At 36.3% G+C, this 55528-nt stretch overlaps 3 protein-coding genes across 3 annotated transcripts; 1 reads left to right on the forward strand and 2 right to left on the reverse strand.

The window, feature by feature from the left end:
* Positions 1–9813: 9813 nt before the first annotated feature.
* LOC129004254 (YTH domain-containing protein 1-like) lies at positions 9814–17039 on the reverse strand. The gene is made up of 2 exons (XM_054432745.1): positions 16867–17039; positions 9814–12122 (listed from the first exon to the last, which is right to left on the reverse strand). The coding sequence occupies exon 2, from the start codon at positions 12076–12078 to the stop codon at positions 10717–10719; it is 1362 nt and encodes a 453-aa protein (XP_054288720.1). The 5' UTR covers positions 12079–12122; positions 16867–17039; the 3' UTR covers positions 9814–10716.
* A 3902-nt stretch (positions 17040–20941) lies between these two features.
* LOC129002814 (anamorsin homolog) lies at positions 20942–35510 on the forward strand. The gene is made up of 6 exons (XM_054430890.1): positions 20942–21207; positions 28917–29070; positions 29481–29646; positions 30762–30918; positions 34553–34674; positions 35237–35510. The coding sequence occupies exons 1-6, from the start codon at positions 21045–21047 to the stop codon at positions 35348–35350; spliced, it is 876 nt and encodes a 291-aa protein (XP_054286865.1). The 5' UTR covers positions 20942–21044; the 3' UTR covers positions 35351–35510.
* Positions 35511–36282: 772 nt separating this feature from the next.
* LOC129004305 (uncharacterized) lies at positions 36283–40883 on the reverse strand. Its single transcript, XM_054432835.1, has 3 exons — positions 40759–40883; positions 37102–39108; positions 36283–36484 (listed from the first exon to the last, which is right to left on the reverse strand). Exons 1-3 carry the CDS (start codon positions 40790–40792, stop codon positions 36387–36389), a joined length of 2139 nt encoding a protein of 712 aa, XP_054288810.1. The 5' UTR covers positions 40793–40883; the 3' UTR covers positions 36283–36386.
* Between the last annotated feature and the right edge of the window lie 14645 nt (positions 40884–55528).

Raw genomic sequence — 55528 nt, forward strand, 5'->3', positions numbered from 1 at the left:
GGTATCGTGATCAGTACTGACATCGACTTGGAAAGGTGAATACTTCATTCTACATTCATAGTTAGTTAAAATACGAACCTAAGTGGGACAATATGAAAGATAAATAAACTGTGGTTGAGAACAAAGCATCTTCTTTGCAATCAATTGTTTGTATAGGTTTTGCGCACAGTAATGTTACTTGACTTTTCAATAATTAAAACTAAATAGTTCTACAAAACCCCATATATTTCTTAAAATATAGAAAAATTATAATGAAAATAAAAGAAAGATTGTTTTTCAAGAAAAATAAAGCAATTATATTTTGAAATTATATTTAAATTGACTGTATATGAGAATGCATATTTAATTGAACGTTGACCGTGGGAGAAATAAAATCCCGTTCATCTAAAGTTATTTTTATTCCTCCAACCAATGACAGCTCAAAAAAGGCAAAACCTGCACCAAAAATTGCCAAACTTTGACGAAAGATATTGTGTGAGAACTTGTCACTATTTCTCACTTTTTAGTTATTATATAACTTTATTTTAACTTTATTGTATTATGTATTTATCATAGGCCAACAGCTGAAACCACATATCTTATTTTTTTCTTTTATTACATTTTAGATTTTGTTGTGTTTTGATTTGTTGTATTTTGCATTTAGGATCATGACTTGACTGCTATACAGTGGATAGCCTATACTTGAATGTTCTCTGAAGTGTATTCCAACTTAGGTTGGAGTTTGTGTATTGTTAGTTGTACAATATGTTAAGTTACAATGTTACAATGTGTTAAGTTTTTTCTCATTTGTGTACGAGATGAGTTTTTAGATGCTGAAACGTTGGGTAGAGTGTTTTACATGTGTGATGAAAAGTGTCTGTAATAACCCTTTAAGCAACATTAGCCTACCATCATGGTTGTATTTACATAAACATGGCATAATATTTAAAACTAATGTGATAGCTATGCCTAATCACTTTACTATTGCAATATGAGTTGGTAAAAGTATAATCCAATATACGCCCAAACAAGCTAATTAAACACGAAGAAAAGAGTGGAGATCTAGCTTTTCATATTTAAGTTATATTGATCTTTGTTTTCCTAAGACAAACCGTAAAACCCATTAAATATAAATGAATACTATTTTCTGTAAAAGACGAAAATTGTAAAAAGGAGTTAACAAAATTACATACAAATGCTTCGACTATAGTGCAAAGGAGTTGGTATACATTTACATTTGTTTATTGTTTTTTTTTCAACTAAGTTTAGGAGAAAAATAAATAACACATGTGTGACCAACTTTGCAATACTGGTTTGATTAACAAACGTTAAAATTGCACTCCCAAACAATTTACCCGTATTTATTTGTTTTTTTAGAATTTTCTATTGTTTCTACGTTGATAAAACTATAGGTATGACATTAATAAATCCATGTATTATAACTAGAGATAATTTTATAATGTTACCTAAAATAACCAAACAAAATTATATTTTATATTACATTGTCCATAAGTGAGATTTAATTTTGTAACGTTTTCGTTATGACGTATAATAAAACATAACTAAAATATTGGTGATATCTTTGTCTGAAATTAATTCAATTAAATGTTTTGTCAAAACAGCTAACTATTTTTTCAAGAAATCTAACAAAAAATAATCATTCAATAACACCTTTTTGAAGACAAGCAAAACTCAACAGGGACAATAGTTTCGTTTTATCAAATATTATCTCCGTGGTGAAATTATTCAGTTACGTAACCTACTTTTTAACTGATTAACTATCAACCAACAAAGCCCGTATATTATTCTGAATGTGCGTTGCCTAGACAATTGATGTTCCTCAAGTGAGAAAATGTCAGATAATAGTTCTGTAAAAATATTAGTTTTATAGTATTATGTAACGTTATCAGCTAAATTATACGACTTTTAATTTTAGTGAAATTTTTGAGTACAGTCTAAGCCAAAACTAGAATCAATATATTTTTGTACTCATACCTATACAAAATAGATGTGTATTATCAAACCTAGTTATCTTTAAAAAAAAAGAAAAATGTACGACAACAATTTAAATTAAACCATAAAAACTTGAAGTTTTTAACGTAATTTATCTTATTTACTAACTTTATGTATAGGCACAAATCCAAATTCTTAAATTTCTTGAACAAGAGTGACAGTTTAATTAGTGGAAAATGGATAAATTTATACTCATTACGGGTCATGTAGGCATTAAATGATAATTATTTTTTTGAAGAAAAAGTGATATAATAACGATAATGTTTGTATTTCACACCTTAATTACTCTCCCAAGAATTAGTAAATTTGTTGGGCAGTAAAATCGATTCTTGGTGACCTGCCAAATCGTAATGATTAATCCTGTTATTGCTTTCTCATTAGTTGCATGGATTGAAAAAAAAAACTATAGAATAATTTGTTTAATACTTTTTATATAAATTAAGCTAAAAATTAATTTTACGTGTCATGGTTTGAATATTAAACAGCATTTAATTAGTGAAACACTTTCGCTTGGAGCACTGTTGTTGGGGAGCGGCTGTAGCTGACAGTGAGCTAAGGCAGTGAGTGATGGTGTGTAGTGAGGGTTGGCTTGGAGACCTCCCTCGATGCATAGGCAGGTTCCAGACAACAAAGGATGACCCTGAACCTTCGCGAAGGCGGAAGAATGGGGTGGGGGCATAGTGGTGAGGCGTTGGGCGGTGGGGGTGTCGAGGTGTGAGTGTGGGGGGGTTGGTGTTGGGGCGGGTGGGGGTAGCGTGAGTAAGCGGGAGGATCGTGAGTGAGCGGGAGGAGCAAGGGTTGGCTTGGAGACCTCCCACATAACTCGTGGTTTACATTTAACACTCTATTATATGTTGTAACCTTAGCAGAATATGTTAACGTAATAATGTTTCAGTCTGTTCTATTCTTAGTTTAAAACGAAACTATCTAAATGTGAGTAGCATCTTCTCTCTTCATAGTCCGCAAAGTAAAATAAACTAAACTATTGGACTTGAAAAACATACACTTTTCTTACAATTTTGTGTCATATGTATGCTATTTTCATAGTTTCATAGTTTTCATAGTTAGTCTATTACATCACTATTCCTACCACTTTTTCAGTTGGGTTGGTCGTTCAAACAGTCTGGTAGGTAAAACGGTTAAAATATTTGAAATATGTGAAATACTGCTCTCTGATTGGTCAAAATAAGCTAACATCCTATTGGTGGTAAATAAGTGTGCGCTATGGGGAGAACAAAGAATACAAGGGATGAGTGGGGGCCGCTTGGAGAGCAGGTGTTGGGGAGCAGCTGCGGCTGACAGTGAGTGATGGTGTAGGGAGGGTTGGCTTGGAGACCTCCCACAATGCGTAGGGTGGTTCCAGACAACAAAGGATGACCTTGAACCTGCCCGATGGTGGTAGGGGTTAGCGACGGGGGTGGCGCCGAGGGTGGGGTGGCGTCGGGGGTGGGGTGGCGTCGGGGGTGGCGTCGGGGTGGGGGCGTCGGGGGTGGCGTCGGGGGCGGGGGCGGCGTCGTGTGACGTCACACGCTCACACGCTCACTCACGCTCACTGCCGCCGGAGCCGCTAAATCCCTCTACTCATATTTCTATCGGTATTGGTCACATTTCACATACTATAGTTCACTTTTATAATTTTGTTGCCTAGTTTGTGTCTAAACATAGAATGTGACTGAAAGGTCCTAACTCACAGATGCCTTGTACAAGGTTGGCCAACACAAACTCCCGCTCTTGGGAGTTGTATAATAAATGGTAAAAGTTTGGGTGAGGAAAAATTAGCTAAAATCAAATTTACCAAATAAGGTAAACCATCAGCCTATAAATTTAACATATGGAAACAGCAGCAAATAACTCTTTTTCTGTTGTAAATTGAACTGAGCACACATATATACTGCAGCTGAAGCTCATTCTTTTAGCAATTTTCTTCAATAAGCTAAAGCTAGACAAATTCCTTAAAATATTGCAAATTACCAAATATTAGTTTGGTTTTGGCATGGAAAGTTAACCAATCTTCAATGTCTTTCACTGGCATTTTTTGGTAATGTGAATTTAAGTCTTGTGCATCTTATCTTATTTTTTCTCATCTTAAATCGGTTTATGAATTGGAGGAGCTGTCAACATTTTGAATAATCAACTTAATATAACATCCAGTCTTATTCAGGTTTAGGTTTTGTCATGCACTGAATAGTATACCAACTCACCTTGGACTTGAATACCAATACTGAGTACAATTAGGTAAATCATTGAAATTATAACTAGATTTCATTTAAAACTAGGTGTACAATGCAGTTTTCTGCTTGCAATATTGAGCGGAGCCAGCATATTAATTCAATGTCAATGATATATTTGGTTCGCATTTTAAATAGAATGCCTAATTGCAGTAGGTATCCAAAGTCAATCATAAGTCAGGATTAAGTGAATGAATTGTCTACTTGCAGGAACCATATTCTATGTTTCATCTGGTTCTCATAAGTTAAATGTCTACTTTCAGTAACCAATGCCAATGATACATTTGGTTCGCATAAATGTAATGCCAATTTAAGGATTCTAAAGTCAATTGTACGTCCGGTTCACGTAGACGGATTGTTTACTTGTAGTATCCAAACTCAATGGTACATGTAAATGAATAGTCTACTTGCAGTATCCTAAATCATGGTCCATTTATTTCGTTCACTTAAATAAAATGCCGAATTGCAGTATCCGAAGTCAATGGTAGGCTTAGGCCTATACTTCTGCTTCACTTATATGGGATGTCTATGTGCAGTATTTAAAGTCAATTATGCGTCGGGTTCATGTCAACGAATTGTGTAATTGCAGTATCGAAACTATGAGTGTTATATTTGGTTCACCTTAATGGAATTCCTATTTGTACACTGCAAATAGGAATTGCAGTACATATTCAAAGTCTACATTAATGGCACGTCTTGCTCACATAAAATACTGTAAAAGTTATTTACAGTATCCAAACGCAATATGGTGCATTAGCCTAATTCTGGCAACCCTTATGGTTATTCATTTTGTAGTAAATTATGCTCAATGCTATTAATCAAAAGTAGGAGTGTAGTATAAGAGAAGTTATAAAGTCAATGATAAGAGCTTCGCTACGCTCTGCTCAATAATTTCTATATCCTGCAAATGAATCATGGTAAACCTATGCGATACCTGAATTATTAAAAGGCAATAACGTGCATTATTTGAGATCCCAGGTTCGAATCTCCTCGGCGGCCTTAAAGTTTTGCTTCTGATTTTGTTAAAATATGATTTTCTCTTAACTTCACTAATCAGTTTTTTTATCTGAGACATTTATAATTTAATTTTGTGATAAGAATGCATTTTTTATATAAATACATTAACTTTTTGTTTGTAATAATTTCCTAACAGCGAATAATTGAGATAGGCTAATCGATAATATAATTAGGTCTAGTTTTATTTCAGCAGTTAAAAGTAAGAAATATATTGTCAACCACTTTCAAAATTTCCCTTTGGTGCAATAAAATTTATCAATACGACTATAATGTAGACTACAAAGAATAAGTGAAAACTTTAGGAATTGGTTTACCGGTACGTTACATAACATTTATAATGACATCAAAATAAGCAGTTTGCTTAACTTGAAACCTTATTATTCCTAGTAGCTGGAACCTATATATTTTTTCCAACCTAACTTTAGACTACTACATGGCAATGTTTAAAACTATTTTGTAAGTTAGTATCGCAGAGTAAAGCGAGGTGGTAGACAATAGGCCTACCAGTAGGCATATTTGGTTTAAAACGACGTTGTTACATCTTCTCATGAATTTGACAGAGGAGCATATAGTCCTAATTTAATTAATGATTAATTCTTTTCGAAGTGCACACAGCAATATTAGTGTTAATCCTTTGGGATTTTATTGTCTAAGTTACACCATTTAGTTGTAAACCTTATCTGTAAACCAAGTGATTGTGATTTCATTTCGTAAAATTATTTTGTATTTTTAGCTACAGGTACATTTTTTTACAAATTTACTTGCAAATCAAGGGCAGTGTGATTTTTGTCGGTATAATTATGTTATAGTGTTTTTTAATGCCCTCGTTTTAACTTCTCCTTCTCCACGCTACATAGGCCTAGGCCTAATTAGTTGACTATTCATTGTTGTTAAAAAGAACAGAACGATTATACAATTAAATATAAACGTCATGATTTTAATCACTCAATATATGACTGATTGTTAATCACTTCGTATTACATGCAATTAACTAATATGCTCTTTAGTATTCATCAGATTTTTTCTTTTGTACTGTATTTATAATGTGGTAGATTTGTTGACTAACATATGTCGAGGCTCTTGTTTACTTTTTATTGTTTACTCGCAAATAATGTCATGGCAACCAATTAACCCATAAGGCCCATGTTAAATTTCTAAAAGTTTGCATTCATGTAGGGAATATTCCTATGGTCCGATTTGTACCATTTCAGATTTATACCTTCCCATGGTTGGGTACTATGACTGTGTTAAATTTCGTGAAGATCGCTTCAGCCGTTCAGGAGGAGTATTTGTAATAAAAAAGCAGGAGTGTAGTATAAGAGCTTCGCTCGCTCCGCTCAATAAATAGTTTGTGTAAAGAGTATGTGTCTGTCTGTGTGTAGGCCTATAGAGTACTTCCTGGCCAATCATAAAAGAAATGAGAAAGTTTAGGTTACTCTAAAATTTTGGCCAAATAATGACTTGATATTAATGTATAGGAAAATGGATGATTTTAGATACGATACTTTATATTACATCCCTCGTTGATATACTGCTTTTAGTAAATTAAATTATAAAAAACACAATTAAATGTAACATTATAAATTGTTTGAATTAGAATTCATCTATATATATAAAATCCAATGTATGTTAGTTTGTTTGTTTGTCCTATTATGGACTTCGAAACCGCTCGACAGATTGTAATGAAACTTTCAGGCATTATTGAGCATTATTCAAGGATGGTTTGTGTGAAGTTTGGTGCAGGTCCGTCAAAAGGGCTCCGCCCCAGTGGCTCTGGAGTTTCCCATGTTAACCTTATGAGTACTCATATTTAAATGAAATTAAAAAACCTTAACAGCTGGTTCAAAAAAAAAAAAAAAAACTATTTGATTCTGTGATGTTCAATTGCATTAAAACTAGGTTTAATAGGTTTACCAACAGGGTGCAGCACTATTTAAATTTATGACAACAGCTAATTTGCAACCAAAAGGAGAGTGCGCGTAGTGAACAAACTTCAACCTGAAGGAGAGTTAGCGTACCCAACGAGCTAACCTGAAAGCAAGTGAGCGCAGCAAACGAGCTCCAACCTAAAGGTCAGTGAGCATAGCGAACAAACTTAAACCAGGACGTGATTGAGCCATGCGAACGAGCTCATCTTGAAAATGAACGAGCATTTGACATAAAACCACATCAGGATAGGACGACGTCTGTCGGGCCAGCTAGTATTTTATAAAGTACAATTAAAAATCAGGTTTTTTATCTGTGGCAAAACCAATACATGCCTGTTAATTTTATTTAATTTTTTGATGACATAAAAATTCTCACTACATGACATTTTAAATGAAGGATTTAAGGTGGGAAGGCTCCCTAATCACGCCTCTCCGTTGACAAAATTGTAGTAATATTTATACATTAGCCTTCAACTAAATAAATTATGGTATAAAAACTTTTCTCGTTTTGATTTATAAATTCAAAGAAAACATTAATAGCTATTTACCTTACAAGTGTAGTAAGAGCGTTTTTACATCACGCAGGTGAATGTTGTGCAACAAGCGGAAGCGAGGTCTGTACCTGAACTCGTCGCCCTCTTTCACGAAGTCCTGATACAAATCGGTGACAGCCTCTTGAACGACCAAGAGACATGTATTGTTCATCTCATGTGCATCGTCTTTTAAACACCCCAAAGCTACTTTATCAACCAGCTAGAAATAGCATCAGTGTTCATTTACCGCACCTCTTTTAAGAACATAAAAGTAAATAATAATATAAGTAAACAAACAACTAATGTCAATTGCATTGACCAGCTGCTGTTCACTAAATTAATCGAATAACGTGTGTAAGGCGTAGCCCTTTAGAAATCGGGCTCTGGGGCAGAGCCCTAAGATAATTCGTTCATACCAATACTTTTCGGCTAATCTACACACTCTGAGCTTCATTTTGATGTGCCACATGTCTATAATTTCATTTTTTATTTGGTTAATGGCCTTAACCATTTACATAAAATTTGATTATGTATCACTTTAAAAATATAGTACTTGTAAAATCGAATATTGTAGTACAGCCCAAACTGGCCGTAGTGCATTGAATACCAGACTAAAGTAAAAGTATTTATAAAATACACAAGTTAGTTGTTATTTTAAAAAATACTTGGCATTCTTTTGTAATTTGAACTGTTTTACGAAAAAAACAAATTTTAAAATAGAAGGTAATATCATTTAGGCCAAACTTAAATAGAAAGTATAAAGTATCAAAAGGTTAGCACTCCTCTTAATTAAACTAATGAGGTAAGAGAATTGGTTTTCTGGATTTTTTGGATGAAAGAAGCAGACCCTTTATTTGCATGGCCAGCCAGATGTCCTGATCTCAAGTTATGCCTATAGAATTCTTTGTTTGGGGATTTCTTGAAAGTGAATTGTATACTAACTACCTATGTATAAGGTTAAGAGTAGCTGATAAATTAACAGTAGCTGTGGAAACGTTGAGAGGAGCCATTTCCTTTAAGATTAGTTGCAGCAATAAAGAAAAGCTGAAGAACACAAAGTTTTAACCACTTTTTTAAAATTCTTAATGCAATTTTCCATGATTTTTGTCTGTTTTCAGTTAATTATATTATATTACCTTGTATTTAAATTTGTTTGGTAAAATAACTTAAATTGCATATAGTATCTTCTTCTTTTGATTACAGTAGGCCTACTTCTAACTTGTTTATTTATAAAATACTCTACTTTTACCTGGTATTCAACACACTATGACTAGTTTGAGCTTCCTATACTAAAATATTATATTCTACAAGTTTACTTATTGTCGCTAGCTTTACTCACTTTTTTCACTAAATGTGTTCTTGTTTGAAATATTATTCAAGTCAAATTTACAAGGTGTTACATGGATTTGGCTGTAGCAAACAATCATTTTTCTGATAGAAAAAATTCATAAAAAAATATTAATATATTGGCTATCAATTGAGAAAAATTAGATTTTATTAGGCAATGTCAAGAAAGTTAAAAAAATCTAAAAACGACTGTTGCCGGAAGTAGGAGTGAGATATAAAAATTGTGTACTTTTATTGCAATTTGCGTACGTAATAATGGCATAAAAATTAAAATCTTTGATACTGACTACCAAATATCCTGTATATATAACTTATAGGTACTGAAAATTTTGCCAGACCGTAAATATATAATGGTGTTACAGTGTTATACAGTTTCCATTTAAACCAGTCTCATCAAGCCCACTAGTGTTTGATTGGGTCTGAAGATGAACAGTGTAACTGGTTAAAATCAAACGCCAGTGTAATACCTTTAATTTACAGTATATGTGTTGATATATATCAAATAGTGTTGGAAAATGTATTTTTTACTATACCGATATTCCAATTATACTAGTACGAGCACGTAAAATTTGGGTAATCACTAAGTTATCCAACTAAACCGAGTCACAGTGAACCTGTATGAAAATAGATTATTTGGAATATAACATTACATTTTTTTAATATCGAGAATTGTTTTCTAAGTATAACCGTAGGCAATTTTTATTTATACTCAGTCAAACCAATATATGCTTATTAATTTTAGTCATCATAAGGCTACTGACGAGCTCATTTCAGTTATCTATAAATAACTTCTTTATTTTTTAAATCAAATTTGAAAAGAATTATGTTTGGTAAATTGTTAAAAATGGCATTAAAAACATAATCAAAACGGAGTAACTTAGCAAAAATGTCAACACGCCTACATATCATAATGAATTCTCAACTGGCAAACTTATATGAAAAAAAGAAAAATTCTAAAGGATTTCCAATTATATACATCATTATAAATATAAAAATATATACATACGCTAATATACATACTTTAAAATAGAAAAAAAAATCACTTCTATAGATATAAAAATACTTGCAGAGATCTGTCCACTGAGATCACTTTTTATATAATTCACTGTTTTAATATTAAGTTTTTATATACCCGTAAATAATTTATATAGCAAGTTTGCATCAATGCAAGTTTCAGTCTATGATTACATTTAAAAATGTAAGATAATTATAAAATAACAATTAATATCACAGTCCGTGAACAACCATTAGAGATCACCTGGCCTAATTTTAACCAGACAGAATTGTCCATAAGAGGAACTGACAGGGTAAACTAAGTCCTGCACAAACACACACACAGGGATTGGGATATTGTCCATTGTGCATATTATGTAGATAACACAGATTTTGCATTTAATTAAGTCCTTTCAATATTGTAAATCAACATATATTTTCACTAAGAACATAAAAAGAAAACCAATTAGTTCCTTGCAAATTGTAATATACAAAATATGTAGCTTCACTGCTCAACTAGAATACTACGCTAAAAAATCTGTTCAAAGCCAATAATACTGCACCAATCAGATTTAAAAATTATATCTATGGAATGGAGTTAAAACACAGATTTCAAATTCAATGGTAAAATAACAGCTTATGGTGCATCTAGAAGCAAGTCATAAAAAACCGTCTTCTTTATCGACGATCACGGTAGCGGTGACTATCTCTGTCTCGATCTCTTGGACGTTCACTGGTTCGCCAAAGGAACTCATCGACGGAGCGGTCGTAAGAGCGTTTGTCAGAATATCCGTTGCTTCTTGAAGAGGCTGGATACTCAGGAGGCAGAGGGAGCCCATCATAGTAGCGAGGGGGAGGAGGTATACCGTCATACGACGACGATGACGAGAATACTCCGGGTGGAGCAGCATAAGTCATCGGGTGTAGTTGATGAAGACTTCTCATATAATCAGCCACATACGCCTCAGCTGCAGCAGCTACTCCTCCATATGATCTTCCTCTTTCATCTCTTGAACCACTAAACCATAATGATAATCTATCACGATGGCGAGGTGATGAACCTTTATAGACAGCTCCGCTGCTACTCACACGGCTTCTACCACTAGAAAAGAATTTCCCTCGAGGACCTCTACTGAAAGAGTTACCCCTCCCTCTCCAGCTGGGGTAAGGTGCGGATCTAGAGGAGAAGCGTGGACTCGATCTACCGTAACCTTCACGTCTGTACCTTGAACTACGTGGACGAACATTCTTCGCTGCTTCTTTGGACTTGCGTAGAATAGGAGTGAGTTCTATGCCTTCATCTTCAGGAAACAGTCTACACAACTCTTCTGCTACTCTCGGTTCAATCTCTTGCCCATCTCGGCCAATCTTAACAGGTTTCCCTTCATTCCAAGGGTTGTAAAGGTGCATTGTAGAGTTGAAAGGCAATTCTTTTCTACAGATCCAATCAACTTTGAAAACACCTCCAAGTGCTTTAGCAGACAAACCAGGAGGAAGAACCCATGATATGGGAGCCACATCTCTCCTAGACTCACTGCAAAGTCTTGCAAACCCTGCAAATTTACCACTCTCTTTGACTGAAAATATGAGCAGTACATTTCTAGACTCTTTGAAAGCTGTATTCAACTTGGTTTCATTTTGAGGCAATGTTGACCACACTCCCTTTGCTTTTGACAGTGCCACATTTTCAGCATTGTTACTTTTAATGACAAAGAAGCGAGCATCCCGAAACAGATAATTTAGTTTGGTAAAATAATCATAAGATTTAGATGACTTTTCTCGAGACTTTGGACGCTTTGGCTCAACTGAAGGGCTTTTTTTCTCTCTTGAATGACTGCGTTTGTGTCTTCTTTTGTGGTCCAATGATGAACTGGTGCTGACTGAACTGATGCTGGGCTGGGATGACTCGCTTCCACTTGAAGATGAAGTCACTTCACTTCTTGTATCGTACTCTACATCTTCCAACTTCAATTCATCACCAACATCATCTCCAAAATTTATACTCAAATTTTCTGCATCTCCAGCATCCATAGCCTCCATGTTATCGATGGTTAGTTGGCTTTAAAAGATAAGGTCAAAGTAACCTGCAACAACAACAAGTTTTAATACTTTACAATAATAGAGACAGCTACAGTAGAGTCCTGCAAACTTGGCGTAATGTAGACTGGAAGGGTGCAGAGTTTGTGAAATGCCGGGTTATCGGGAACTAGGGTCAAAAATGAGAACAATACAGTTTTTTAGCTTTTTAACCACCCTTTTTAATTTATATTTATATTAAAAGTCAGTATTAAGTCATAAGATATAGTACAAAAAATCCTTGGTATGAGTTTCGAATGATTTGACTTGAGCTGGCTTGAGTTCATGTTTAACTGGGACTCAAAAAATCACTAATTCTCTGAGCCAGGTGATGGCCGAGTTATCCAGACTGCCGGGTTATCGAGTGCCGAGTTTGCGGGACTCTACTGTATCTGATGCAACTAAAACATGTGTTTTCAAAGTCCTCACTCAAGCACATTAGCAAACCGGGACTTTGTATCCTTTGTAATAGCTACTTTGTTTTTTTTTAGTTTTTGTAACAGAATTAGCCTAGATTTTATTTTACACTAGCTGTTGCCCCTCAGCCTTGCTTGGACATACTTTAAATAAGTTCTTTAAAGTACTTTAAATAATCATATCCGATTTTGATGAAATTTGGTACAAACGTGTAAAGCTACGTGAATCAGGATCGGACCATGGGAACAGGGTTTTATGGGATGATTTATGGGGTAAAAATTGTTTTTTCTTGTTTTTGACTCTCAAAACATAAAATTTCTCAATTTCTTTCCACACCATTTTGAAGAGGTTAAAAAAACAAATAATTTAGTATATTGAAGAAAGTGTTTTTGTATGGTTATTGGTTACGGAGAAAATTGTAAATTGAAAATTCCCACGTTATTCTCATAGAGAATAAATACACTGTTGTAGTTTGCTTGTTGTTAGATGGGTGTATTTTGACCAAAATTGGCAAATATATTTATTTTAAAAGCTAACTTATTAATGTTTTATTAAAAAACACAGTTTATTGCCCTCCCTATAGGCAGCAAACCTAGGTACTCGTTAAACCTAATGTTATTGAAATAAATTTAATTGAAAATCAAATCAGACAAATGGAAATTCGCTTAGCCTGCAGGTTTGCTGCGGCGGGAATATTTTTTCGGTCTAACTGTTGTACCAGTGCTTTGCAGTAAATTTTTAATGCTATTGCACTTCATAGAACCATAGAACCCAACTTATTGGTTTGTTATTTGAAACAGCTGTCAAAAAGCATATATTCTTTTAAAATATGAACACCCATAAGATAAGGTAAACCTGGGAAATTCCAGAGCCGCTGGGGCAGAGCTCCAGTTCAAAAATAAGAGGGAATTCAGAATGGGAATGGGGCAGAAAAATTCCCGTAAGTGTTTAGGAAAACTTCAGAAAGTTTCCTCCCGATCAGATGGCCAGTTTGGTAACGCATAAAAGACAAATGACAGACAAACAACAAACATACATTGGATTTTATATACAGGGTGTTTTTTTAAAAACTTGCATCTTTATTTATGTAAAAACCACAATAGATAGAAATATTCAGTTTGCGGGAATCATCTATTGACGTAGGGGGCACAATTTTTTTGAATTCAACGTTACATTCACATTCCCCCCCCCCCAACTTATTTTTTTTTTTGCAAGGTAGGCTACCCCTTGTGACATATCAAATGAAAAAGCATGAAAAAAGAAAATGTTTGGTGAAAAAAAAATTGAAAATCGGCTCATGAATTTGTGAGATAATCCCCCCCTTTTCCCCTTCCCATAACTTTTTTTAATAGCAAGGTACCCCCCCTTGTGACATATCAAATGAAAAATAAATTTCCCCAAACATTTTCTTTTTTCATGCTCTTTCATTTGATATGTCACAAGGGGTATCTTGCGATTAAAAAAAAATTAAGTTCTGGGGAGGAGGGGGGGGGGAAATATCTCGCAAATTTATGAACCGATTTTAATTTTTTTTCATCAAACATTTACTTTTTTCATGCTCTTTTATTTGATATGTCACAAGGGGTACCTTGCTGTTTAAAAAAATTAAGTTGGGGGAAGGGGGGGAATGTGAATGTAAGGTTGAATTCAAAACAATTGGGCCCCCTACGACAATAGATGATTCCCGCAAACTGCATATTTCTCTCTATTGCGGTTTTTACATAAATAAAGATGCAAGTTTAAAAAAAAAACACCCTGTATGGAAAAGAATCAGTGAAGGGATTATTTTTTAAACAGAATTTGAAGCGTTTTCTTTTACCAATGTTAAAATATTTTAATCGAGTCAAATTGTGTGAAATAAATTTTTAATCATTAAGCCTATACTATAGCCTACTTCTACTACTACAACTTTGGGTTTTGGTTATTTTTTAGAAATTTTAGAAAAGTCCTACAGATAATGCTAACATTTTATTTCAGTGCAATATAATTTGGTAAATAACTGGTTGTTTTTCATGGTTTTTTTTGTTGTTTCATGAAGCGTACCGATTCATGAAAGTAAGCTAACAATGTTGCCATTGCTACAACAATGTGAGAACTGTTGAATAATTTATTACTTACCGGTACTATTAGACAATGGAATAGTATAACTCTTTGTGTTTCTTACTAATGCATTAAATTAATGGCATGTTTTCCATACAAACAAATATTGTTTTAATGTTTATTTTTAGATCAATTAATACAATATAGTAGATTTCTCTACTCTGTCTTATTGGAAGAAGTTAATATTTCCCTTAAACAAACAAATTGTATGTATCATAAAATATGACCATAAATAGATATTTACTGCTACTATCTCCAACCAAAGATGCTTGGATATTGCAAATTGGACATTTTCACAATCTATAAAATATAAATGTTATTTACGGTAGAAACTCCTTCAACTACTCACTCGTATAGACCAGATCTGTAGCCTACCCTATCAAATGCATTTCATATAAAATGTATCTGCCCCAGCAAAACAATAGAGATTGGTTTTAACCGCCCTGACATTTGACACTGGTTGACTTGACAGATTTTTATAGGAATTTAGGGCTTAATGTGTTTAAGGCATTCCTTTCCCATGCTTATCACAGTAATATAGGCGATTGTGTTCTTACTGTAGGCTACACGTTATCAAAAATCACTATACGGGAGAATAAAAAACAGAGAAAATAGCTTCAAGTAAATATTAAAGTATGATCTATATAATTAATACGCCAACACAAAATTTGTCCTTTGAACTCCTCCGCCATTTGTTAACCGATTTCGACCATTCACATCTCATTGGAAAGAGTGTGTTGTGTATTTAAGTTAAAGCCTTTGTATATATCACGTAACCTTATAGGTACTTTCAAAGCTAAGCAAATTAGGAATAAAGAACAATGCATTAAAGTTACTGAAGTCTTACCTTTCCAACAGAAAACAGTTTGTAGAAATAATTCACCAAAACAACAAAAACCATAAAATTCATTGACATTTTGAGTGCCTCAGGGATCGATCTTAGCCCCTTTATTATTAATTTTTTACTTTAGAGCTTTCCCCAACTCAGTGACTTGAGTGATCTTTGTCTATATGCGGGGAATGCGGATGATACTAATTTGAAAACCACTGCAAAATCAAATGATGAAATTGAACTTAAGGCAATTTTCAATGTAGGCTAGCAGTGTTAAATCATTTTGTTAATTTTAATAAGTTAATTTCCTTCTTAATCCAGTTAAGACAAATATTATTAGTTTTCAAACCAGTGCGGCGCAGCCCGCAGCGTCGAACAAACCTGATTGCCAGGTGATTGGGTTTCAAATTTCAGTAGGGCCTATAACAAATAGCTAACAACGTGCGGTGATGTCCTGCTTTATGACAAGAGTCGACGTAGTTTGCCAAACACCCACAGATAGCAGCACTGCTTGGAACGTTGCTGGTTCCATTGTATTGCCAAAATTGCAGGGGAGAAAGACGGGACAACAAGTTATTTTTAAGTTTAAGACGGGGATTTTATGGGGAAATTTTACTACCAACCTACAACACAACAAAAAGCAAGTCACCCACTAGCCTACATGCTAACGTGGTATAGGTCTGCCTTTGACCGACGCTAGAGCAATAGATGTACAAAGATCTTAAGTACGAAAGGCATTGCTGAGCTTATCCGACCGGTTACGGCAGCACCTGAACACCGCTCAGCCTGTGTCCAATCGGATACGCCCGCAGTGAATGTGTTAATGCTTCATTCGATGATAAGTTATATCGTAGGGTCTCTGTGGAACAGTAGGCTCTAACTTACCTTTGGTAAGCTTCTGGCAAGTCACAAAGGCTACAGGCTTTGCCTAGGCCTAATACGGATTGCTTTTACATGAACAGAACTTTGATTTGTTTAACTTACAACGGGTTTGTTTTGGCTAAATGAAACGCTATGGGTTAGCCCTATAGCAATCAAATTCAAGCATTCAATTATGTTTTTTGTGTCCTCTAAAACATGACTGCACTAAGATAACTTACTGTACATAGGCCTAGCCTAGGGAAAACCTGAGTCCCCCCTGACCATAACAAAATGGTTTAACTTAGCCTAGTCTCTAGGCCTAATTGTGAGACAAATTCTAAGTTCGACTAGCCTACCTTACAAGATGCTGTAGGCTTTAAAAATGTTTTCAGGATTTGGGGAAAAGAAACTGAACAATAACCTAGAGTTAAAATACCTGATAAACATTCAACAAGCAATTCGCCATTAGATAATCACCTTAACAATGGCGAATATAGGCCTAATATAAACAACATTTGAAAGACACTTTTCAGTAAACTTACCAATAAACGTAATTTCTTCGAAATAAAAATATTACTTAATCATGTTAAATATTGTAATTATACACGATTGCTGCTTAATGCTGTCTCGATAATTTAAAAGTTCTTAAAACAAAACAAATCGGTCAACAAGTTTAATGCTATGAACAATATGAACGAGTTGAGTTCATTCAGGATGATAATGAGGACAGAACGGAACGGACTGAGGACTGAGGAGTAGTACCATAGACTAACCAACACAAGTAGACTTCTCATCCCATTGTAAATTTTGAAGCACGTTTTTCGTATCTAGTTCATGTACGTGACACAAAGGCGCTAGTGTCGATGAAACTTTGTTTCCATTATTTTAGGGTTAATTTCTTGATTTGTGCTTTACTGTTTGGTTATATAACTAGGTGACAAGTTATTGTTTATGATTAGATCGTATTATTTGGTTAAACGAGGTTTTAAATGGCTGTAATAACGGGAAACAAATTGTAAACAAAACACGACCTCTACATAAACCGTACATGAACTAACAATAAAATTGTCTTCAGCTGTTCCATAAGGATGAGAAATCTACTAAGGGAGTATGTTTTATCTATGGTAGTACTGACTGCACGATTTTTATTTCAGCTGCAGTTTTTTAATACGGACTACGGACGTACTGACCGTACTGACTACTGAGGGAGGAGTGAGGACTGTTGTGGTGAGGAGTGGAGTGGAGTAGGTAGGAGGCTAAGCTCAGTACAGTCCAGTCAGTACGCTCACTTCAATCAACTTCAATGCTCACTTCTCGTCTCAAACTCAATTCTCAATCTCATTCTCATCTCGATCTCACTCATCTCACTCATTCGTGCTCACTCACTCAGTATCTATATAAAATCATTGACTATATAGTCAATGATAAAATCCAATGTATGTTTGTTTGTTTGTTTGTCCTTTATGGACTCCAAAACCGCTCGACGGATTGTAATGAAACTTTCAGGCATTATTAAGCGTTATTCAAGGATGGTTTGTGTGAAGTTTGGTGCAGATCCGTCAAAAGGGCTCCGCCCCAGTGGCTCTGGAGTTTTTTTTATGGAAATGGCATTTCCACAATTTTGTTAAGAATTTAAAGGACTATAACATACTAAATTTTTATTTAAATCGATCGAGAGATTCCATTTTCGAGAAAATCTTATTTTCCCTTTATTTTATGGGTTTATATGGGAAAATTACCATTAAAAATAAAAAAAAACACTGATTAGTGTCTATACTTACCAAACCAAATTCCATCAAAATAGGACAACAGATGTGGCCTGTAGCTATGTACACATCCACACACACACACGTGCGCATACGAAACCCACTTTTTAGGTTCATAGGGACCTCAAACCACTCCTAAAACGGATATATTCACCCAAAACTAAAACTCGAAAATTTTGACGAAAACAATACTTACTATACTATGGTATAGAATGGGGAGAAAGTAAAAATCTAAGTTTAGTACGAAGGCATGGATTTTAATTTACTTTTAAGATTTCAAAGAATATTTTTAATTTGGTTGTTTTACTTCAAATAGAACCATTAATTCAAAATTTTCTAAAACGTTTGCTTGATGCCTTTATATGGTTTGGGATAGTGCTTATCGACGTTTTTTATTTTCTTTGATCGGTTCTATTTTAGTTCTTTTCTTTTCGTTATTTCTTTTTAAAGATTTTGTCAACATATTGTCTACGATTTTAGTCTCACATACCCTTTATACTTTGCCACGTCTTTTATGTATTTTACTCCTTAATTATAATTTTTCTGAGACAGTGGGGTATTTAAGAGACGATAAAACATTGAGTTAAAAGCCAATCTTTTTTGTTAAGGAGGGTGAAGATAATCTTGAGTAATAAACAACTATTTTTTGCGTTGTTCTGTAAATGCCAAGTTTACCAAAATTGGTTTTCTATAAATGCGGACTGCCCGGACATGTCATTCGTGCAGTGCAAATCTGTGGCCACAGTCGTAGTTAAATATTTTTTGTGTTCCGCTTAAACAATGTTAGTTCGTGTGTTCGTGGTAAATGTTTTGACGACCTCGATAACAGTGATAATTAGTTGATGTTCTTGACGAGGATATGAAGAAGGTGATATTGTCGCCGTAACGATCATAATCCACTCCAGAGGAGGTAAAGGAGCCACAATGACGTAAATTGTGTTGAGGTAAATTAACCTATATTATTTATATGTTAAGTAACGCAAGACTACACAAAAATAAAACTAATTAATGACTATCATCATTGACTATTGGATACTGAACTCAAAGATATACAACTTATTTATTTAGGACCATTTTGTCCATTTTGTGTTGTTGTTTTGTATTTTTTAGGTCTTGTGGATTGTCGAACTACTCAATCTCCGCTCAGTGCGGCATCTTCATGGAGATTTTCTTACACTGTACTCTTCATATTTACATTAGATCTTCTTATACCCTTTGTGGTAGCGGTTGCCCGGCAACGGCGATACGAGTGGTGGGGTACAGTTGGGCCAAAACTTATGTGCGCGCGGAAGGTTTGCTACTAGCCGAACTAAAACAAAAAAACATACACCGGTTATTGGCAGGTCTATGGGGTAGGGGCGAGTGAGTAGTAAGACACTAATGTTTTCACAATAGTACCTCCACTAACCCCTTCGCCTAGACCCAACCAGATCTGGTCGCGCGCACAGAAACTTTGGCCGAACTGTACCCCACCGCTCGTATCGCCGTCGCCGGGCACCCGCGACCACAACTCGGCCACCTTTAACTCCAGGCCGCGTCCTTCGAAGGGGCAACGTCGCAAGTTGTGTTGTTATAGATGTTTTGTTTGGAGGCAGCTAATGGCATTTGCGTAATTTTTAACAATACGACACTTAGGTTACTGGGCTATGAAAATATTGACTCCATTTTAAATGTACAGAAATATATTTTCAATTTATATTGTTTTGGGTTTCAATTCTATATGTTTTATTTTCAACCTTTTAATTAATTTATATTCATAAATTTAAATGAACAATACGCGAATGATCCGGTGTCACCTGTCTACCATGTTATCTATGGGACGTCAGGCGCTGAACAACTACTAGCAAAGATTAAACATACAGGAGTATGTTTAATCTAAGCTACTAGCAACGTTGCCAATTCCACCAGGCCGCGGCCTTGACTTAAAGGTGGCCGTGGACAGGGCTATGGCACGGCCGCCTTTAACTACACGCCGCGGCCTGGTAGAATTGGCAACATCGCAAGTGGTGTTGTTCAGTGACAGACGTCCCATAAGATAACATGGCAGACAGGTGACATCAGCTCATTAATTCGCACTTTATTGATTTAAACTTAAATTTTTAAACATAAATTTATTAAAATATTGAAAATAAAACATATAGAAATGAAAACCGAAACAATATGAATTAAAATCTATATCTGTACATTTTTAAGCGGAGTCAATATTGTCATAATCCAGTAACCAATCTTTCGTAAATAAACAAATACCATTTTAGCTGCTTCCAAACAAAAACAGCTGTTACGACACCACTTGCGATGTTGCCAGTTCGAAGGGCGCGGCCTGGAGTTAAGGGCGGCCGGTGGGGCACACGGAAGATTTCTCAGGTGCCGTTTGACGTCACTAACTGCTGCGTCTGAAGAAACAGACAATTTTATAATTTTCTATTACCGTATTAAATTAAACTGTCATAACCTAACCAAACGTGCTGATAATGGAAAAATCGAATAAAGGTTTACTAATCTAAAAAATAGTTTTGTTCATAAAATGAAATTATAAATGCCTAAAATTGAATTTTATAATTTTTTAATTATAAAATTAAACTGTCATAACCTAACCAAACCAACCAAACTTGCTGATATGAAAAAAATTTTGTCAAAAAGTCAATGCTATCAGCGGGATTCGAACCCGGTGCAATAGGATTATCAGCCCTTCACGCTATCCACTATTCCACCGAGGCCGATGGCTCATACCGTATCGTTGCGGTATTGGTGTTCCCTCAAAGTGACATCAGCAGTTAGTGACGTCAAACGGCACCTGAGAAATCTTCCGTGTGCCGTTTCGTTTCAATTGTGTTGTCAAAATAAAATAGATTGTCAGTCATTCTCATTGCATTCTCATTCATTCTGTCATTCAGTGTCGTCTGAATTTCAGTCATTAGTCATTACAGGTTAAGGCTTAGGTACCAAATTGCACAATGACTACGAGTCAATTATTTTCCAGCGAATTAGTTGGAGAAAAAGCACTACTGATTTGGCAAGACGGTGAAGGTAATCTGGAGGAGATTATTGACAATATAAAGAAAAATCACGTTAAAGTTGGAAATGTTCAGCTAGAAAATATTGATAGATTGACACTAGGTAAGTAGGCCTATCTACTTTCTAGTCTTTGAAATGGCAAAACCAATATCTGGCCCTATTGTATTTACAAACAATATCAATTAAAACTTTGGTAATTATATCGACCTCCGGACCTCACGCGAAATTAAAAATTTTTTTTTCCAAAATGTTCGAAATTTCACGCTGATTTCAAAAATGGTTGTCGTTTTTTTCGGAAACGTCCCGTTTTCCCGGAAAATGGGAAAAACGGGAAAATATTTTTTTGCTCAAAACCCATGTTGTGGGTACTCAAATTGTGCGGAATTTCCTCCTGAACAAGAATATGTAAATTTTATTACGATCGGACCACTATTAAGTAAAATATCACCGAAAAACGGGAAAACGGGGAAATTTTTCTTTGCTTAAAACCCATGTTGTAGGTACTCCTGAACAAGAATATGTAGTTTTTATTACGATCGCTTTTAAGTAAAACATCACCGGACAGGTTACCCAACCTAACATAACCCAACTTAGGTTTAGGTTAGGTTAGGTTAGGATTGGTTAGTTTAGGTAAGGTTAGGTTAAGTTAGGTTGGTTTAGGTTAGGTTGAGTTTCGTAAGGTTAGGTTTGGTTAAGTTTGGTTAGGTTAGGTTAAGTTAGGTTAGGTTAGGTTAGTTTAGGTTAGGTTAGGTTAAGTAAAGTTAGGTTGGTTTAGGTTAGTTTGAGTTTCGTTAGGTTAGGTAAGGTTAAGTTTGGTTAGGTTAGTTTGGTTAGGTTAGGTTAGTTTAGGTTAGTTTACTTACAATACTCATGTTATTGATAAACTAACCCAACCTAACCTAACTTAGGAACTTAGGTTAGGTTAGGATAGGTTAGTTTAGGTTAGATTAGGTTAGTTTAGGTTAAGTTTGGTTAGGTTAGGTTAGTTTAGGTTAGTTTACTTACAATACTCATGTTATTGATAAACTTACCTAACCTAACCTAAGTTCCTAAGTTAGGTTAGGTTAAGTTAGGTTACACTAAACTAACCTAACCTAACCAAACTTAACCTAACCTAACCTAACAAAACTTAACCTAACCTAACCTAACCTAACCTAACCTAACCTAACGAAACTCAACCTAACCTAAACCAACTTAACCTAACCTAACTTAACCTAACCTAACCTAAACTAACCTAACCTAACTTAACCTAACCTAACCTAAACTAACCTAACCTAACTTAACCTAACCTAACCAAACTTAACCTAACCTAACGAAACTCAACCTAACCTAAACCAACCTAACCTAACCAAACTTAACCTAACCTAACCTAACGAAACTCAACCTAACCTAAACCAACCTAACCTAACCTAAATTAACCTAACCTAACCTAAACTAACCTATCCTAACCTAATCTAAACCTACGTTAGGTTATGTTAGGTTAGGTAACCTGTCCGGTGATGTTTTACTTAAAAGCGATCGTAATAAAAACTACATATTCTTGTTCAGGAGTACCTACAACATGGGTTTTAAGCAAAGAAAAATTTCCCCGTTTTCCCGTTTTTCGGTGATATTTTACTTAATAGTGGTCCGATCGTAATAAAATTTACATATTCTTGTTCAGGAGGAAATTCCGCACAATTTGAGTACCCACAACATGGGTTTTGAGCAAAAAAGTATTTTTCCCGTTTTTCCCATTTTCCGGGAAAACGGGACGTTTCCGAAAAAAACGACAATCATTTTTGAAATCAGCGTGAAATTTCGAACATTTTGGAAAAAAAAAATTTTAATTTCGCGTGAGGTCCGGAGGTCGATATAATTACCAAAACTTTTCAACAGTGTCAATGTTTTCATTTGTAGATTTGCTAGGCCTAGGTCACACCAACTTAATTAACTTTATGTAAGTTAGGCTACAGTTTGTATCACATGCGAAAAACCAGCTTGCGCATAAGTATGTTTACAAAAATTAACCCTTACCGCAATGCAGATGAATATATTCATCGAAATTCCCTTTGTGCAAAAGCAATGGACGACTATACTCGCCTTTTAACACGTTCGCTACTGAGCTTCGCATATATTCGACGCCACGGTCATTGCCACAGACCGAGGTATCCCTTTGAATCTTGCGCATAGACCGACTGTCACTTGGTTAACAGTACACACAGACCACGAGCGAAAACCTGTAAAACAGTGATCATTTACATTGTAATACGCTACAATCGTGTTTGTAAATAATTCATTCTTGTTTTTTTGTATTTTTTATAACCTTTTGTAATGTCGCATATTTGTGACGCCCTGTTTACAGTATAGACAACAGTGAAAATTATCATAGTTTTCTTGAAATAGACCATGCGACAGTTCAATTTTGTTTGTGCTTTGAGGTGAAAGTAAGTTAACAGAACAGATTATTCAAAACAGTTTATAACTGAACAATAATATAAAAGCTACATAGGATAATGCAGCATACATAGGCCTACATACAGTGATGCAGAAAAGTAAAGACCAGTTTTTTCAACTATCATTATGACGTCACCAATCATCATATCCACAGACTAAGCGACGCAGTTGTGTGTCAGACATCTCTGTAGACCACTACAGGGAATTCAGTGCCTTTAAATAGACCGTTACAAAGATATAAGCATTTTAATAGCATTAGAACCCCGACGCAAATATGCGACGGCAGACTATTTTAATGTGACTAACCGTCGCATGTATGCGACTGCAGTCTATGAGTGGAAACTGGCCGTCGCATATGTGCGTTGCTGGTCCATATGAATGAAAAATTTCGTACTGTTGCAGTAGCGAACGTGTTAAAACAGAGTGCATCGGCTGGTCTTGGTAAGCTGGAATCCAGTTTTGCCTTTAGAGTGCAGCAGCTAAGTTATTGGGAACATCTCTCATGATGGAAAATCACCATAACTACGTTCCACGCCATCCAATGTACATCCGATTGTTCTCGGGAATGTAAAACAGGCGGTGCGCTCCTGCGGTAAAACACCTGCTGGTCTCTGCTATGGGAGTCGCCAGGCTGTGGACGGACTATCTCGCAAGTAGGCCTAAGGTAAACTGCCCAAATACCGTGACCTTAAGGACGGTTCTCTTGAAATTGCTTTATAACAAATAAAACCACGGCTTTTGGAACAAATATTTTTTACCACTATAATAAGAACAATTTTCTCAACAAAATGATGGTTTCAGGTTGTATTATGACCAAAAAATGTATTTTCTATGGCCGTTTTTTATCAACACTCAATTTTCCTACTATTTCCTAATTCCGTGATTCACAGAAAAAAAGTCCGTGATACAGCAATTTTGCAGCTAAAAGTTACTAAAAAAAACCAGAAACTGCCTAATTTCACTTAAAAAATAGGAAAATGTAACCTCAAAAACTTAATTGTACCAGCAGATGACGATGACAGGTGAAATAAAGATGTTTGTAAAGAGCAAGAAGAAGGATTAAATGCATCACGTCCATAGAGGCTAGGCTAAACTCCAATAAAAATATTTTGTTGTTGCTCCAATTCTATTTAATAAATTACTTTCCCATTTTTTATCTATAAATATAAACTTTTATGGAGATTGGAAAAGGAGGAATATTAGGTTAGGGTACCTAAATAATATAACAAAACACAAGAAGAAAGTGTAAAAATAATTTATTGAGTAGTCTACAATAAATTGGTTACCTACTAAACAATAACTAAACAAATCACAGACAATACCATACTAAGTTAGGCTAAGTTAAATTAGATGAATAATTTAAAAATATTTAAAAAGAAAATACATAGGTAATACCCAACATTTGTATGTAGGCCTACACTCCACTATAAAAAGTATTGAACATGAAATGCATAGCCACCAGTGACTCATGCAGGAGGGAATTGGGGTATGAGCTCTGGTATGTTGGGCAGAATTTTTTCATTTCAATATCTTGAGTATTGATTGGTATGCCAGCAATGGCATGTGACTCATGTTGAGGGAATTGGGGTGTAGCATTCCAGCCCCGTCACCATTATGCCCCCAGCATAGCAAGAATGGCCCTGCCGTGGATGTGATTTTTCAACATTTAAATGCATTAAAATTCTTAAAATGCCCATAAACTAAAGTAGCCTACACCAATTTATTAAAGAAAAAATTAATTTCTAGTTGAAAATTATTAAACTTATTGAAATTACAATTAAACTAAAAGTGTTTTAATCCACGTTTGCAGCTTGCCTGTCTGTTAAATAGGCCTAGCCTAAGAATTGAGGTTGATTTATTTTGGTTGTACATATTTATTGGACAACCCAAACTAAAAACGGACTTTGGCAGTGAATTCAGCCCACTCAAAAGTACTTTATTACCACATTTAATAGTCTTATTTCATAAAATATTATTATTTTTAGCTAAATTAAAATTATCATGTGCATTCTAAACACCGTGATCCTGTCACGGTATTTAGAAAATAACAATCTTACATTGCTAATCACCGTGATGCAGTTTTCTAAAATATAATTTCAATGACCAGCTTAAAATAGGTTTATAACAAAACAGTAACACATATTTGTTCAAAATATACGTCTATTGTCTATGTAACATAAGTTAAAAATATACTAAACTAAAGCTTATTCCACTCACCTCTTTCCTTGTTTCAATCACTAAGAACCTTAAGGAAAACACCTGTTTCAAGAAACGTCAACATTAAAACTGATAAATGAGCCAGACGACATGGCACCAGCAGCCATCAAAGACATTTAAAATAAACTCCAAAAGTTAAATTTACTTTTTATATAAAGATTAAACGTCTTTGACCAGCAATATTATTGTTATTGACGGGAAAATACAAGAATCACGGTATTTGGGCGAGTCACGGTATTTGGCAATTTACCTTAGGCCTATTTAACTTAGCCTAGTTCATTTGCAGACTCCGCAAAAAAATTAATTCCTGCATGCGTTTGTTATTATATAGTGTTGTTATATTATTATTATAATTAGGACCTATATAAAAAAATACCCCCGCCAAAGCAAACCTGCTGACTATGCGAATTTCAACTTGTCTGATTATATTTTTATACTCAAATATTTCCATAAATAAGACATATTTATTAACAAATTTAAATACCGGTAACATTAGATTTAATGAGTGCATAGGTTTGCTACTACGGGGAAGGTAAAAAGTGTTTTTTGACCATACGTCAATAGTATAGGATGAAATAAATAAATTTGCCAAATTTTATCAATAGGCCTATATATCTATAAACAAGAAAACTACAACAGTTTTCATTTTCTCCATCTATCTATATATTAATAGGCAAGCATGTTTCTTTAAAACCAACCTTTTTTCTCAGCTTGTGTGAATCGCAGGGAAAATCTACAAGTATTGTTGGAAAGATTTTTTCCTGTAGATGTGCAGAATCCCAAATAAAATAGGCTAAAAAATAAGCACCAAAAATGAATTTGAAAACTTAAGAAAAATAACATGGGAGTTATGGGTTGCCATGATGGTGACAAAATAACAACAAAATATAAACAGAAAATAAAAAACATATTCCTAGGCCTATCACATTTTTTATTTACAGTGTGGGGTTATTAAGGTACATTACATATTGTAAGAAACGGCCATGTACCCTAACTTTGCCTGAATAAATAAAGAATTTTTCTTTCATTTGTTATTTTTTCATTTAATTTCATTTACATATTTTTGGTTGAGTTTTCGACCACTGGACGTCCTCTAGTAAGAATAACATGGTAATTTTAAATTACACTATTTTTTAATTTTCTCCGTGACCGTTAAGCATACAACAGTGCTTCAATATACTAAAATGATTTCTTTTTTAAGCTCTACAAAACGGTTTAAAAAGAAATTGCAAAATTTTTTGTTTTCTGGGTCAAAATGAGAAAAACCTATTTTTACCCCATAAAACCCCCTATAAACCCCCGTTCCCATGGTCCAATCATGCTGGTTCGCAAACTCGCTAGAATAAACGTAGGTTTACACGTTTGTACCAAATTTCATCAAAATCGGATCATTTTTGTTCGAGTTATCGTGCTAACGGACACATATATGTATATAAAAAAATATATATATATGAATTTGAACGGATGGTGTTTTTGGCCTCTAGGGACCTCAAAACCAAAAAGTAAATGGGTCCTGGGTCCAGGTCTTACCATGAGTACTACGGTTATAGCTTATTCCCTATATAGGAAATTCGCTAAAATCAGCTTTACGGTCAAGGCCATCCAACATATCTGTTGGGCGGTAAGGGATTTAAGTCACCTAGGCTGTGAACACTTTTTCCATTGCCGTACTGGGAGTAGGCTATAGATATCGTATACTACTGTTTATAATTTGTTATTTTACAAACCACTCGATTGTTAATTGCACAGCTGACACCAATTACTTCAAGGAAGGAATGAACGACCAATCGAAACTAGTAAGTCAAGTGGGTATGGGGTAGGGAAAAATGGAGGACTGATTGAAAGCAAAGTAAAATCAGCTCATTGTTTTCCATTGCTTGCCCGGCCCAGCCCACCTTCTAAAAATGTTCAGTGTAGCCTTTAAATAAAAAAGTTTGGAAACTCTGGCGTAGGTTTAAAGCTTATTAGGCTAATAATAAGCAATAAGTCAAATTTGAAAAAGGTAGTTAACTTAGGTAGGTACGTAACAGCAACCTAATAAGTTAATGCAAATTACGCCATACAAATATTTATGACCCAAGTTGGTAAGACCCCTAAATTAAACAAGTTTAGGCCTACTAATGAAAAATTCTGTACTACATACATTTAAGATCAGATCCATCCATCCTCCCACGTTTGTGGGAGTTAACTAGACACTCAAGAGTCACTGTATCTATACACACTGTAGAAGCTACTTCCGCAACCTAACAAAAACCAACAACAGTCATTTTCACTAATGAAATCCACTTAAAATTGAATGCAATGCAATTCTTCAAAAAAGGTACACTAAAGGGTTCACAGCCAGATTACCGTATGCACGTGTAGGCCTGCAGAGCAGAGGTAACCTCCCTTCTACGCCCATGGAGGGTTTACTTAAGCATTTCACAACGTTACTATGTAAATCTTAAAGTTGGGTTTGGTTTTAACAATAAAGTTAGAAAATACCTCCATTCACAAAGCTGGGTGTAAGGCATTATCTATTTTAGAGACTAGCTTATATTGTCACGTTTAGCCAACTGCTGGCAACATCATAAAAAATAATCATGTCTAACTTAAACTATGATTCACTTAAAATGTGGACCTTAAATTATTTCCTGCTTTTTCCATTAAACAACACAGTTTTTCCATTGTCTTGAATGTACAATCTAAATATATTCAAAGTAATCCTAATAACAAATACAAACAACAATCTCCAAAACCATGCCCTTGTCAATAATAGGCCTGATTATCGTTTGAGATATTTATTGTTCAAAGGTCAATTTTTGTGTATAAAGTACCTGGTACGGTTGAATTCTCCTTAGGATATTCAGATTCCTTGGCGCATGGAAAAAGCTTTTTTCTTGGTAAATCTTTAAACTCTTACTGAACTTGGATGTCTACAGTAGTCCTTTCTCAATTACTGGAGGCTTTTGTCGGTTCTTCAAAGTACAATATGACACCCATACGTGTTGATAATCAAAGATGGTAAATTGACCAATTTCAATGGTTGGAAAGACCATTTGAATTTTAAGGTGTTTTAGTAAGCCTCAATCCCGGACATTAAAGATTTTGTTTTCATGTTTCACAGTCTATATTGGTTATTTTTATGTAGGTTATTAACTTAGTTTTTCTTGTTTCAGCAAACTATAGCGATTCAACGTTTGACATAGTCTTGTCTAATGTGGGAAAGCCGTACACATACATCCATTCGATTCAGATACTTGGGGAGGTTCTCAGACTGTTGAAACCTTCTGGCTCTTTTGTTTTTCGTACTGTTGTACAAAAGGGGCACAGGTACGTTACATAATCAATTAGATACCTTTGAATACTTTCTTGATTAACAAATCCAGTTTTGTTTTTTACTCTTACATGGGCTTACCCAGAAAGGGGCATGGGGGGCAGCTGCCCCCCCCCCCCTAGAAGCCAGGATAAGGTATAACAAATTGAGATCCAAGAAAAATGTTCTTAGTCTGAGAAAAGATAAGTAAGATAGTTCACAGATTTTTGATGAAATTTTTTGACACATGTTATAAATTTTTCATTAGTTTCTGAGTTATTTCTTCAATAAAATAAAATTCCAACAGTAGTAATAAAGACACCAATTTCTTGCAATATCTATAAACTAACAACTTTGTGCAATATAATACTCTTTATATTAGCTTAATTTTGTTGCTCTCCACTAAATGTAGCATACATTGTTGCAGGACAGAAACTGAAATCTTGTCTTCATTAAAAGTTTGTGGCTGGATCGAAACAAAGTTGTTAGATGTTGATTTGACAGGCGAGGAAAAGTCAGAAATAACATCTTCCTTGAAGGGTTCTGAACCATTCAAAGTGGTTGAAGTTGTGAGCAAAAAACCTAAATATGAGGTAAGAATGCCACTTTGGCTACAATTCAAAATCAGTTTTCAACAGTAAAATTTACAGATTAAATAAATTTTGATTCCATGATCTAATTTTTAAAAAGAGAAGTATAGTTTTCATTTTAGAGGATGTGTCTTGTATCTCATTTAGCCTATAGGAGAATATATTTGCATAATTTGTTGTCTCTTTAAAGTTTTGAATTAGATAACTTATGATTCAGCAATCCTTATGTTTTTAATGTAAGGCTGGGGACTAACTGTGTTCAAAACTTTTGTAAACTAATTTAATTACAATTTTTTTATAGCCTAAGTAAAATAATAATAAAAAAAGATAATTACTGTGTGTTATTTAATCAATTATGTAGGCTACCTACTTAAAACTTTTCCCCTTTCTAATGTAGCCTATAACCAGCCTTAATTTAAATTTATTCCAAAAAATATTGAAAAAGAAACAGATCCAAACAAATTTAAAAAAATATTGATAGAGTTTTTAATAAATTTAGCAATTTATTCTTTTGACGATTTTTTCACCTCCCTCAGTCGCTATGATAGTTGAAATTATCTTACTAGATTTGTAAAATGTATTTTGTTGTTTTTATAACCATTCCTCATGTTTTGCTGTTTTTTATCTTGTTGAACTATTTTGACACTATTTATTGTACAGTGTACATAAAAACGAATAAAGATATTTGAATTGAATTGAATTAATCATGCTGAGGCAAACTTAGGCTGATGAGGCTAGGTAATCTTAATCAGAAGTCTGTATGTTGCCAAAATGAAGACAAATTATTGATCCAAAAATAAGTTTTGGAAACTTTGGGTTTCTTAAGCATTGAGCTCTTGGACATAACACCTAGGCTAATTATATCTTTAAAACTGAACAAAATTCACTGGAGGAATATCAACAAACTGGCATGAATGCACTGCTACACCATTGTATTCAGATAATTTACACTTTACGTTACTGATTAACTTGTCCTGATAAAAAAATATTTCAATTCATTCATTCTTTAAGTATAAGTCCCTCGGTGCTTAATTGTGGGTAATATTTAGCTGTGTGTAAAAACAGCAGAAGATCCTTCTGTTTTACAGCATTAGCTCATCCCCGAATGTCTGCTGCAGGTTGGAGCTTCAAGCCAGTTATCATTCAAGAAGGCAGTGCCAACATCAGTAGCTGCGGTCTGGAAACTGGAGGACACTGTGGAAGATGACCTCATCGATGACGACCAACTCTTGGACGAGGAAGATCTGAAGAAACCAGACCCTGCATCTCTTAAAGGTAACCGGTAGTTTATTTCAGCGTGAAAAGCCTAAACGGATTAAGACCTATGAATTCAGTGGTGGTAAAATGTGTGTGCACATTTTTTGTTAGGTTAGGTTAAGAACAAAATTTACTTATAAAAAGTTGGGTTTTATTCTGAATAGTTGATTGAATTAAAATATGATCTGTTAAATTAGTTGTTAAATTTTGTGGTGTGTGTATAAACAATACTAGGCCTATATAATGAAGCACAAAATATCAAATAGGAAATGAGAGTGAAGTAACTCATTTTTAGCAAGCTTAGTAATGAAAAACCCACATCGTTCTATAAATTGTAATCTAGTTTAAGAAAAAAAAAAATATAATGAAAAATCTCATGATAGTGTCCAGCAATATAATTCTATAAATTATTACTTATTAGTGAACACTATTACATCTTAGAATTGCAATTTAGGCCTAATATTCTGTTTAAATAGTTGTTTTAGTTTGTAATTCAAAGCTAGATCTTTTAGCTAAATTTTTGCATTATTTATATTCATCAACTTGGTCATAGTGCTGTGACCGGCATACACGCTTTCATATTTATCATATTTTATTTTTAACCAAACATGTCAAGCATACTAATCAATTTGAACAATACAAAATCAAAGTATACTTAAAAAATAACTACTTTCCACTTCAATCAAAATGTTACACATTTCAAATTTTCATCCCAAAATATATCAAGCTTTTAAATTCTTTTTAAAACAATGATGTTGGCATAATAGTTACAAATGTAAATAATACACTAAAGCCCCGTTCACACGGGGCGAGTTTACAAGCTACACGCCGGCTTTTTTACACGCAGCTAGTAAAATAGCTCAGTGTGAACGACGTACTCGCTCAAAAGCTGCTTGTAAAAAAGCTCTGGAAAAAGTTGACGCTGCCGCTACTTTACACGCCAACTCGCCAGCTTTTGAGCGAGTAGGCGTGTAAAGTAGCCCAGTGTGAACACAGTTGCTTGTGCTTGTGCGCTTGTTACTCAAAGATGTTGGAGGATTTGGTTCAAGCCAGCTACTGAGCGAGTGGAAAAAGCGTCGTGTGAACGACTACAAGCGCACTCGCCGACTCGCCGGCGTCTTTCTCCACGTCGGCGAGTTGGCGAGTGGACAAGCTCCGTGTGAACGAATACAAGCAAACTCGCCAAATCGCCGGCTTCTTACACGCTGGCGTGTAGCTTGTAAACTCGCCCCGTGTGAACGAGGCTTTACTAGGTCTCTGAAAATTAAGATTAAAATTGCTTAGAATGCTAAGTGATAAGTGTTATCATAATGTTAGTTTTATTTCAATATCTCATATTTAAGTTTTTCTTGTTTTTGTTTTGTCCTAGGATGCTAGGCACGAGCCCGTAATTGTTTTTTGCATTACTTCAGGCTAGACCTAGGGGTTGCGGCACTATCACTTAGATAAAATCCATTGGTGATTTGGCGGGATTTGAAAAAAATTCTGTTCGATATAGTTTTATGTGATATTTGAATTAAATATTCAAATATAGATTATATACTTTATTAATGGAAATCTTTGTAAAATATTCTTAAGACAATTAAATCATAGGTATAACCCACTTTGTTGGACACTGAAGATTACATATTGTTACAAGGGCAATATTGTTGAAAAGCTCATACATGTTATAACTTAGCCGGTCCAAGTCGATGCCTAATTTAGTACCCAAAGAAAATGCATCAAAATTCCGATTCGATTTGATTCAGTGGTGATCAAAAAACTATTCAAATCATGGGGGAATCAGTATTGCCGCTAACACCTGCAGAAAGTCAATGCAATGGGTGCAGTACAGGAGCACATGGTTGTTGTTGTGTTTCCTTTGCGAAGGCGTTCTTATTTAACTAATTATTTACATGTAAATATTGCTTTAATTGTTTTATAATTTATTTTTGACATCACAAATGATGAGAAGTTTATGTTAAGTGTAAGCAGTGTGTGACATGTTTTACTACTGTATACATCCAGCTAAAACAAGTCACCCCAAAATCATAATAAAAAATATCACGAGACTAAAAAACATTGTTACTTGATATTTAATTAGTAAGACTGATGTTTTATACTGATAAATTTAAATTTGGTATTTTTTTAAGTTCTACTATTGTAATTTAATACTTTTAAACTAGTAAGACTGATAGACTGGTAAATTTGGTATCTTTCAAAGTTGATCTATATCGTAACTGATATCACTATGTTTCCTAATTAAATTAATGCATCGCACGCCCCTAGATTTTCATACCGATTACTCCACAAGATGGAAATAACCTAATACAATACGATTTATTGGCCCTACCTACAGGAATCGAGTAATTTGATAAAACTCAGAACAGCTAGTTTAGATGCCTAAAGACAAATTCTGGCAGTTTCAATGGTATAAATCATCTTGTTTACAAAATGTCACCTGGCCACCTATTTCTTTCATCCCATTATAGGCCTCTACAATATGAATATGCATTTTAAATCTGATAATTTTAAAATAAAACAGCAATTGTGTCGATTTGAAATGCCTTGAAGTGAGATTGGCGGCCAAAATTTACAGACACTGGTTTTGAGTTCAAAAGCTACATACCACCTAACCTTCCATTGCATACTATAATTTACTGTACCTTATCTTACCTCCGTGGCCACTGAAACCTTAAGAGGATTTAGACCTCCCATTCTCTTCTATCCCCTGCTTCTTCTAATGTAAATCTCAGTCTGAAGATTTGATTCATTACTCGGGTTTTCCACTTCATTCTTGGTCTTCCAAGTGGTCGTCTCTCTTGTGGAACTCCTTGGAATACACTTTTATAAGTTAATTTATTCTCTCCACCACAGCCTGCCCATCCAAGCCTTTTACTTTTGGAAAGCACCCCTATATATTGGTCTTTTCACATTTCTCTTAGCTCACTGTTCTTTTGTATCTCAACTTCAGTTATCTTGAACTGGTCTGTATATTTTCTCTGTACTCTATTCTCAAACCCATCAATAAGGTTTTTTGGTTCTTTGGTCAGTGCCCAAGTTTCTCATACGCACATCCAAACATAAAAAAGAAAAAGAAGTATAAACACGTAAACCTCTTATATCTTAAACAATTAAGCGATAGTTTGTTGAAAAAAATATTTCCCAAACATGAGTTAAAACTTAAATGGCATAAACTTATACTTACATATATTGAATTTACGACAAAACTTGATTTTACGCAATTTTTTGAGATGTATAGTTCAAAATTAAACATTTCTAGATAACGCAAGTTCTTTATGGTAGGAAAAAACTGAATTGTAAAGTGAAACAGCATGTAGGCAAACACCGACAATCTATATTTTTTGTAAACAAATAATTTGTAACATCAACAATTCAATGACAGTTTGACACTGGCTATTAATTAAACCAGCACTGAAACGACTTTAAATTGTTAGCGTCGGCTACTAGACAAAAAAAAAATTAAAACTCAATATCTAAAAAACTGTAACTCTAAACTATAATTATGGCTTCAATATACGCGTCCTTACAAAATTATCTTTCTTTCAACACAAAAATCATGTAAATCCGTCAAGATGTTGATTCAGAACTGTGAAATATAATACTATGTCAGGTTTTAATATATATGATTGACATTTGTGGTTTGTTTCAGTATGTGGAACGACAGGTAAGAGGAAGGCTTGTAAGAACTGTTCCTGTGGGTTAGCAGACGAATTGGCATCTGAAGGGGAAAAGAAAGAACCAGCTGAGACCAAGACATCATCATGTGGCAATGTAAGTAAAACATGTGGTTACTTAACATTGTAATCCAAACAACATTCTGGTTCAACCCTTTAATTACCAATATATTTGACCTTACTGGAAGCCCTACTGCTTTGTTTTTATGCTCTGTAAAATGTGTTTTTCAACAAATTCTTTAAATATGCAACAATTTATCCATCATACATAGCATGTTATTGCAACATTTCATATTAACTATTAGTCGATGGATTATTTTTTACGGGGTGGGGGGTTGAGGGGGAGTTGTCAACCACGACCACTTGCGACAGAAAAACAACCATGTCCATGAACATTCTTAGTTTGCTGCGTCCTTTTCCAACAGCTAGAAGCTGCTCTAGTGTGGCGGCCGCCTGAGACCAGGTTGCAAATATAAAATGTCAAATCCATGTTAAACACATAAGAATTATTCCAAAGGTGCAAAATAAGATTTTACTCTTGAATTCACTACATGAACATTAAACTATTGAACAACCTTAAATAAAATAAATTTTTTGTCAAAGCTAATAATGTATTATGAATTATAATATTTGATAATAAAAAAAAACTAATTTTGCAGTGCTACTTGGGCGATGCGTTCAGATGTTCCTCGTGCCCTTACCTCGGCATGCCAGCATTCAAACCCGGGGAGAAGATCCAACTGTCCGACAACCAGATGAAAGCCGATGCTTAGGCTGTCTTGGTTTGGGTTAGGCCTATATATTGTTTTTCAGTTGTTAATACAATTTATTACTATAATTAGGCCTAGTTGTAAAATAATAAGCGATTTAGTGATAATAAATCTTAATCTATAATGAAAAAATAGACAAATTCAATAAATATCTGATACTTTATTGTATTATTTTTTTATCAAACCTGAGTAAACCATTAACTTAAATGAGATGATTCTTTCCTCATACTCACAGTAAGTTTTACAACAAGACAAGTTGGTTTCACCTTTAGAATTCAGATCTCTCTTCTGTTATTGATCATTATTTGTCTTCATTTCTGTTGTTTTTTGTCTCCTGATCACAAATTTAAATTAATCTAGAGGTTAAAATACCTTTAATCCGTCAATGTGATCAAATATCACCGATGAGCGGCGACCGGTTTCAGCCCAGCTGTGGGGCCATCTTCAGGCGATGAGGGAACATAAATATCACTCCAAAGAGGTCAAAAAGTCTATAAATACGTCACGAGAAACAACACATAAATACATTTTTTACAAATACACGTGTGGCCAAAAATTAACTGCGCAGCTGACGGTATGCGTACATTAAGTTGCTAGTCTGGATATTTGATCACATTGACGGATTAAAGGTATTTTAACCTTTAGATTATTTGTCTTTTGAGTTATTACTAATAATCGTGGAGAAAGGAAAAGGTAGTCTTAGCAAACAGATTTGGCCCAATTCATCTTAACACTCATCATCAATTCATTGCCGGCTAAAAGTATCATATCTTTCAAACAAAATATTTATTCATCTGCCAAAAATCCAGATGTTTCTGAAACAATAATTTATTTTAGTCTTTTACTGTACAATTTGGCTGTAATAGGGTTTTAGTAGGTATTTCAGTCTCATAAATTAGATCAATGACTGTCAAAGGAAAAGAAAGGTACAAAAATTAAGTTTATTAAAAATTTGCTTTAATAATTTTATTACATGTGAAAGTGGAATGTAAGTTAATTTACTTGAATTTCCCGAAACAGCTTGTCTTGTCAAGTATATTCATTTTTGTGGAATAATATTCACATACTTTGTTGGTTTGCCTGATGAATGCTTCAGAAGGAATCCTACGCATGTGTCCATATTTTCAGATTGAAAATCTGTAAACATAATAACAAAAGTGAGTTTTTAAAATTCAATAATTATAATTTTCATATAATTCTAATAAGAAATAATAACACCAACATCAAATATTACTGTAAACAACATACATATTAGATATTACCATCTCTTAGACATTTTTCGAACTCTGGTTGCAAAGTTTTTACAGCTAAGCATGAACAGAAAGTACAAATTTTACTAGGCCTACATTATTAGACTCAATAATGGACACCCTTTTTCTTTTTATATTTTAACTTTTCCAAATTTAAATATTCCTAACATTTATTAACAGTAAACACAAAACTAGTCTGTATTTTTGCAGAGAGAACAAAACATGTTTACCAGTCAGTAGAGAAAATAATAATGAAGGTTCCAGCAACAAAATCCTCTATGCATTTACAATTAGGAACTTTAACACTTTAACGATTATAATCTGTTATCAGCAGAGAGTACAGGCTACTGCTTGATAAAAAAAACTCAATTCTTTCACAATAATTTGAACACTTTTAACTTCTAAGTGTTTAACTTTTAACAACTCTCATCTCTTATCCAAACACGTAACTCAATTTCCTGACCAACCCAATCCTATAATAATTAGTAGGCCCTAATTACTTACTTGTTTTATACAAAATGTTGTGATTCTTTCGCTCACAGTCATTGATGAATATAATAAAATTTGTTCTTTTTCTATCAACTCCACAAATGGGTTCAACTCTTTCGCTACATAATCTTGGTTTTTCCTGTTGTCTTTTCAGTGATGCATGCTGGTTTCCAGAGAATCGTTTGTCCCAAGGCATCAACACAGTTGATCCATCATGCACATTTAATTTAGTTTTTGTAATTTTTCCATCTGCTGAAGATGCTAGTTCTCTATCAAGATAATTTATTTTATTTTTATTATTTAAATGGTTATGGTGCCTCTGGTGTTTTAAATTGCCATTTTTGAAACCTCCAAGCATCCATTTTGTGCTGGGGTAGGATTTTATTGTGTCCACATTAGACACATAACTTTTTTTCTGCCCGGATGATAAATATTTTCCTTGTTGCTCAAAAGCTTCTGGAGAAAATACTTCTTCTGTCAAGTCTTGCCTATTGAGGTTTTCAATCGTCAGAGTATCATCAAAGTTTTTAAAATTTGTTTGAGATCCTTCTGATTTTTTGTCTTCTTGTTTTTGTTGTGGTTTCATATTCTTGTTATTCCAAAAATTTGAATTTCCAAAAAGGGAGAATGTTTTGAATGGTGCAATAATTTCTTTTAATGTTTGCAGATGTGTGTCATGTTTTGATTCGGTTTTCAAGTTTTGGGGAATATAATGTTTGTTTACAATGGGCGGTACCTGTAGGTAGTTTGGCAAGTGGTTTTCATTTTGACTATTTAGGGTAACTGTTTTGAATGGATAATAATACACATTCAAACTTTCTAGTTTTTGCTGGTCATTTTTATTTGATTCACTCTGCACCTTTTTATTTTCAGCATTTTCTGTATCTTTGGAAGAAAATAGTCCAACGGATGGTCCCTCTTTAGGATTTTCAGCGTTGATGGATAGAAAATCATTAAGACCGTGATTTTGGAGATTCTTCTTTGTTAGTTTATCATCATATTTCTTTGATCCTAACTTCAAAAACTCATCTTGATTATCTCCAACTTCTGTAGTTTTTGTTTCAGGGAGGAAAGCTACCCTAAGACTTTGTGGAATCTCCACTTGCTGATTCGCAGATTCCTTATCTTTATTGTTGAAGGTCAATGGTTCATGAGGGTTGATTTCAATGGTCAAATCTGTGTTTTCGTCATTATTCTTGATAGTTAAAGTATCATCCAAGCTCACATGATTGGTGAATGTAAAAGTTGGTTTGTTGTCATGTAATGCCTTATCCTTTTTAATTGATTGATGTTTTCCATCGTGTTTGGCACTACCTGATTTCTTATCCAGATCGATTATGATGATCTCATCACTGTTCTGTGGTGTTTTTGGAAGGTCACATTTAGAGTTGTCTATGTTCAAAGACATCACTTGACTTGTCATCTCGTGGAAAGCTTGAACAATGTGGTAAGCTGAAGACACAAGTACATCAGTACCTGTCATTTCCCTGTGTGCGGTTTTCTCTGTTATTTCTCTCACAGCAACTTTCACGTTGTTTGAAATTATGTTCAAGAAATTAGCGTTGATAGATTTCATAGTAGTTGCGATATAATCTTTGTCACAATTCTCTTTCGCCAATTGATTTAAGGAGTTCAACACATAATGACTTGATATATTGACATATTCTGCAGTGAGTTTGATTATTTGTGTTGTTTTGTTGAACTCCTCAACAATGTTAGTCAGCATGTTGAGATTGTCTTGCGGAAGGTTGCCTGAGACCGGGATGTTGTTTACAGAGTCAATCAGATGTTGGGCTGATATGATAGTTGCTACTTTTAACGGTGTGAGATTCATCGCATCTTCAACTTTTGAGATTACATTTGTGAAGAATGGTATAGTTTCCACTACCACATGGTCACCGACGTTGCTTTCCTCCGTTTTTGGAGTTTTTGTCTCCATTTCCACCGTTTTTTTCACCTCGCCCACCCCCTCCGTTACGAATAGGGTAGAGAATGCTGATGCAAGACATGATATAGCAACAACTGAAACAAAACCAAAGTTTGTACTGTAAAACATTCAGTATAACTTGGAGATTCACTAGATGATGTTTTGATTCTTTGAGTTCTAGCCGTAAAATTTGTTAGTTTTTCACTCAAAATTTTAGTAGGGGCATACTGCAAAATACACACCTGTACAATTGAAAATAATTTAATCAATTTATACAACCTGCCATAACACTGGTCAAAATTTACTTAATAAAGCAACAGTACCGGTGATAAATGTGATACAGTAAATACAACAGAACATTTAAATAGTTATTTGTGTAACTAGTGCTGCACACAAGAGAAATGTTTATGCACGAGCCGTAGGCGAGTGTGGAAAGTTTCTCGAGTGCAGCAAAAGCAGTTTGCACTCGTGTTACACATTATATTTTTCATACAGTTACTATAAATCATATATAAATAATTAGTCTTTCAAACACTGTACAACACTTTTAGGTTAGGTTAAATCCAAACATTGAACGAAATGGGAAACACTGCACCAGCTGATCGTAGTTATAATATCTTTAAGTGTTGCCAACTTATTTTCAAGCGTACACAGATTGCGTGCATAATTAAAGCACACTGTTTTGTGTTGTTTGCTTGGAATACTGGTGTGCACCAAAGTAAAAACTATGTGCCAGAGTAAGGCTTTCTGTACTATAATCTGTGCATGGAAGCCCACTTTGTCGGGTTACTGTTGGAAAAATAGTTTGTATGTATAACCGAAATCCGTAACTAGTTTAGCAGACATTAAAACATTAAATTTTTTTTAATAAGAAATTTCTTGACAACATGATTTTATATTAATCAAAACATCTTGCAATGAGCTCATCTTGAAAATGAACGAGCATTTGACATAAAACCACATTAGTACAGGACGTCTGTCGGACCAGCTAGTACAAAATAAAAAATGATTACTTTTTTTTATTGGACAACATTTTATTTGAAAAGAACATAATAAGGGAAATTTGAACATAATTTTGTGTTCTAGAAAGACGTTGATTGACGTTAGAAAATGAACATGGTTAGCGCGGAAAGGGTTATATGCCACGTACATCGTACAAGCTCACAGGGTTTCTCCAGAGAGCAAGAAAGTAGCGCAAACTGCTTGTTACTGTGCAAATGCCCCTGTTCAGCCCCAACATCAACAAAAATTATGCGGATTCAGTCAATAAGGAGTCACCCGATCAAATGTATCATTTTCCCGTCCGGAAAGGGTTAGTATCATTACAAATGTAAAACAAGTACAGTATTGAATTTTATTTAAAATTATTTAAATTTATTAACAAAATACAGTATAATATATAATCTAAAATTAGATGCCGACACTTGTTTTTTGCAACAATATACTTGGATTATCAAAATAGTTTCTTGATTTATATTACTTAAAGTGTCTTAGATTTTAGATGGCCTTTTACCCTATAAGTGTAACAAATTTTGTAAAAATCATTAACTCAAACAATTGTAAAATTTTAAGTCTAAAAATGCAGCTATACAACTTAAAGAATATACTATATGTTTTTACTACTAGCTCGCACACTTATCTATCATCCTGTAAAATTTGGTCTGAAGAAAAACTAAATCATGAGTAAGTTGCAATAAAAACTCAAAAAGAACAATCCAATTTTGATTAAAATACTATTTACTTACTAAATGAAACAGTTAGATGAGGAGAAATAAGCATTTGAACATGGAATGTTTCTGAGTAGTACCCTTTCTTTGGTGCAAACTGATTGAATTTTAGATTAAAATCACATAAGAGACAATTTGATATGAATCTTATCTAGCAATCAGGCTATATAAAACATGTGACTCATAGGGACTAAAAAAGAAAGTGCATTCTAGAACTATCACTCATATTCCCTGAGTAAGATGTAGCTAATTGATTGTAGTGCTGTTAAATCTGTCCTAAGCAGCATATTATAGCTTCTCATTAAACAAATTTAACATGTATTTTAATTAATAATATTTATTAAAACATTATTATTGTTTTTCTATTAAAAACTTGTTAAAAGAGTTTCACAAATGGTTTTCAAATAAGGCATATTTTGTAGCGTAACAATTTTTTAGACTTTCAAAATAGATAAATTAAAAGACCCTCTAAGGTTATTTAGAATGTATTTAAATAAAAACAAATTACAGTAGTACCTCAATAGCTTAGACTTATGGACTAAAGGGGTGTATAACTATCAACATGTAAAACTATAGGGATTTTACTGAAGATCAAAGTCTGACTTTGACTTACTGGGAGAAGGATGAGTTATTTATAGGTGGTGCACAATGGGGAAAACAAGAAGTGGGCTCTGGTCACTGACTGGCAAAACTTGTCAAGGACTTTTCAAAGTATACAGACTGTCCAACTATCATAGTTCCTTACTCAATATGTTGTAATGGTACAAGTTACTAATTAAATTTGGTGTAATAATTATCTGTGGTAAAAGTAGGCTGTGTCAAATCTTCTCAATCTAAAAGAAATATTGAGAGAAACATTAGTCCCAATAGACAAAAGCCAAGTTTAGCTCTGTGATCCAAGTTTGTGCTGCTTTTAAACAATTTTGAGTCAAGCTAAACCCACCAATGTAATGTTAGTTAAATTAAATTGTTTACTGTAAGACCCAACTGTCTTGAGTTTCACCCTCATCAGTCACAAATTATGCCTACCCATGGGTACAAAACCTGTTCCCAATTTTAGCAACTAACACACATCACTCACTGAGAAGAATTCGCCGAGTAGTGAGTAGGCCTACTGTATGGGTGCACAATAAGCTGTTCCAGGGGCCCTATTTTTGAAATGGTTGACTGTTGAGTTGAATGTTGAGTCATTCTATTTCCAATCGTTTCGTATTTTTGAAACGATTGACGGTCGACTTATCCAACCAAAACTACTCACCACCTACTGAGCTGTTGAGTGGATGGTTGACTGCACTTTCTTCTTCCTCTTTCGGTAAACAATTGCTCTTTTTGAGTCGACGCCATATTGTTATTGCTTTAATTTATTAATTGTGATTTAGAGGTTATGTATTTGTTGTCAATGTATTAGCACCCAATACTTTATGCGATTGTTTTCTGTAGAATAATTGCATTTTAATTTTATTTACTGGGTCAATACTAGACTATTTAATCAAGGGTTTTATCCTTGTTGGTATGTTTGAAAAGATTGTGGTAGAGAGAAACAATATCATAGTTTGTTTCAATACCATTCACCTAATAAAGGGATCAAATTAATTTAAGTTACGATATGCTTTCAGTGCAATGGCAAATAGCCGCTTTAACCTAAATAAAAACACAATTAAATAACATAAAACAAACGATGAAGGAAACTAAAATAAGTTGGTGTGTTCCGAAATAGAGACGAAGAAAGCAAATAATAATGTATTTAGGATATGCCTAAACTTATAATTAGCTACACCCTAAAACAAACATCCATAGTAAATTTTATTTTTAATACTTACTTAAGTTTATATAAGTTAAGGTACTTTTGCAATCACTAAGATTAAGCAAGGCATAACCTCAATCTCTCAAGAACGGAGTTGACAGTTTACCTCAGTGTCTCGAAATATGGTAGATTGAGATAAGCTGCCAGATTTTAGAGTAAGAAGAGGTTAAATCAAAGATCGCAAGAACTCTGCATTGTGATTAGTTCAAAATGACGTAATCTGAATTTCGGGCAGTCGTATGCCCTACATTTCCAAAACGAGTCACTCAACTAGTGATTCCCAACTCGCTTCCCAACTGTTGGGTTTCAAAAATACCAAATCCTGTTGTTGGTTGAGTTGAGTGCTGACGATTGACTCAACTGTCAACCATTTCAAAAATAGGGCCCCAGCTGCGATGCAATCCTATGGTCTACTTATAAGCCTGGCCCTCTATTTAAAAAGACCTACCGTACTGATAAGTGATAAATGAACCTGGACTACAGAGTCGATAGAGGAATACTTTACTTTAAGTTTAGCTATTGTATGACAAAATAAATAAAATACTAGGAGTTTTATAATCAGGAAATTTAGTACAGACTAGATCATAGAAAATATAATTTATTCAGAAATAACACGCATTGATTAAGGTATAAAGATGCATAAATTGATAATGTATACATTGCATATGGATAATAAATACCGGTATTAATTCTACGATAAAATATAAACTCATGGAATCACTTAAGACAGTGAGCTCTCTTTTTCTGACCACATCAGTCAGACTATTTCAATACCTCTGACAGGTTAAATTGAGTGAATAGATACATGAATTTGTAATTAGGGATTTAGCTAATGCAGACAATCTCAGCATTTCAATGTACAGTATCTGAAAAGAACATTCTTTGCAAAAGGCTTGTATGGAAATATTATGTTTTACTTTACATTATAACTGCTCTTAAAGAAGGTCTCAAAAATATCACTTGGTATTGTAATTTAATATGTAACAACATATTTATCTATATACCCCTGTATACACCCTGTATGTATTTAAAATCTTAAAGTTATTGTCATCTTTTAGCCTAGGCTTAGTTTCAAAGTTATAAAATTGTTCATTTTACAAGAGTAGATTACATTTTATAAAATGCATGACACAAGAAGAACAAATCATGTTATTTGTTATTCTTTTTATTTTAATTATATTTATTTTTATTGCAAATTTTTCTTTCTTAAAACCTACTTATACCAACCTAACATAATTTTTACGCAGTTAAAATTACTATTTATTGTTTTTGTGAATTAAGTAAGGGATAGAATTTAAGCAAGCTTACCTGATAAAATAGAGTTACACAAGTAAAAGTACACAAAACAACACTGATATTCTCTCCTGACATAGGAATTCTTCAGATAGGTAGTAGGTTGAAGGGAAATGAAAAATCAACCTACTTTCTGAAGAAACCATATGTTAGGAGAAAATATGAGTGTTACACTATGTTTTGTGACCTTAAATTTATAAGCCGTTGGACTCGAATTTTCTCAGGCAAGCTAGCTGACTCTATCCCAAAAGACACTCTTAACCAGCTACTTTTTTTGGCTTTTCTCAAAAATAATCTACAGTTGTGATTTTAAACTTTGCAAGTCTTAGAGAGCAGTTTCTATATAAACTTAAAAGTAAAAATATTCAAGCTGACAGCTCGGCGACGGAAGGTGAAGCGACATGAACGCCGACAGTGCCCCAGAGCACAGATCCGCTAGGAGGCGGAAGTACTAATATCTCTGTCAAAGACGAGCTTGGAGCCATCTTAAGTGTAAATACCCTGTCAACAGACAAAACACATCATGCAATAGACAGATACCAACCTAATGCAACGAATATTTGTAATTTACAATCAACTCCTTTATGGATCAGATGGAGAATGGCAGACGCTGAGCCTAGATTACTGACGTTCCAGACTCAACTTATTCTGGGTTTCCATCTAAGTAAATCAGCTGGTTTAAAAAATTAATTGATGTGTATACGGGTCGTTTGTGGTTGAACTTAACTATGAACTGTTTTGTATGTTTAAAATTTGTTAAATTGACGGTCTCTAGATGAGGATGACTATAATAGTATGTTATTGTGCAGCCTGAAAATGGTAACAGCTCAGTAGTGAAACTAGTTGCTGCAGGAAGCAATTTTAAGGATAATCATAAAGCAGGAATTTACACCATTATAAATTTATGAATAATCTGGAGGCTATATCGCTAACAAAAAGTTATAGGTCCTATATTATAACCGTTGTACAACCCTGCAGTCAAAAATGAGATATCCATTAATTGCATCGTGCATTGATTAAAATAAAAACCATTATTTATAACAAAATATTGCATACACTTACACTCTCTGCCATGTACCATTTTCCTCTGTTGGTTTGCTCAGTATTTTACTTTCATTGCAAAGATTTTCCTCAGTAAAATCCATCACTGATGCAACAACTCTCAAGCCTTCCAGCTCTACCATTGACCTGTAGCCTTTAGGTGTAGTGGACATATTGACTCCTTGTTTTCCTTCGATACTGTAAAACATAAAATAATTAGGTTATAATTACAAATCAAAATGGTAAATTAATACAACTTTTACCAGCTGACATATATTGTTTATACATTTATATGGACTAGAGGTCGTCCAGTGGTCAAAAACTTGATAAAAAATATGTCTAGTCCAGACTTCTCTATTTTCACCTCACGCTGTAAATAAAACATGTGATTGGAATTTTTTCCATTTGTTTTGATTTTCTGTTTATATTTAGTGTTTCGCCACCAACATGACAACCCATAAGGTCCATGTAAATTTTTTTTTAATTTTAAATTTACTTTTTGTGTTTATTTTAGAGCCTATTTTAAATTTATAAAGGGATTCTGCACATCTACAGGAAAATATCTTTCTAACAGTATGCGTGGATTTTCCCTGCGATGCACACAAGCTGAGAAAAAGGTTTTTAAGAAACATGCTTGCCCATTAATATATAGGATGCCCATTAATATATAGGATATAATGCCTACTTTTAATTGTGAACTTGGTATGTAGCTTATAAGTATTTTTCTCTTGTTGTCTATGCCGGTGTCTTTTTACGGGATCAATGATAAAATGATAAATGATATTTATTGGCACAAAGCGAACAGAGTATTAAAGGATATTTGTACAAGTGTTTCGACAACAAACGATTGTACGGGAGGAAGGATTCAAACACTTTAAGGGCATGCGATCCAAACCCATATGTATTGTGGGTGTGCCGGTAATCAAACCCTCACCCAAGTTTGGGACGCTAACAACACCCCAAATATTTGACACTGGTGTAAAATTCACTAGGCCTATGTAATACAGTACAACTTACCCACGTTTATCTTCTAATATGAAGTAGATTTGGAACTTTTTTGCAGGTTCTGTTGGTGAGTTTCTGAGGCATAATTCAACGTCTAAATCTTGTCCATTTCCAGAGAAATCACAAACAAATACCCTGTAAAGAATTGAATATTCAAACATTGCATGATTTAAAGATGAATGATTAAGATTGATGATACTTTTAGTGTGATTTGGGCTTTATGATTAGCTTTACAGTCTCGTCTGCAAATCAAGTAACAAACTCAGTTTATTGGAGCTAATAAACATATATATTTACTTAAACTTTTGCCTTGCATCTATATAAATAAAATTGGAGTTTTGTCTGTACTTTGCTCAGAATTATATACTTTTAGGTTATTTTTACGTTTTATACATTAAAGAAGCAGAAACGAGTCTTATCTCTATTTCTGTCTGTCTGTCTTTCCCTTTGTCTGTAACACTCAAGATGGCATTTTACGCAATCTTCTCCGTGAAAACCAGAGTACCTATCAAGATCCAAGTCATTTTAATGTATTCACTGGATTGGCGAGAGTGTCTTTAGTGATTTAAATATAAACTCACTACTTTGTAAAAAAAATTACGGACGTTCAAAAATGCAGTTTTGTGCGATTTTTGTCAAATTTTCGTTCAATTTTTATCACACAATCGTCTATGAAATAACGAACAGCTGTTCGGATCAAGATTATTTTTTCTAGCTGTCAATGATATGTTTACAAATGTTGTTTACAAATACCGCAACCATTTCGAATCACGTTTTGAAAGCAAATCCCAACCAAGTGAGATTAAAAACGTTTTTCTTACATAACGGATTTAATTAATCGCAAGTGCAATAATATAGTCTAATAGTGTAACCGTAAATGAAATTAAATAACTAGACATCGTCCAAATCGGAACCAGAAATTCTTTGAGTATAAAATGTTTCTTGAGTTTTGACAACCAGAAAGAAGACCTTGAATCAGTGTTGTATAGGGCTGGGACACTGAAATGATAGTCGCCAATAGCTTACAAAAAAGGTTTCCACTCATTGACGGCGCTTCAATGGCGGTTGTGTAAAGTGTAAAGTAAAAAATCACAACTGCAGTGGGTGATTGTAACAGAGGTTTAACAGAGGAAGTGCTAAACTCGCTTTTCCAATGTGTCACTTTCTGTTTCTACTCACCGTGTGATGCAATCGCTGGACCATACAGCCAATAGGCCCATAGCTCATATCTTGGGTACGTAAGCCTACATATTTATTCATAACAACCTTTTTGACGACGATCCTTGATACCGGTACTTTTCCATAGAATACATGGCCTACCTACTTAAGAAATATAATTACAAATGACCAAAACCCCAACATTGTGTGATTTTCGTCACATTCCCTTCTAATGTTAATAGAAATACTAATCATTGTTTAGAGAATGCGTAATCTATTAAATAACAAAAAGTTGTTTGGGTAAGGTTGTTTTTTTCAAACTGACACCGATAAGTTTACGCTATAACCTTTTACGAGAAAATCCAAAAGCAAGAGATCAATAACCTCGGGACTAGATATTAATGTATTTTTTTGGTCGGATGTACTATAGTTCTTAGGTAGGTTCTTACGTGGGTACTGGTTCTTTTCCTTAGAACCGTTGGTAGCTGCTAGAATCATTTTTACGTAGGTACCAACACATCACTGTAGTTTACAAATTAGTTATCGTTTGTGTTGCACCTTATTTATTAGAGCCGTCCGTATTCAATTTAAGTGATGTCTTAACTCTGTATAAGTTTTGCTTTTTCTGTCTGGATTCCAAATCTTAGCTTACCCGGTATGATAAGAAAATGATAACCTATTTGAGTAAAACATTTGTTGGGCAAACCATCATGAATTGTTTACGCCTTTATATTGTTTATGTATCAATAGTTCGTGGCCTTTTTTGGATTGTTGTGTGTATGTCTGTTGGTAACGCATTAATGTCCTTATTTCTCAGTGTTTCACGGAATGGACAAGAGCACCTTTGATACTGAAAATGTCAACCGAAATAACGCCAATAACTACCAGTAAACCAAAGAAATGGTACTTAAGAGATTCAACGCCTTTAAAATCAAATTTAGCCATTTGGGGTATAGTGAGAAACTCTCAGGTAGATTCCCAGTTCGCCATCTCAGGCATTACAAATGATGTCGGAACAGTGTATTGCGCAGCTTTCAAGTGTAGTTTAAACATGAGCTATGATCAAACTGTGTGCTTGATCTATAGCTCATCATTATTAAATGGTGAGGTTGAAGTAGTACTTTAAATACGTTTAAGTTAACCGATGTGGAAAGTAACTTTCAATTATAGGCCTACTTTAGGGCTACGCTTCATGGATCTATAAAACATTTTTTAGTTTAATCATTGGACATATGGACCATAACGATCCGGGTGACATTTAATTGCGAAGCATTTATTTTGGCTTGAACTGTCAGATATTGTATTTGCGAAGGTTTATATATAATGAGAGGGGGTTTATATTTATATAATGATGAGAGGGGGAAGCATGCAAGTCGACTAGACACGTGTTGCTCGTGCTCGGATTATTTATTGTTAAGTGCGGGTATATATGCATGGACAGTATTTATAAAGTGCATGTGACTGTTATACTAGTATCAATATTTAAAACTGTCATATTCTGGTGCACGTGATATCGATATTTACCCGTTATTTTAGTGTAATATCTGCGAATGCAGTTTTGAGGTTATCCGAGGCGGCTCGCACGGCAAAGTCGGTTCAAGGTCACGGCTGATAACGTTCACCTGTCATCATGCCGAATGGAAACCGGCCCAAAACTCGCAACAACAGCGTAAGTAATGAAACTCTGTCAATAGATGAAAAACTGAATCTACTATTAAATGATGTCGGACAGATTAAAGCAGATAACAAAATATGCTTGAATGACATTTCTTCTATTAAGAGTGATTTATTAACTTTTAAAGAAGACATTAATAATACAATAGAGATGTGTTTCAGCGAAATAAGAGAATGTAAGACTATTAGTAAGAAAAATGAAGCAGACATTTCTAAATGCGCTGATACCATAGATAATCTGAAGAGCGAAAATATTACCTTAAAAAAACATGTAACTGAGCTTGGAAGAAGGTTGGCTGCTGCAGAACAATACTCGAGGAGCAATTGTTTGGAGATTTCTGGAATCCCTGAAGAGAACAATGAAAACATATTTCTTATAATCCGTCAAATCTCCAAGGTATTGAATTTCAAATTTGAAGATAATATGGTGGATGCTGCACATAGACTCTCAAAAAACAAAAACAAGCCTACTGAGCCACGAAGTATTATCATTAAATTTTGTCGGCGACTCGATATGGAGGAGATGCGCAGGAGATCTTGGGTGAAGAGACCGTTCCCCGCGTCGGAGTTGGGCTTCAACAGCGAGAGACGAGTATACATCAACCTATCACTCACCAAGGAGTCCCGGGTGCTGTGGGCGGAGGTGCGAAACTTCAAGGACAAGCACAACTTTAAGTACGCATGGATCACCAGCGCAGGCAAGATGTTTCTCCGGAAACGAGAAAATGAACCAGCTGTGTTTATCAGTGATAAATCTGATCTTGATAAGCTTGTGTGAATTTCTCAGCATATGTAGCAAGTATTTATTTATATATTGCATGTACGAGGTTATGTATTTATTGCACTTAGATTTTTTACAGTATTTATGGTTGAAAGTTTTGTGACGTAATTTTCCTGGCGGACGACAAGAGGTAAATTACGCCACCGGTAAGAAAACGAGATCCCAGGATTCGCCCTAGTCTGGTCGCGGGGAGTTTCCCAGGAGTCGATAGTGATTCGGATAGCCTAACTTTGATAGCCCTGGTTGTCAGAGCTCGAGACGAACGTTGCGGGTTACTAAACACCCTACTCGAAATCACCACTCTAGCCTAGGGCTTGTGGGGAAATAAATAATTTTGACTTGACTCTGTGGGCAAATATCTAAATGACACACTACTAGCTAACTTAACAAATCAACAAGTAAGCTAAGTAGGCACTCCGCTTACCTACGGAGTTACGTCGTCACCCTGAAACAAACAAGGTTAGTACAAGATAGGCCTAACCTAGCCTAACTCCCACAGAGTCTGAATTTACTAAAATGAAAAGAAAACAAGTTAGCCTAAGTGGTCCAGGTGAGGAACGAACAAAAAAAACGAAACTAAAAAGGTGAAACTGCTCCTTGAGCCAAAAACGAAAAACTAAAACTTTAACTTCCTCACGTGTTCAACTTAGACCAACTTCGACAGAACTTGTCCAGCAGAAACCTGTCTGCTGGAACAGACTTTGGTACGTCTGGGGAACTTTAAAAAAGGGGTTTTCAGAATTAAAAAAGAAAGTCCCAAGACGGATTATGAAACGTAATTGAAAATATATTTCACCAACTGCAGTACTTTACTCAAATTGTTGGTTAAGGCGTATGACTAGGTCTGCGAATCAGGCCTAGCCTTCAAGTTCAACCAAGTTAAGTACACGAAAACTGGTCAAATAATATACAATAATCTGTAAGTTAGTTACAAAACTTACCCGATGACGAAATTATATCAAAATATTCACTACGAAACAATACGTACGAACTTAAGCTTTCAGAGCTTACGATACGAACTTAAACTTGCACGAATTTTCGAGAGCCAACCAAAAACGAAACAAACTTACGAAAAGCCGGGATTACGAATGACAATCTCCTCCACCACTCTTCTTCTTCCCTCACCTTCGTCTCAGAATCGAGACGAAAGTTAAAACGCTTCCTGATTGGTCAGCACAAACAGAGTCAGCTGAGTCCCGTGTCAGCAAAGGCAGGCGTATGATAGCTTTAACATGCTTTATAGCTGCCTCGCTCACAAAGTGGATCAGCTGCTCTTATTCTCTCCCGTAGCCCGCCCTCAGACGCAGTCGAACAACCAAACAACCAAACTGACACCAACGTCGTCTGCTGTCTTGGAATTGGAGGTTAGGTGCGATGTCAGTTTAGCGTCGCGACTAGGGCACAACAACAGCTTACATTCAGCTGTTTAAGTTTCGTGGTTTAGCCGTTATTTTACCCCCTACACATTTGACCCGTTACACCCCCTCCACACTTCGGAACGAAAAAAAGAAAAACGAGAAAAAGAAAAAAGCTGTTGAACTTTCCTGCAGATGACACATCAGTAGGATCGTGGGCAGGAAAAATTGACAGAAGCCGATGCCGGACCCCGTTGGTCCGGCTGCTCTAGGGTGTTAACGACGAAAAGTGGGCGAAATTAGTAATGATGTAGACTGTCTGAGGCCGAGTTGCCTCAGAGGTCTGGGCGAAAACGAATCGGGGCGAAGAGTAACCAAAGGTGAAGAGTAAGCGTGGGGTTTACAAAGGTAGGGTAGTACGGCAGGCTCGGAGTCTTGGAAGCGGGGCGAAGAGCTACTCACGAGGATACGTCACCCCCAGACGAGGGTTAGCTATGGCTGCTTGTCGGCAGCTTGACGTGACCGAAAGGACTGACGAACAACGGATCACCAGACGTCGCTGCGGTTGCGGGATCCTTGCATATTAGTCACGTGCACAGAAAGGTTTTAAGTCTTTCACGTGCACGACGTGCACCGCAGCAGAATCCTCGTCTCGTACCTCGTAGAGATTAGCACCTCGACGACCGACCACAATGCAGGGGCCATGATATTTTGGTGCTAATTTCCCTACGATGGCGTCAGCAGCGGAAGACAGGATGTGGAGTCTTCTCATCACCTGCGTGCCAACTTCGTGAGTCACCTCCCTACGACGGAGGTTATAATATGTCGATTGCCTCTCATAGGCAGCCTTGAGGTTCTTGTGTGTCTGCGCGAACAGACACTGAAACTCATCCAGTCGTTTGCGATGGGTCTCGCTCAACGAGGGACCTTGGGGAGTTTCAGACACCTCAAACGAAGGGCCACGGACGGCACAGGGAGGCTTCAGTTCGCGACCAAAACACAGCATCGCAGGAGTGAATCCAGTAGAGTCGTGGACAGCTGTGTTTAGGGCGTACTGAAACTCCACCAGGTGGTTGTCCCAAGACCTATGGTTGCCTTTTACGAACTGCGCAATCATAGTCTTCACCACCCGGTTTTGCCTCTCGACTGGGTTCGACTGTGGGCTGTAGGGGGCCGTCGTCTGCAGCGTGATGCCCCACTCCGCCGCCAACTCCCGAACCAGTTTACCGACAAACTGCGTGCCGTTGTCCGTAATCAACACATCCGGAGCTCCATGTCGAAGTAGGATAGCCTTCAGCTTTGTCACCACATTCTTTGCGGTTGCAGACGCAATGGAGGCAAGTTCCGTCCATTTGCTGAAGGTATCCTGCACCACGAGCAGAAATCGCTGACCCCGCTGTGATCTAGGCAATGGGCCTACTAGGTCAGCAGACACTGCGTACCACGGTCCTTGGGGTTGTCGGAAGTACATTTTCCCAGCTGGTTTCGTTTGGGGTACTTTATAGGCCTGGCATTGGGCGCAAGACCGTACATAGGCCTTCACCTCACGACGCCAGTTAGGCCAAAAGTACTCCCCACCAACTCGGGCTAACGTCTTCTTCACCCCAAGGTGTCCTGCCGTAGCCGTGTCGTGGTTTTCGTGCAGTACCACGGATACTTGGTCGCTTGGCACACACACCCTCCATGTCGTAGGTCGATCCTTCTTCGAGACAGCACGATACAGCTTACCGTCGCGAAGCTGGTATCTCGAGTATCGCCCAGGGTGTTTGCTGACCAGGTTGCGAAGGCGGTCATACCAAGCACCGTGGCTGCCCGGCGGGTTACCATCGTTGTCCACGTCGGAAGATGGGTCGTCAGTCTCCTGCTGCGTCGGACCAGGAGCTTCGTGATCGATAACGTCACCCGCCGGATCATCACCGAGTGAAGGTTCGTCACCTTCAGCATCGGTTAGGCGTCGTAACCGCAACTGTTCCCTAGCACCGCGTCTGGTTAAAACTCCGACCTCAAACGTAGGTTGATCGGGTTCACCAGACGAGCTGGGCACTTCAGGGACCGGCTGACGAGACAGGGCGTCGGCCACTCTGTTCGCTGTCCCCTTGCGGTACCTTATCTCGAAGTCGAATTGCTGCAACTCCATAACCCACCGAGCCAGGCGCCCACTAGGCTCACTGAGCTTAAGCAGCCATTTTAGGGCGACATGGTCGGTTATCGCAATGAAGTGGTAGCCTTCGAGATAAGCCTTGAATTTCCGAACAGCCCACACGAGAGCGAGACACTCCTTCTCGGTAGTTGTGTAGTTCTGCTCGGCCTCAGAGAGTAGCCTACTGGCATACGCAACGACCACTTCTCGGTCGTTTACACTCTGAGTTAACGCTGCTCCCAGGCCATAATTCGAGGCGTCGACCTGGAGCACGAAGGGTTGGCTGAAGTCGGGACAGGCGAGAATCGGGGCCGTCACCAAGGCGTGCTTCAGAGCTTCGAATGCCTTAGTTTGTTCGGGTCCCCAGAGCCACTTGGCGTTCTTCTTCAGCAAACCTCGAAGTGGTATGGTTACCGAAGCGAACTTCTCGACGAATCGCCGATACCACGACGCAAGGCCTAGGAAACTGCGAAGTCCCTTGACGTTCGTGGGTGCGGGGAAATCCTGAATGGCGCGGACCTTCTCAGGATCCGTGGCGATTCCATCTTGGCTCACGATGTGTCCCAGATACTTCAGCTCCCTACGGGCGAAGTGACACTTCTCGGGGTTTAAACGAAGGCCCGCCTCGCGTAGGCGGCGAAATACAACCCCCAGAAGTTCTAGATGCTCCTCGAAAGACGTCGACACCACCACAAGGTCATCAAGGTACGCGAAGACCTTCGGCTCCAGCTCAGGCCCGATGACTCTATCCAGAAGGCGCTGGAAGGTGGCACCGGCAGAGTGTAGGCCAAACGGCATGACCTTGAACTGAAAAAGGCCTAGGCCTGGCACAGTGAAGGCGGTCACGGGGCGACTGTCGACGGCCAATGGCACTTGCCAGTAGCCTTGCTTCAGGTCCAAGGTACTAATAAACTTGGCCTGCCTGAGCTTCTCAAGGATGGCATTAATCCTAGGCAGAGGATAGGCGTCCTTGATCGAGGAGTCGTTCACCCTGCGCATGTCGATGCAAAAGCGGTATTTCCCAGTCGACTTCCGGATCAACACGATCGGAGAGCTCCATGGACTCTCGGATGGTTCGATTACGTCATCCTTCAACATGGCAGCTACTTCATCATTGATGACCGCTTGCATTGCAGGGTTACGAGGGTAGTGGCGCTGTTTGATCGGGACTGCGTTTGGTTTGAGCCGGATGACATGCTCAGTCAACGCCGTGGGTCCCGCAACAGCATCGAAGAGAGGAAGTTCTTTCTCGAGAAAATTCTTGAGATGTCGTTCTTCCTTTGACGTCAGCGGTTCCAGTGTGCCCGTCGCACAAGGAAGAGTCGTGGTCGTGTCGAATGTGCCATCGTTGTTGACGTTTATTCGTATGAGGTTAAGGTCTCGAATACACCTCATACCTAATACGACGTCCGTGGTGAGCCCAGGCACGAAATAGGCTCCGAGTATGAGGTTTTCACCTAAGATCTGGGCCGGGATGTGGTACTTCGTCTCAATCCGGCAACGTGTACCATCAGCCATCCTCAGGTCCGCCGAAGATATCTCAGGTTTTACCCCACACTCGTCGAAGTGACGTACAACCTCATCCCCGACGAGGTTTACAACTGCTCCGGTATCCAACAGAGCGTGAAATCCCTTTCCAAGGAGCGTGACGTCGACAAAAGTTCGGATGTCGGTCGACTCAGACGATTTTCCAGCCGACACGTACGAGGTGCTCACGTAATTGAGCTTGGTAGAGGTCATAGATGGCTGCGCTGCGGGCTCAAGGGACTTCACGATGCCTGAACCCGATTCAGTGAAGGCCGTTATGTACTGGAGCCATGAGCTCCATTCTTCGGAGGTAGTGCGGCCACGGGACGTGGGCTCAGGCGACCTCCGGCGGCCTGAGTCCGTCTGGCGTTTCCCGCGCGACAACCGCAGCTTGTAGTGGCCACTCCGACTTGTTTGCAATAGTAACACCGCAACACCTTCGGCTGATCGCAATCTCGGAAGACATGTCCCCGTGCATCACAATTCCAGCAGACTGGAGGGTTGCGGTTACTCGACGATCTGGATGGGCTCGTAGACGGTAGGCCCCGGTTTCTATTGTTAGGAACGGTGGCTGTCGTATGCTTTGGCTGGTTACCCCCACTCCTTGCAGGGTAATCACCAGTGCGGCCGGTCTTTGGCGAGGTAGGTTGCGGTTTACGGTCAGGCTCAGAATAGTCCATCACCGCGACATCGACGAAACGGTCCATTCGACGCCTGGGCGTGTAGGCAGTCTCAGGCACCAATGCTTGAGCGACCGGAGGGGGAGGGCGGAACAGCTTGCGCTCCCGTAGCAGCTCCTCGTATTCGTCGGCTCGCTCGATGAGGTCGGGTAGCGTGACAAAGTCATGACGTCGTATCATGAACTTGTATTCCGGCCTCATGTTCAAGTACACCAGGTCGATGGTTTCCTGGTTAGAGAACTGTCCGCTCCGTCGAATCAGGGTTGTCAGAGCAATCACAAAATCTTTAAATGACTCTGTTTCACCCTGAGTGCGCTTCCGTATCTCGTC

This window comes from Macrosteles quadrilineatus, unplaced genomic scaffold (assembly GCF_028750875.1).
Source record: "Macrosteles quadrilineatus isolate MER2022 unplaced genomic scaffold, UCM_ALF_1.0 Scaffold_9__3_contigs__length_116548681, whole genome shotgun sequence".
NCBI lineage: Eukaryota > Metazoa > Arthropoda > Insecta > Hemiptera > Cicadellidae > Macrosteles > Macrosteles quadrilineatus.

What these genes read in the sequence shown, in the direction of transcription:
- LOC129004254 (XM_054432745.1), bottom strand. Translation starts at nt 12,078, where the DNA reads ATGGAGGCTATGGATGCTGGAGATGCAGAAAATTTGAGTATAAATTTT.
- LOC129002814 (XM_054430890.1), top strand. Translation starts at nt 21,045, where the DNA reads ATGACTACGAGTCAATTATTTTCCAGCGAATTAGTTGGAGAAAAAGCA. An exon ending in GCAAAAAACCTAAATATGAG is followed by an intron (nt 29,647 to 30,761) that starts GTAAGAATGCCA and finishes TGTCTGCTGCAG; the next exon opens with GTTGGAGCTTCAAGCCAGTT. An exon ending in AGACCCTGCATCTCTTAAAG is followed by an intron (nt 30,919 to 34,552) that starts GTAACCGGTAGT and finishes GGTTTGTTTCAG; the next exon opens with TATGTGGAACGACAGGTAAG.
- LOC129004305 (XM_054432835.1), bottom strand. Translation starts at nt 40,792, where the DNA reads ATGCTTATTTCTCCTCATCTAACTGTTTCATTTA. An exon ending in TCATCTAACTGTTTCATTTA is followed by an intron (nt 39,109 to 40,758) that starts GTAAGTAAATAG and finishes GTTTTGTTTCAG; the next exon opens with TTGTTGCTATATCATGTCTT. An exon ending in CAACATTTTGTATAAAACAA is followed by an intron (nt 36,485 to 37,101) that starts GTAAGTAATTAG and finishes TTATGTTTACAG; the next exon opens with ATTTTCAATCTGAAAATATG.